This window comes from Puma concolor, chromosome B2, assembly GCF_028749965.1.
Source record: "Puma concolor isolate L17-30 chromosome B2, mPumCon1.1.hap2, whole genome shotgun sequence".
Lineage (NCBI taxonomy): Eukaryota > Metazoa > Chordata > Mammalia > Carnivora > Felidae > Puma > Puma concolor.
Window position 1 is genome coordinate 48,763,065 of NC_141671.1, and position 72,089 is coordinate 48,835,153.

Below are 72,089 nucleotides of genomic sequence, written 5' to 3' on the forward strand. Positions count from 1 at the left end.
GCCTTATCTGTGCATATCAGAAAAATAAGTTCTTGGATTCTATGCAGGCTAGGCTTAAAGCAGTCATTCAATCAAAAGGAAATGTGGCCTTTAAGTTTTAGTGCCTTGTAATGTTCTGTAAGAAGCCATAATCCACTTCACTAGATGAAAGGAGACAAATGGAGGCATTGTGTGTGTGTGTGTACATAAACGTGTGTGTACAAATGTGTGTGTATCCCAAAGCAGCTTCCTTCTACTTCTAGGTCATTGGTAGGAGAACCAAGTAACTGATCAGGCTACTTATGCAAAAATTTATCAGTCATGCAAAAAGCCACTGGGTCAAGAGCCCATGTTGGAAAATTATACAGAAAAATGAGAAAATAAAAATACCAAAGGTAATTAAATAAGAAAAAATCATGTTCTAATGCTTCTCCTTCCCCAAACAGTCACGTAAAGTCTTAGCTTAAAAGGCTGATTGCTAAAAAACAAAACAAAACAAAACAAAACAAAACAAAACAAAACTGATTGCTTTATTTAAAGTCCAGATTCCAGACACGAAATTCAACAGCTGATATATAATACTTTTAAGCTTTGGAAGAAAAACTCAACTGGGCTTTACAGAGGGTTGGTAAAATGAATCATTCTCCAATATTGGTGAGTTCATGCCTTAGCAAATTATCTAAAGAGTTATTCAACAAGCCATTTTTAAAGATAGCAAGAGAAATATAGATAGATAGAACACTAAAACAATAAATCCTTGACTATGTGTACATGTAAAATATAAGGGGCACCTAGCTGGCTCAGTCAGAAGAGCATGTGATTGCTTAATAAATAAATAAACTTATGTAAATACTTAAAAATAAAAAATAAAAAGCAGTGTACAACATAAGGAACAATAACTGAAAATCATTTCTGTTAACTTGAATGATGACATGAGAGTCATGCCTGAAGCTGAATCTGAGCAGGGTTTTGAAGCAGAGGAGTAAAGCATAGACCATTGTATGAAAGGCTAAATAAATGGAAGCCATATTAAGTTTCTAGAGGTAGAAACTTATAGAGAAAAGCATGAAGGAAGGCGGCACTGACAGTAACTCACCCATGGCAGAAGTCAGTTTCAGTATTCGTCAGTGAGGGCACTAGGGTCATGGGAGGCACCATTATAAACCTACACTACTATCTGGGATCCACCAGACATACATCCTGTTTGTTTATTCAAGTGTTCCTGATAAGCAAATGGTAAAATAAATGTATAAGTTGTGGAATCCTCTCAGCTTGTCAAGCCAGGCCCACAAAATGTGGCTAGTGTTACACAAAAATTTTTGTACAGTCAACAATACGTTCATTCAAATATGAAAAGAAAACGCAAGCTTAAGTCACAAATCAGTTAAACGGGCTATCTCTGTGATCAAACACCTGGTGTGAATCCCAGTTGTGCTCTTTTCTAAGTATATTACCTTGGGAAAGTTATCTAACTGTGTGGAGGCTTAGATTTCCTCTACATAAGTTATTTTCAACTTGTTCTAAGATTAAATGATACTTATGCATGGAATTATTGACATAGAAAAGCATTTTGAGATCATCTAGTCCAACTCTTTATTTTAGGTCTAAGGTCCAGAGAACTAACTGTTGCTATCAAGACCATCATCGCCCAATTGGCAGAGCTGATTACTTACACTCCAGCCTTCTGCCTTCTGATACCTTAGCAAGTAGAACTCTTGGTTTAATTTCTGAAAGGTTTATGTTAATACCTACCCAATACTTGGTTTTCCTATATGCTTTCCTCCAAAACATTTCCAGGATATGGACTGTCAGGCAACCTAAATGGAGGAGCTCAAATATCAACACAACTTTAGTGAAAGTTAGTTGTATCTTTTGCTTATTTTGATCTGATAAAATCTCTCAGAAATAATATCAGTGGTTTCTGTTTTCCTAAACTGTAACTAGTGCTTCTGTGTAGTGGAGACTTTAGTAAGTACAATTACATGGTGTCTTCACATAAAAATCAATATAAGTAAATTCAAATAAATTTAAAGTTATTATAATGCAATATTCCATGAGTTATGTTTCTAAATTTTAAGATATTAAGCTTCAAAAGCCAATGATAGGACAAATCACATTGAAACAAAAGACATGTGACTGCAGAGTTCACTTATCTTGATGAGCACTGAGAAATGCATAGAATTATTGGGGGGAAAGAAAGGCATGGCTGTTTTAAATTATCCACTCTCTCAAGTGATGTTTTTCAAATTAGCTACTATCGAAGCTGTTGTGAGAAAAAGATAATATAAACAAATTCATATAAAATTATAAATTACTGTCAGCTTAATCTATTATTCTTTCCAAAGATGACTGAATTTTGCCAGGCAAAAGCAAGCCTTTAGCAGAGCAAAAAGAACTAAAATGAGTGAGTTCTAAAAAGGAAGGCGTCAAAGCCAGCAGATAGATCTTTCAACTCATGCTACAGAGTGACTGCCTCTTAATCCATAACCTCAACCAATTAAAATCCAGTTGTAGGGTGTATCAGAATCACCTGGAGATCCTATTAAAATACAGGTTGCTGTGTCCCACCCCAAGTTTCTGATTCAACTTTCTTAGGGGATGCTAACGCTGCTGGTCAGTCAATGGATCACACCTTGAGAAGCTTTGGCTTAGACTGGCCACCAATTCAAATGATAATATGATGGGTTAGATAATACTAGTATTGATTTCTTAGGCAACTATGTATCACAGACACAATATGGGAATATAGGATCAGGAAGTTTCAGGATCAGCTGCGTAAGACTATGTGTAGGAAGCCTTCACTATGAGGAAGACTCATAGTCTTCCTATGAGTAGGAAGGTGGCTGGAGGCCATGGAAACTATAACATTTCCCAAAATGAATGGAATGTAGGAGCAAAGCATCATGTCAGATAGTAGATCTGAAATGAAAGTGTACCTAAGGAGTGGAAACAAAACAGTTGTTCCAGCGCTGGGTAAAGCATCCAAAACTGAGCAAACAGAAGTACCAATGAGACATGATCCTATAACCTGAGCTATTAAACTACAGAATGTGAAGTGGTGACATGTCCACAGGGTGAGGACATAAAACCCTATTGCAACAGAAGCCACTTCTTCTAAAGCCCCATATCTAAAATCACTATCTCTTTTCTTACTTTCTTGACCTAATAACCCCCTACCTCACCAACAAGCTCCAAGTTTGCTCTTTCCATATGAATTATATTCCTTTTTTTTAATCATCTCAATACCTTAATTATTAACGTGTCCAAACCTCAGCACATTAAACTCTAGATAAAGCATAAGAGAGTGCAAGATCTTGACAAGAGCATGCCCCTTCCTCTGCCTGAAAGGGAAGTCAAGCAATCATTCTTGTTATAAGCCCCAAGGTGGCAAGCAGTGATACTGAGGATATCCACTCAGGAGACTGAATCATCTGTGAGAACTGATCACCTCTTACTTTCTCTCTCTCTCTCTCTCTCTCTCTCTCTCTCTCTCTCTCTCTCTCACACACACACACACACACACACACATTCACACCTTCTCCCTTTATCCAGAGCTCCAGAGAAAGCCATTATGAACTTTCTGGGAGAGCAAGAATAGAATGCAGAATAAAGGACTGGTAATGGATCTGGGAGATGGAATTAAGAAACTTTTCCAGAGAGACCCAAGATTAACTAGCCTATGTGCTGGGAGGGTCTTCTTAAGTGCTTTGTGCTTATTAGAATATTAGATGTTTCCCATACTTTATCTTTACTTTCACAATATTCTTTAAAGATAATCTCTTTTAGGTGTGTCTAGGTGGCTCAGTTGGTTAAACACCTGACTCTTGATTTTGGCTGAGGTCATGATCTCACAGTTTCATGGGTTCAAGCCCCATGTCAGGCTCTGCGCATTGACCACATGGAACCTGCTTGGGATTCTCCCTCTCTCTCTCTGTATTCTCTCTGTCTCTCTCAAAATAAATAAATAAACTTAAAAAATCTTTTTTAAAGATAATCTCTTTTATCACTACTTTATAGACAAAGAAACTAAGACTCAGAGAGAACTTGCTCTAGATCAGTAAATAATGGCAAATGTGGAATTAAACAGTATCTAATCTTGATTCCTTAAAGAATTATCATGAATATTTAAAGTTGAAATCAATTATATGATTGAAATTTATAATAATTATTATAATTATTATTTTTCTGAAGGTAGAAGAATTAGAATGCCCCATAAACTCTATTTTCTAAGGCCTTTCTGAAAAGTTATAAGTACTTCACAAGCATTACATTAAATATTTTTATAAATCCTCACAAAAACCTTATGAAAGGCTGTGTTTTGCAATTTTAAGGATGAGAAAACTGAGGTATTGAGCACTTAGGAAAATCACCCATCCTAGTAGCAGGTAAAGTAGTCAAATCTAGGTCTATAGGACCCCAAACAGCAAGGTTTAACTGTTCCACATTTCAAATTCTCATATCTACTGAAAAATTATTTTATCTACTGATATCCCTAGAGATAAGATTCTGGCAAAAATAATTTTATCCATGAGGACTGTATGCCAGGACTTGCTCTGTAGTGAGTATTCCTAAGATATAATTGTGATATGCTGACATGATAAAGGGTTCAGTGTCTCATTTCCACCAAAGAATTAATATGAAGATTCTTTTCATGGCTGATAAAACCCTTCATAGTTTTTCATGTGCTAGTCAACCCATACCCCATTTTGAAGGAATCTGCCCATCCATAAGCCCTTCCCCTTGCTACAGTTGACTGGATGAGAGATGTGTATTTGACCCAAGGACACCCAGTCTGTAGGCTTTCCAGGGTCCCTTACCTTGACTTCTGACAACCTGGACCAATCACATCCTTTTTTTTTTCCTTCTTAAACTTAAGAACAGAGAGACCATGTAAAACAGCAATGGGACAGACACAGAATACCTTATGAAGTAGTGGCATGGCTTGTGGCAAAGGCCAAAGCCCTAGAGACAAACTCAAAGGTAAAACTCTCCACAGGAAACACTGCAGAATGAAATATTGTACATTTTGTGTTCTCCAGTGCATACTTTTGAAGCACTCAATGATATTTTCCCCATATTTATTAAGAAAATGAATTTTAGGGATACCTGGGTGGCTCAGTTGGTTGGGTGTGTGACTCTTGATTTCAGCGCAGGTCATGATCCTGGGGCTGTGGGATAAAGCCCCACATTGGGCTCTGCACTGAGTGTGGAGCTGGCTTGGGATTCTCTCTCTTTCTCCTTCTGCCCCTCTCCTGCATTTGCATGTGCCCATTGCTTTCTCTGAAAGAAAGAAAGAAAGAAAGGGAAAAGAAAAGAAAAGAAGAAAACATAAAATGAGTTTTGGAGATCTTATAGAAGTTTTTAAAGAGCTTTGGCATGTTTTCTTGGTTAGCAGCATTTAAGAATCTCTGTTAAATTAAAAAATAAATAAATGGTAACAAATACATATCATTGATAATATATACAGTTGTGATGGAAAATTCCTAAAAGTAAGTAAAGGAAAGATTTTATTCCCAATATCCTATAATTAATATGAGTAATTTAACAATATATAATAGATTTTAAGTTATATATGTAATAAATGCATTTGTCAGTCTCTGATTCTTTACATGGATTCAAGGTCAAAACTTCTTATGCTGACTTTCTCTCCAATGTGGTACAGAGGTAAGCCAAAGGATTCTTGAGTTAGTCCTGGGTTCAAATTATCTGCTGATACTTACCAACCAGGTATATGACTGCACATGAGAAACACTCACTCTAGGCAATATTTTACTCTTTTGAAAAAGATAAGCCATATTGATTCATACTCAACCTCGTTGTCATTGTGTGAGTTAAAGCAGTACTATGAATTGTAGAACGTTCTTCTTTTAGAAGCCTTGTGTTTTATCATATAAAATATTGCTCCAATATGTATCACTAAGGCTTAAGAGTCATTTGTATTATATACAGAGTGTGGCTTTAAATAGTTTGTGAAAAAGTAGGTCTGATGTATACTTAGGACATCAGCTGTCATACCTCTTCCTCCACAGTCAGTGATTTATAAAGCCAATGTATACTTAGAGTGGACATTATCTAATGAACTTAGAGTATTCCTAGAGTGATACAGCAAGGGCTTTCAGAAATCACTTTTTACAAATTCAGTACATCTCCAGAAATCTGGTCAAAACCTACCAAATTTAAATTTTCTACTTGTCATGCTGATTCAGGTCTCATAAAATCTGTTGTTTTTTGGCTTTCCTAAGATCCCTGATCTGACTTCCAGACCTGTACACTTTCATACTTTTCTCATGAGTTCCTCATTCTTATAAAAAGAACATGAGGTAAATGATATTTACACACTACTTGAAAACTTCAAGCATGAGTGTCCAGTCTCATGTTCCCCAAATGCAGCCAGGGGAAGCTGCTTTCACAACACTCTCAATGCTTCATTACCGAGCCAGATGCGGGTGACAGCAGCGTGCTCATTGACAGTTCAAATGGCACATTTCTGAGGAGGGTTTAATTCAGGACTACAAGTGGACCGAGCTATGCAGACCTCTTCAGCACCCTTATTATGGGTTTCAATTTTGTTGCTGGTATTTCCCCCCTTTTTTAATAGGTGAGGCAGCTGACAACTGAATTAGTACACTCTCCTTAGTATGCCAGTGGCTCATGACAATAGCCTAAGGGGGAAGATATAGATAACTGAGAAGTTTTCTCACTGTTGTGATATATTTTTTCATATGGTTAATAAGGCAATTGAAATGACATTCTGTCACAGTAGTAGAATACCATGAGTGTGTGATTTCCCTTGTGCTGCCACTAGGAGGAGATGCATTTTGTTTAATACTTTTTTAAAAAAGAAATGGAAGAAGACAAGGAATATGCTTCAAGATGTGACAGTCTGCAAACTTGAATGTCCGCAACGTAATTAGACAGCAGGAGCACCTACTACTGATGGGATGGGGTTCTGTGCCAGGCTGGGCTTGCTCTGGTGATGAAAAGGTAAAGTCGAATCAATAAAGAAAACTTTAAAATTTAAAATAGTTCTTTATTGAACAGCATTAGAAGGTAGAAAAGCTAAACAGATGTGACCTCTTCTCATTAGACAAAATCTTCTCCCCTCAATAAATGAGATTTTATAGATAGGAACATTCTAAGATCTTCCTTTTCCCTAAACCCTCTTACTAATAGAGGTCCACATCAGATATTAAAATGTACTTACTTTCCACAATGGATAAACACATGTGTATGTATGTATAATGGTATGAGTTGAGTTGTAGTTGACTAGTTGGTATAATACTACATTTGGAAACCACTTAATATAATTAATTATAATTTTGCAATTTCTATTTATATTTGGGAAACAGAGCTATATTCCTATGTCTTTGATACTTTCATCAGCCCTTGAAAAACTCACAGGCCCTTTTACATCTCCTAGATAAAACATCTTGAGAGAGATACTTTTTTTAAACCTTTTTTTAAATTTCATTTATTTATTTTGAGACAGAGACAGCATGAGTGGGGGAGGGACACAGAGAAAGAGAGAATCCCAAGCAGGCTCCATGCTGTCAGTGCAGAGCCCGACGTGATGCTCATTCTCTTGAACCATGAGATCATGGCCTGAGCCGAAATCAAGAGTCATACCCTCACCAAATGAGCCACCCAGGTGCCCTGAGAGATGTACTTTTCAGGATGGGTCTGTCCAAATGACAGATGAAAATTCTCAACTGTGGTGAACAAAATGGTTTCATGACAGTGTCTCATGAAACAAGTTTAATATTTAGGCTGTGAGGACTATATTACCAAATATTGGTATCAACTATATACTATTTGGTAACAAGTTTTTAAATAGGAAAGATTAATATATTATTAAATTAGCTATCAGTTAAAATCGCTGTTGGAATAGGGATGGACTAGTTACATAAGCAATAATCTAAAAAGAACCAAACTTATAAGGGTCAACTAAGAAAAGGATGGCTTGAGCAGGTTTGTTATCCACATGTGTGTTCAACTTTAGCTCTTCAATCTACTCACCTCCACCAAGTATTCTGCCTAACGAGCCACTTGCAGACCTATGACAATAGACATGCATCACCTGCTGCTAACATAGCTCATGTACTTCACTTTTGAAATTTAATATTCTATAAAACAGATATGATTCTTCTCCAAAAAGTTGGATTTATTTTTTCATCCTGGTAAGAACCTCAGACTTCAGGAACCAGAGATCTAGTTCAAAAGCACATGCAACTTTTGTAAAAATTTCACAATTTTCAGCTTGTCATTAAATGTAGACTTCTGCCATCCTCACTCCAAAGGAGACAACTAGGCACCATGAAAAGTGTGGTTTAACTGGAGTAACAGAACCGATTAAATGGTAGAGTTACAACTAACACATTGACATTCAGACTCTACTTTCCATTAGCTCATGTCCCCAGTAGGTAGAGAAAGAAGGAATGCCCCCTGTATTTAAACAACATGACCCCTTTTTTTCTACTTCCCATTCTTTAATTGGATTGATTTGTCCTCCAGATAAAATGGAATAAACTTCCTAACTCCTTAAAGAGAAAAGGTTAGAGATTCTTTCTGATTTCTGTGAGTTGTATATCAGTGTGATCTAGAGTAGCTAGCCCTGGGTTAAACTATTAATAGACCAGTTTTGTGGGCTGTGTAGATGATTAAGTTCAAATAATTCTTGGAGTACCTGGGTTGCTCAGTTAGTTAAGCATCCAGCTCTTGATTTCTACTCAGGTCATGATCTAACAGTTGGTAGGATTGAGTCCCAGGTGAGGCTCTGCACTGACAGAACGAAGCCTGCTTGGGATTCTCTCTCTCTCCCTCTCTCTCTGCCCACCCCCCGCCCCAGGCAGACAGGCATTCTCTCTCTCTCTCTCTCTCTGTCAAAATAAATAAATAAACTTTAAAAATAAAAACAAGTCGTTCCTTATGGAAGTCAACATTTTGTGGAAACCTCATATAACAATTACTATAGGAAATAGTTAAGAAACGATGAAATTACAAAGTAATGAATAGTTCACTGATTATATAACCTCAAATATCTATTACTGTTCATTAGAAATCTTTGTCATGTACCCTAGTTCCTTGGAATCCTGATGATTAACACATAGACTTGCTAGAATAAGAGATCAAGAAACTTACAACAGCTGGGACCTAAGAAAGGGTGTCTAGGCAAGGCAGCAATGCCTTGGGGAAAAAAAAAAGTCCTAAATATTCAATTCAAGGAGCCCAGCAAGAACAGATGCTAAAGGGAAGTCTCAGCAATCTTCAATAGTTCCGTCCTTATCATTGGTCAGGAGGAAAAGCTTGCACTGGTGCTTCAAGGTCCCATATGTGACTATCAAACACTTTTTTTCCACAGTCTAGCCAACTGGGAAATAGTTCCCGAGGGCTTCAGCTGATGGTGACTCAAGTCACACATTACCTCAGTGACATAGTACAGGAAAGAGGGTATATGGCAGGAGTTACACACATGATTATGGAGGGTCTTTCTCACACCTCTCAAATGGCTTCTGCTGCACTTTCGCATAAGCCAACTTGAAGAGGAGTTTGTATGTACAGGAATGTCCCTGCTTACATTACAGAGCAGATCTGGAAAACACAAAGATATACTTAGGCATGGAATCATCTGCCTCAGATGACTCAGGCAGAGCTGGTTGCTGGTAACATGATACCTATCATGGTAAAATAGGTTTTAGAACAGTTCATATCTCCTTAGTACAATAAATTCAGATTAATGATTTACAAAATATAAAAAACAAAATATGTCCTTCAAATAATATTGGACTATATCATCCCAGTAAAAAATAATATTCACTCTGTTGAGGTGCGCCGGCTTATGGGCAGCTTAGGAGGAAACTGGCTATAATCTTCACATTTGGTCAATTGAACTAGAATAATCCTTGCTGTCATTCTTAGGACAAGAATCTCTTACCCACATTTCAAGGCCAGAAAAACATGAATAAAGGAGAACTACCATTAGCTTTCCAAGGGCCAGGACTGCTTTCTCATATTAGGATGTCTGGAGTTCTATAACGGGAGAGGATTGGAGGCATCAGATACTGGAAACTTTAAGATAGGCTAACAGAGGTAGAATGTAGAGAATGAACAAAAAGAGAAAAGTGGAAATCAGGTAGCATCCACTTACAAAAGAACTGTTTCAACCTCCACCAGAGTTCAGTGTGCATTTTTGAGAGGGTGAGAAATCCCTCATAGAGTTCCCACTTCCTGACTACCGGCTGAGGAGACACTGACAGTGCCACTGTGAACCTCTGTGTGTGGAAGAACCCACACACGCAAACCCCACTAGCATAAGATTCTTAAAGATAATTTCCCATGACTTATCTCCCTCCCAGGACAGCAATGGGCACTGGCTTAAGAATATTATATAGGATCTAGGGCGCCTGGGTGTCTCAGTCGATTAAGTGTCCAACTTTGGCTCAGGTCATGATATCACACAGTTCATGAGTTTGAGCCCTGCATCAGGCTCTGTGCTGACAGCTCAGAGCCTGGAGCTTGCTTCAGATTCTGTGTCTCCCTCTCTCTCTGCCCTTCTCCGGCTTGCACTTTCTCTCTCTCTCTGTCTCTGTCTCTCTCAAAAATGAATAAAAACATTAAACAATTCTAAAAAAAAAAAGTATATAGGATCCATTACCACATGTGAGTGTATTTATTTATAGATTCTTCTGCTTGGGCAAAGCAGGCATCAGGGCAGCCTTTTAGTCTGTTTCTTTTAAGTAATTTAGCTTTTGCCAAGGTAATGTAGGCCTGAAACAGCAACATGGCCCATATCGGGATGAGCACATTGTGGGACTTAAGAAAGAGGGAGAAGAAGAAGGCTTCCCAACATCTATTACTCAAATGTAACAAATCTTTCAGGAGGCGGAAGACTAGACTCTATGTGTAAGTGTGATTTGAGCATTCTGGTTCACTACCACATTGCTTCAACTCATTCCTGTAACACAGTGACACCCAAAAGGAGCTCCTGATCTGGTAGGTAACATGTGGTCTGTGTGTTGTACGAAGTGATTGAGTCACCACAGGAGCTTAGCACTATTGCACACAAAGCCAATGGCGAAAGAAATATCTACTGAGGAAAATGAGGTTTAAAAAAAGGCATTTTCTGTGCACACTCAAAGGCCGTTAATAGATCGACTAGGACATCTTTTTTACAAAATATTTTAACACATATTTTAAATATACAAATGTTTAACAAACAGAATCTGAGCAGAAGAAAAATACCCAGGGAAACTTAGTTTCTTCTTAGTGTCTGAATCAGAATATCTCATTTAGTGCTTTTTTTCATCTTGTTATATATTGAGTGGAAATGAAGGAATCTTAGTTATTGTTATTATTATTATTTTTTTAGTACTTGATAAGGTTCACCTGTTTTTCTCAAACTCTATCTGAACCCCCAATCATCTACCCTACCCTGGCCCTTACCTGTACTGAGCCAATACCTAGTCCATTAGAATAGCTATTATGAATGCACATTTGATTATAGTATATCCACCACTGCCCATCCTAAACACTCTACTGTTACTCATGAGCAATGTCTTTAATCTATCTATTCTATACCTATACCTATGCGTGAAATAAGCCTGGGTACTAAAGTAGTGGACCTAAATCTAAAAGGAGCAGACATGGAAAGAGAAGGAGTTCTCAGGAAATTAAGCGAGAGGAAGTTTGTCCTGGATAAGAGAATTTAGCAAGGGACTTGCCTCCCTTCTTCTCCAGACACACATCTCTCTGAGACTTGTCCATTTTCCATTTTCTTCAGAAACTCTGAACTAAATGTCACAGAACTTTCTAATGGTCTTAAGATCCTACAGACCTGATTTCTGGAAATTGCCAATCCATTTTCTCCTTCTGAGAAGGATGCCTCGGGAAGTTATTTTCAACTCTTAAATTTTTCTTGGAACAAAAAGAATTAGCTTGCTGTTAAGAACAAAATCATTAAGTGTTCCACTCTCCCCTGTGCAGTCCATAACCTAAGGATAGAACAAATTCTTGCCCTCAAGGATCTTACAATCTCTCAAAACACTGTGCATTAGCATTTTAATAGTATGATAATTCTGTGATGCTGTTGGAAATGCTTTACTTAAATGGGCACAACAGCTACATTTTATTCTAATGAAGATTCATTGGCAATATGGATTAGCATTTGACAGTGGAAAGTGGCTATTAACCTTGATATATGTGAATTCACCCACATATAGTGGCCAAGTCTCCACACGGAGTACATTTTCTAAGGTATAATAACATGGGGGTGGAGGGAAGGAGTGAGGAGAGACCATCTCCATGCTCTATTTATTATAGTTGGTCTGTTTGAAACTACAGCACAGTGGAAGGGTGGTTCCAGACCTCAGGCACAGGTGGAAGATTAAACTTGTCTGACCAGTGACTATGCTTCTTAAAACTCTGCCTTTCAATATCAGAAAAAAGAAAATGGTTCTGCCCCTTACTATCTGGTAATTTTCTTTTTCATCATCCAGATACATGGCAATAAAAGCATCAACCTTATGTTGTTCTTCAATAATGATGATAATGCTGGTACTATTAATAATGGCTATGATTTATAGGGCTGTTAAAAATGCAGTTGAACTCTATTTGAGAGTCTGTTTAATTTTCATAACAACCCTAAAGTAAGTATTAATATTTCCCAAGTTTTTACAACATATAGCTATTGGTCCAGGATTCTTTCTTAGTTTTGAGTGAAACTCAATATTTCTGCTCTTTTCACATCACTGTGAACATCAGTCCTAAATGCCTATCCCTCGGATAGGCAGTCTCTCATCTACACAAACAGAGCCACACCTATATACATACATATATAAGAACTTTACAAACAAAAATGCCAGTAAATCACAGAAAGCTCTCACTGCTTCAACCTCCCTAAAAACATTTGTATTACACAAAAGCATTTGAAAATCAAGATTACCAAGACTGTACATATATATCAAATGCCAAGGAATACAAGATTCCCCTTTCGGAGATGCTGACTCTGAGACATTGTGCCTCCCTGATTTATCCCAGATTTAGAAACAATGACAGCACTGGAGCAGAGCTCTTCCATTCTGGAATGCTGTATCTCCAGCCAAACCTTCCAACCCTCTCGACACTGTCTTCAAGTTTCAATGATGGAGTTCTTTTTGTTTGTTGTTTCTCTGCTTGTCTTTTTTTATTTTTACTTACTTTGATGTCTGTAATCCTACTGATCCACGCAGGTGACCAAACTTTCATCCGTAATCTGTAGCATTCAAATTAAAGGAATGGTTTATAGATTCTAGGATTTTCTGAGCACCTCACATAAATCCTTCCTAGGCCCCTCATGAACGGATAAAGCCAGGAGCAGAGGATGAAGTAAATTGATCCCAATCAATGTACCACAAAGCACCAAATTGCATTCACTGCCAGTCAACAAACAAACAAAGATCTATTCCGCCCCATTTTTAAAATGTATCTTGTTTTTTTATTATGTTTTACTTTTTTTTCCTAGTGCCACTTGATCACAAGTTAGTGTTTCCTAGCAGGGATAGATTCGTGAGAGTAATTTGTCCTTCATTAGTTGGAAAACAGCTTTACATTTCCACAGAATTAAGTTTCTTGCTCCCTTCAACCGAACACTTCTGAAATGCTTACGCTCTGTTACATTAAGAACAAATATAATCTTTTTATATAGCAAAATTCTATATCCCTTTAAAGAAAACAGATAGAATGAAAATAAGTGTACTTTTTCCCAGTCACATTAAACAGAAAGGTTAAGCTCCTACTGACAGGAAAGATGTATTTGCAAGTGATTAGTTATATTTCTATCATAGTGCTTGTCTGTGTTCTTCCTTTGATGTTTAAACAAAGCTCTTGAACACGCTGGGTTGTATGCTCTGATGTTGATTTATAGGTAGAACTGAATTCCAAATACTAAGCCAGTAGGTAGGCTTTAATAAAAGGCACAGACTTTCCCCCTGCTGGTTAGTGTGTGACTAAGCGATATTGTTCCAGGGCCCCAATCTGTCAAGACAGGTGTAGAGTCGGGGAGTCCTTCAGGCATAAAAACCTGAGCTTTCCACAGAGGGCCACATTCTGCTCCACAGGATTGCTGAGTTTTAAACCCTCAGAAGAAAAATAAACTGTGTGGTTTAAAAAAAAAACCCAGAACAAAACAAAAACTCTTTTCTGTTTAACGGCGATGTTGAAAACCTTCATTTCGAAGTAAGCTATACTTAACAGGAAGAAGCTGAAGGTAATCAGGCAGTCAGATGGCAGATGAAATTCAGGCCAGTCACTGCCAGTCCTAAAGCAAGGACATCAGAAAGAATGGTAGAGCATCTTCCATAGGCTTATCCATGCCTAACTGGCTGACATCTCTCAGTGTGCTGGAGGATGGGGATCCAGGCTGCATCACGGGTAGCTCAATGAAGCTATCTGCTTGAGCCACAAAAGGAGGAAGAATTAATTTAATAGAGATATTTGGTTAAATTAACAAAGGCATCCCCATCTGCCCAAGCCCAGGGAGGTATGAATTACTGTAGTCATAAAACGAGGGCCTGTTTAACACCTCACTCTGCCAACTTCATGATCTCAACACACATGAAATGCACAGGGCCACACCATCATCTGAAGAATGAAAGAGCAACTCACTACTCAGTATTGCTGGAAATGCTTCATTTCACCTGGATATTCTGCAATACGGTTTTGAAATAATGGATTGCAATTTCTTCTTTACATCCAGTCTATTTTGGGGACCCTCTGGATGCAAAATATAATGCACGTAGGCTCTTTGAGAGAATAGATCTTAAAAACAAGCAATCTAAAAGCACTAGCATGTACTGCTTTTATAAAAGGAATAAGTATATATGTTGTATAAAATATGTGAAAAATAGAAAATTTATTAAAAAAATGATACCACAAGCTAAAATTAACCACTTTTGCATTTCCTTTCAAATCTTTTCATATAATTGGCATAGGAATACATCAACTACATACATATGTATATATATAGTTGATATATATATTTATACATACACGTATATGTATAAATACATATCTACAAACATAGGGTATAAAACCTTTTCTATAATTTTTTCTACTTATCTTTTATCATGTATACATTTCATGTAAAAAATAATTTACAGCTTAATTTTAGTGGTGAAAGTCTCTAATAATTGGAAGTTTAGATTTTTCTACAAACTTTATTATTATAAAAATATCAAAAAATTTAAATATAGTACATTTAAAAACTTGCTTTGTGAATTACCGAATGCATAAAAATGGGCATCCTTTAGTACACACTCAGTTTTCTCAGCGCTCAATTGTGCCTTTATTTATTTTTTTAATGTAGGCTCCATGCCCAGTGTGGAGCCCAATGCAGGGTTTGAACTCATAATCCTGAGATTAAGACCTGAGCTGAATCAAGAGTTGGACACTTACCTGACTGAGATACCCAGACACCCCTCAGTTTTCCCTTTAAACATACTTAATATTTTTTTTTTCTTAAATGCTGTTCCACTCACAATTAGGAATTATGAACTTGGACTTAGAAAGAAAAACTTTCTTTCTTCCTAATTTGCTCTAAGAAGTTATACCAAACTGCATATTAACTCATAATTTCCTTATATATTAACCATAAGAATGGGAAGAACTTGTATAGACCTTTGTCTTCACTCAAAGAGGAGAGAAAATACTATAAAGGGCTTAAGAATTATAGGACATACAAATAAAGTCTTCTTAAAAATTTATGTTTGAAATTCAGATACCTCTAATCAACATACTTTTCATAATTTTTATTTCAGTGTATATCTACACTTAGTTATTAATCCCACAATGATGAAATAAAAGCATTTGGTGTTTATGCCTACTATTCCATGCATCAATATTTATGACCATTGGGTTAAGATTCCATTTGTCACCTGCTCACATGTGTTTTGATTCTTTATTAACTGAACTACTTAGTCATCTTTTAGAAAAATTTGTATCCTCTAATTCACGGGTCAGCAAACAATGGCTCACGGGCCAAACATGATTAGTTTCCTTCTTTTGTATGATCTTCAAGCCTAAAATATATTTTACTTTTTTAAAGTATTATAAAAAAGTAAAGAAGAATATGCAACACTGACCATGCATGGTTGACAAATCCTAAAATATTTACTCTCTGGCCCTTCAAAGAGAAAGAATGCTGACCCCCACTCTAATTTCACCTGCAATCAAGTCTAACACTAGATTTTTCCAAAGAGATTTTTAGAAATATCAATTTGCTGGTATTAATTGTGATGATGAGGTTGCTGTTGGTAGTAAAGGAAGATGGGTATGGTATTCTGTACTCAGCTAAGTTTAAGAAACCCTGAATTAAATGAAATTAATCCATTTTTCTTTTTATAGAATGACTTAGTTTTTAAATATGCTAATATGCATTCTGAATCTCCAAAAGTGAGAAGACTCTGCGACAAAATGCATTGTTTCTCAATCTTACTAATGGGGATTTTTTATTTTATAGAGATAGTGCAAGGTAAAAATTTGCTTGGGAACATTCTGTGCAATAAGGAGCGAAAGAGATCAAAAGTAAAAGGAGTGCATGATAAATTTATTTTTAGCATAGTAATAAATTCTTATTATATTCATCCTATTCTTTTCTCAGGATAATTACACTGATACATTTTCAGGGTAATTGCCATATCTACACAGGAAAAATAAAAACATCCAATTCAAACTCATTCAGATTTTCCAGGGTCATTTTCTAACCTCAACTTTCTAATATTGATGATCAGAATTTAAGATGGGAAGCAGAAATATTTTTATGTTGAATTAGTGCTTGCTTGTTGAAAATAAGTGCTTGTTCTTGTCATTCATTAGAAGACAGTTTCAACATACTGTTAGATGCAACATTTGATCTGTCTAGTTCAATTTTTCATTAGCAGCTCTGGAAGGGGAAGGACTAATTTAACAACACAGAAAATTTAATTACAAAAAAAGAAGGTAGCTGATGAAGTATTTACCTTTTCTAGTTCTCAGCTGTCTGCTATGTGGCTGCATCGTGGATGAATGTTTTCTATTTATCAGCTTTGTCTACATGTTATTGACTTTCAAAGCCCACACATACTATTGGACAGTCTTGCCGTAGTTACCATGTTATATTTGTCCATCTAGGCACAAATACTGATGTGTTCATGTTCACATTTGGTTCTACCCCTGACACACACACCATCAGAACATTTTAGACAACCTGTAAAAATTTACAGTCAAAGCACACGCAAGACAACATGAAAACATTGTTCAATAATTTCCCTTACAGATTTTTAAAAACAGACTCTGTGCCTATTAACTCTTCATTTGTTAGTATCTGACATTACTCAAGTCAGGGAGTAGGACTGAAGGATCTCTAGAATTTATTCTAGAACTATGATTATAGTATGCTTTTGGCTCCTGTTGTATATTATCAAACACTTTACATGGAACCTAGATTTCCATATATTCCTTTCCTTTCACAAACCTTCACATGCTCTGAAATCTCCTCCAATCCAAGTCTTCAAAAGAAAAACAAAAGAAGAAGCCAATTCCTATTTTATAGGGTAAGGAGATGGCATTTAACATCTCTTCTATTGCCCAACTATTTTAACCAGCCTTTTCACCTCACTGTTTTGATGTGATCTCTATGATCTTTGATCATAAGGCACAAAAATTATTTTGCACAACTCCCAATATAGCTTCAAAGATGAAAAAGAAAGGTGGAAAAGAAAACTGAGTAACCAAAATTATCATTGAGTATATCTAGCAATTTAACAAAAACATCATTGAAAAATGAAACTGTATTATTCAAACATCCTTTGTAACACCCCACTCAATGCTACACAACCACACTGAGTCAAGGCTCTTGTGATCTTGTAATTTATAATAAGAAATATATATGGGGCGCCTGGGTGGCTCAGTCAGTTAAGCGTCCAACTTCAGGTCATGATCTCACCGTCCGTGAGTTCGAGCCCCGCGTCAGGCTCTGTGCTGACGGCTCAGAGCCTGGAGCCTGTTTCAGATTCTGTGTCTCCCTCTCTCTGACCCTCCCCCGTTCATGCTCTCTCTCTGTCTCAAAAATAAATAAAGGTTAAAAAAATTAAAAAAAAAAGAAATATATATTTGGTCTTTGTTCCCATTTCTGGCACAGAACTCCTGAAATTCTTGGAATTTCCTGAGTGATGAGAAAAACAAAGGTATCTTTTGTTAGGTCAATGAGGTAATACTTCTAAAGGCACCTAAGGATGGGAGCCAAGCCAGTATATTATTGGAGGGTTGGGGATTTCAATCCCACTCCATCTCTGGGGAGGGAGTTGAGAGTAAAGATTGAATTCAATTGCCACTGGCCAGTAATTTAATCAATCATGCCTGTGTAATAAAGCCTTCACAGGGTTTGGAGAGTTTCTGGGTTGAAGAACACGTAGAGGTGCTGGGAGAGTGGCAGACTTGGGGAAGAGGATGGAAGCTCCACTCCCTTCCCCATATCTTGCCCTGTGTATCTTTTCCATCTGGCTGTTCCCTACTTATATTCTTTTATAATAAACCAGTAATCCAGTAAGTAAACAGACTTCGTGAGTTCTGCGAGCCTCTGTAGCAACTTTATCAAAGCCAAAGAGGGGGGTCTTTGGGAACTCTGATTTAGAACTAGTCAGTCAGAAGCACAGACCCAGCCTGCAACTGGCTTCTGGAATGGAGGGTGGTCTTGAGGAACCAAGCCTTTACCCATGGACTCTGATGCTATGTTAGGGTAGACAGTGTTAGAATTGGGTTGAATTGTAGGGCATCTAACTGGTGTCCTGAACATTGATTGGTGGTGTGGGGAGACAGCTCTCTCTCGTGGTGAAATGGAGTACTCAGAACCCAAATGATACTGTAAAAAAGATTAATAGACAAAACTATATAAACCCTGGACTTAATGTGCTCCTTAAATTATAACATTTTTTTTGAAGTATTTTTGAAGTTCCACAAAGACCTAAACAATCTCTGGTTCTAATATTTTCAGTTTTAAAAGGGCTCACCAGGGGCGCCTGGGTGGCGCAGTTGGTTAAGCGTCCGACTTCAGCCAGGTCACGATCTCGCGGTCCGTGAGTTCGAGCCCCGCGTCAGGCTCTGGGCTGATGGCTCAGAGCCTGGAGCCTGTTTCTGATTCTGTGTCTCCCTCTCTCTCTGCCCCTCCCCCATTCATGCTCTGTCTCTCTCTGTCCCAAAAATAAATAAATGTTGAAAAAAAAATTAAAAAAAAAAAAAAGGGCTCACCAATTAAAAAGTGACTTGGTCATTGGTAATAATTTAGATCCTTCATCTCATTAACTAGGATAGCTTCAACTACAAGAGGCTACACTTATGTCCCTATTGATGAACGTTTCTTCTAGATTTATCTATCCAACTTAGTCACCTCAAATTCACATCCTAGCTCCTAGTTACCAGCTGTGTGATCTCTTACAAAGTATCTTATCCTTTGAAATCTCAGTTGAAATTCTCCATATCTGTAAAGTAGGAGAGCCAATATTTCTTATTTCATAGATTACTTGGAAGACTGTGCCTGACATTCCTTTACTGCTTAATCTATGCTTTTTTGGTGCTTTAGTTATCATCCACCATTTTCCCTTAGAACCCGCTCCTTCCCTTAAGATCCTTCTTCTGGTAAATACCCACATGATATGTCCAATTACTCTATCCAGAAATTTAAGATTTGATTCTTTTGCTTCTTCATCTACCATTTCAATCTGTCAGCAAGCCTGATCCATCCCACATCTTACATGTAACTAGATTGCTTCCTCTCCTCTTCACTTCTATTACTACTGCAGACCCTTGTGATTTTCCCCAGGATTTCTCAATGGTACTCAAATTATTTTCCCAACTCCTGTCTCAGATTCCTCCAGGACAACCTGTTTTTTTCAGTCAGATGTTGAAAGTTTTAACTGATCTCCAGCTCTAAGCTTTTCACAGCTCCTTGTTGACTACAAAATAAAAACACAAGCTCCAGCCTATCAAGCAAGGCTTTGACAATCCAGCTATCTAGCTACAATCTTCTTTGCCACCATATTACAGTAATGCCAACTCTGTATAATTTCTGTAACATACTGTACTGTTCATTCATTAAACATTATAACTATTCCTTTTGTTAAAGAATACCTTCAGTCCTCTCCACTTTTTATATTTCATGTGCCAGCTTAATTTTCTCCTTTTTACCAAACTATCAATGACATCTTCAGTCTTGTGCTTTCTTATCACTCATAGAAAGTTAATTAATCTGACCCTTGTGCAAAACTAAATTTCATTAATACACTTAGTGTAGTGGCTATCACACCATTTAAAAATGATATATTTTATGTCTATTTTTTCTGAATTCCTTGAAAACAGATATGTCCACAGAGTCTAGTTCACTACCTAATACACAGAAAGGAAACACAGTGCTATGTAGATGTGTTTACTTTAAAAAGTTCTTAATAGTTCCACCTATATGTATAGAGGATTTTTGTTCTTCTAGTTTTTTTCTAATAAAAATGCATTCTGGTATTAGACTTCTGATAAAATCATCTTTGTATGATACTCACTTACAATTTTAACTTCTATTTAAATTTGGGTTAATCTTATACCTTTATTTTCTAATCCTGAACCAGATTCATTCCTTCCTCATGCTGTTTTATGACATCAGTCAAAACAGAGAGTATATGCTGTACTAGATAAGATCCATGAGCTCCATTTTTACAAGTGTATCAGCCAGGGTTCCACCAGCAAACAGAACCAGTATTATATACCTGTATATGTACAGAGATTTTTTTTTGCAAGAAATTGGCCGACATTATTGTGGGACAAGTTAGGCAAGTCCAAAATTCATAGGGCATGCTGTCAAGAAGGGGGAGCTGGAGCCTCTTGTAGTCCACAGGCAGAATTTCTTTTCCTTAGGGAAATCTCAGTTCTGTTCTTAAAGCCTTTCAACTGATTGGGTCAGGCCCACTCAAATTATCAAGGATAATCTCTATATAAAGTCAACTGATTATAAAAGTTAATCACATTTACAATACCTTTATTCCAACACTGTTTGAATAACTGGATGCTATAGCTTATTCAAGCTCACACATAAAACTGACCATTGCAATGGGGAATCCCTTTTTCAGGATGACATACATCAGAATTTCATTCCAAGACTTTTTAATAAAAGGAGAAATCCAAGTATAACTTGGATACTACCTAATAACTCCTAAAAACTCCTTAAAATCAATAACACTTATAGTTTAAAATCATAGAATAACACTATTCATTTCTATCTACCTTATAATTCCAAAGGTGATAACCAAATTTGCATTTTCATCAGATGTTCTTTTTTTTTTAGTGTTCTTAGAAACATCATTGATTTTATTTGCCATCAGGTCCTCTGTATAAGTTAGTGCATGACTACTTTCTTCTTCTGGATTAATAAAGTATGAAGCAAGTTTCTTGGGCCATTAACATCACAAAGTCAACATTGGTAGAAAGAAGGGGGATAAGCAGAAGATTTTGTAATTCTTAATTAAAGATACTACTAATTAAATGATGACTCCCTGCTTGGTCTCAACAAGTCACAACAATGAAGGCACTGAATGCAAAAGAGACTGTCTGCCCCAAATAATAAAATATACTTAGAGAAAAGGAAGGTGTTACTTTTTCTCTCTTACTTTTTACTTAGATTATATACTTATGTCATTTATACCAAATAATTCTGCCTAATATTATTGACACGTGTGTTGCAAACCCTTTTCTAAAAAATAGAGAGAAAATTTTGTTTTACGGTTCTATAATTTTATTTGTGTTTCTACTTTTCATATGTGTGAACCCTGTAGATGGTTCCACTCCAGTAATATTATTCTTCAAAATTCTTTAGCTTAATGGGTGACATTGACTTTTTAATTTGTATTAGCTTACTATATAATTTTTACAAACTTCACTTAAATAATAAAACATACCTATTGCTCTATTAGTAAACCAAAGGCTTCCTATTCATTCCTAAATCCCAAATCAATCTTTTTTCTTATAATATTAAAATTCAAAATTCAGAACTAGTATTTTCTGATTTCACTCTACTACCAGGGCAGTATTTTCCCTTGTCAATTCTGAAATATGAAATGAGAAATCTGCTTTTATTAATCTAGTTAGAGGAATAAACTTCAGACTTCTAAAACGCAGCACAGAAATTGAGTCAGGCAGGAAAAAAAAAAATAATGAGAAAGTTAGGATGCCTTAGTGAGCAAGCAGAGTCATTTTATGTAGAGGTTTCCCTCAAGCAACTAAATCGAGCCCAAACAAGCCTATTTCTCTGAAACTTGCTTTACCCGCCATTCCGTCGCAAAATACATTGTAATAATATCATAAAACAGCTTGAGACGAAGAAGGATTCTGATTGACTGTTCAACATTCCAAAAGGGTAGATTAATATCTGTGAATCTCACAGCTGAAGCATTTTAATGCAAACTTGCAGTTTGTGGGAATTGAATCTGTCCGCCAAAATCATTTATTTATATATAGAAAATGGGGGGGAAATAGACATTTCATAATAGCAATGAGTCCAGGGGATGCTGTTATCATGAGCTAATCACATCCCATGGGCATGATAGCAGTCAGCTGTGTCCCCTGTCTTGTATTGCTCCAGAGGAATGATTATCTCATGATAATAACCCTTATCGTGGCTTAGTGGGTAATAAAAAAAATAACTTTCTTCCCAAGTTCTGGGTATTTATTTATCAGCTCACTTTTTCCCCGTTGAGTTCTGGTCATATGTTACTTCCTGCTTAGGAAACAAAAAGAAATTCAGTGTTCTGATATTTTCTGTTGGTGAAGTGCAAAAAAAAAGAGTAAATAAATAAATAAATAAGAAAAAGAAAAAAAATGTGACTGTATTGATCTGACTGTGAAAGAACAGCATTGCAGACAAGCTCTCATCTCCTGAGACCAGTGTGCGAAAGATCCATACTTGCATTGACATTTTATAGGATGTCTAGACTGGCTAATCCACTTTGGAGAAACAAATGTATTTTGTAGCATGGGAACAATAAGAGAAACAGATGCTTACACAACACCACACTTGTTTTTGTGCTGTAGAGCAACTATCCAATATCTACATTTAATTGGGACTCACACACCATGCAACTCAAAATATGATTGTTCCACTTAGACAAAAACCTCCTACCAATGACCCTCACACTGCCAAACTTCCAGGTATGCGACAGAGATTCAAGGTGGTGTCAGTCACATCAGCAGGGACACCGGAACTTTCCATCAGTATTTGCAGATGAGGGTATAAATGGAAATGGGAATGGGAATGCGAAGGCAAAGTCACGGAGACACAGAAGAACAAAAAGGAACTGGAGTCAAAGACAATAGGGAAGATGTGAAGTGGGAGAGAGATTTCACAACGTGTTTCTACTTATTTGTTGCCTACATGATATTCTTCCAATTCCCTAATCTGCCATATTTGCTAATAAAAATACGTACCTCGTTTTTCATTTCAAAAAAATGCATCCTTAACACAGTGTTTTCTATGAAAAGCACACTATATATAAGATGTACCTTTTTTCAGATACTAAGACCAATATATATAGCATAGGCAATATTTAACATTAAAAAAATTAAAGATAAACCCAATGAAATAATATGAGCCCTGTTAAACACAGCATGAAAAAAATCAGATAAATAATAAATTTTGTGAAAAAATGTAAAATGTTATGTTAAAATTATTTGCTACACTTTAAAAAACTCTGAATTATTACTTCAGTAAAATATCAGCATATTATTACTCATGTTTTACATGTATGACTGAAAATATGTTTACATAATACAAAAAACAAACCAGTGGCTTTCAATGCAAGATGGCACGATGGTGGTTTGTGCAGTCACATTTATTGTCTCTGTATACCTTCCAAACATCCCATAAAACTGATGAGGAGGAAAAGAACACTGAATTGAAAGAAACAAATAATTATGTTCATTTGGTTGGTCTAAAATGTGTTGGGTTAGTGAATTTAGAAGACACAGTGGATGAAATTGGCAAGATCAGAGAGTGTTTACCTTGGGACCAAAAAAGAACTTTAAGCTGGACTCCTTGGAAATGTAGGAAATCTACCTGAATTTCAGTTGTACTAACTGTATCAATATCTTCCTGGTCACCCAGTATGCAGACATTCCTCACACTGATGATTTTATAATGAGGTAAGCAATGTGCAAAAGCATGAAGGACACACAATGTAACTAGCTCCATCGTATAGCATATCAGAGGAAGATTTTTAAGCGGCCTGAAAATAGAAAAGGGATAAAATCAGAGGGGATAGAACTTATTTTTTTAAAGAGATTCAGGAAGATAGTAGTGTGGCAGCATAGTCTTTCATTCTCACCAAATACACACAGAAACCTGACATAGCAGATATAAAAGGCCAAAACACAAAAGGACAATATTTAAAATAAAATTAAAATGGTGAAGTTAAACTACCATCAGCCACATAATATAGCGTCTCTGTACGTGAAGAAGGAAGTAATGGGGCAACAATTCACGACCTGAAGATAAGAGAACCACAAAATAGTCCGCAGGTATTGATTGAAAGGTCGCTTAGCCAACTAGAGAACAACAGCCGGAACTAAGTAGGATTTGCTCTCTCCTACAGAGGGTGAGTGTAAACTGTCCTTTGTGAGAACAAAAGGGACTGGAAAGGTCTAACCCTCTGAGCTGTTCAAGCTCACTAACCAGGATTCTTCTAGAACAGAGTCGTACAGTGAGGAGGAACTTTTGGAAGTGGAATCAAAACGAATGAGAGAGAAGGAAGGGGATGGCCAAGATCAAAGTGGTGGAAGGGAACAGAGCCAGAAAATAAACAATGGAGATGGAGTCCTGTGAAGGTGGAAAAGTTTTCCTCCCCCTGCCTCATTTTAAAAACTAATATTTAAAAAATGTTTAAAGGGGCGCCTGGGTGGCGCAGTCGGTTAAGCTTCCGACTTCAGCCAGGTCACGATCTCGCGCTCCGTGAGTTCGAGCCCCGCGTCGGGCTCTGGGCTGATGGCTCAGAGCCTGGAGCCTGTTTCCAATTCTGTGTCTCCCTCTCTCTCTGCCCCTCCCCCGTTCATGCTCTGTCTCTCTCTGTCCCAAAAATAAAATAAATGTTGAAAAAAAATTAAAAAAAAAATGTTTAAAATTAATGTTATCTAAAAATAAGCAACAGAAACTGATTAAGATCAAATTCCATGCATATTTATTTTTAAATAAAAGAAGAGATAGAAGCAGAACAGTCCCATAGGAAACAAAATCACACCAGAAAGACTTGCTTACAAGAGGACAAATGCTATTTCAAAACAACCTAAAAGAGACGAAGCAAATAATAATAATTATTTAAAAATGGCATGAGTTGGATTAGAAAGTTTTAAAAATGAGAGCATGGAACTAATGTAAGAATAAGAGACAAAGAGAGTTATCTCAGTAATTAAGAATAAACCATAAAGAACACATGAGCTAATAAATGCAACAGCTAATAAATGTAACACATAAAGGGAAATAGTGAAAAAAATTAAATTCAAAATGAATGAAAAAAAAGATACATGATAAACAGAATTTAAGAGAAAGTGACAGGGACACCTGGGTGGCTTCGTTGGTGAAGCATGCAGCTTCGGCTCAGATCATGATCAACTGAGATTCAGGTAGATTTCCTACATTTCCAACAACTCCAGCTTAAAACATGAGTAATAATATGCTGATATATACAGTATAGGCAATATTTAACACTTAAAAAAATTAAAGATAAATCCAATGAAATAATATGAGCTCTGTTAAACACAGCATGAAAAAAATCAGAAAAATAATAAATTTTGTGGAAAAATGTCGAATGTCATGTTAAAATTATTTCCTACACGTTAAAAACTTCTGAATTATTATTTCAGTAAAATATCATTTCGCAAAATATCTTTGAGAACCAAGAGTTTAGGGTGGAAGAAAGAAGATGCAGTAGGGGAAGAAAAAGGAGGGGGCATGCAGTAGGGAAGAAGTTGAAAAAAAAACTTGGATTGGAAGTATCAACATGAACTAAAAAGAGCTTCTTGGAGAAAAGGTTGATTTCTGGGGTGAGAAACAAATGTATATATTAAGCTTGGAACATTTTATTCTACCAGATGGTAAGGACACTTTGGGTGACTCTTAGAGAACTCAGGGATCAACTTAAAAAGGCTCCCACCAAATATGGGGAATTTTGAGCTTATTGGCAATATGATAAAAATTACAATGGATTAGGATCCATTATATCCATGGTCATATTAATATTTTAAAAATCAGTCACTTCTGGAGGATAATAAGGAACCAGTTTGTTCTCTTGATGTCTAGAAAATGAGAAATAATCAAGTGTCAATTTTCCCTTTCCTATCTTAACTATAACATAGGATAATCACATAGTAGCTGAGGATAAGTCTTTGTAAAATATTCCCACTAATGAAGGAAAAATAAATAACAGAATTAGAATATCATCATTTTTAATCCCTAATGAATAGATAGAGGCATTAGGCATCAATGGTTGCTAACATCATAAAAAGATAGAAAACCAGACCCCATGTCACTCCTACATTTTTTGCCAAATACCATCAATAGTTGTACCAAAAACCATGAAGCTGAGTGTGATCCAGTTTCTAGAACCCATAGCCACTTTATTTAAAATGCAAAAGCAGGGGCGCCTGGGTGGCTCAGTCGGTTGAGCGTCCGACTTCAGCTCAGGTCACGATCTCGCGGTCCACGAGTTCGAGCCCCGCGTCGGGCTCTGGGCTGATGGCTCGGAGCCTGGAGCCTGCTTCCGATTCTGTGTCTCCCTCTCTCTCTGCCCCTCCCCCGTTCATGCTCTGTCTCTCTCTGTCCCAAAAATAAATAAACGTTGAAAAAAAAATTAAAAAAAAAAAAATAAAATAAAATGCAAAAGCAAGCAAACAAGTTAAACTGTACAATGGGTGCATAATCAGCAAAATCCAGATTGTGGGAAAACACTAAAGGACAAATAGCAAATTAAATAAAGGGCTGGATAGGAAACCTAGAATGAAAAGAGAATTAAAAGACATCAAATTTAAAAAGAAATGAGCAAGATTATAGTGAATGGGGAGGCAAATTTGGATGATAAGCTTCTTTTAAAATTTCACAGTAAATACTATGGGGCATAGGAACTGGTCTTCTGGGGTAGATTATAAGGTTCTATTACTTTATCTGATGATTTTATAGGGTGTTTACCTTAGAATAATTCATCAGATCATGTTTTTATCTGATCTGTATCTTCCTTAATCTGTGGTTTATTTTCCAATGAAAAATGTATTAAATAATTAAATACAAGACTGTATTCATCAATGTCAATAAAATGGAAATATTTCTTGAAAGACACATGTAACAAAAACCAACACAAGGAGAAAACACATAGCTATTAAAGAATATATGGAATATATGCAACCATCCTTAGTATTAGCAAATCTAATCCAGCAATATAGACAAAAAGTTATACACATAACCATGACTCTTCATGACAGAGTGCAAGGTCATATTAAAATTACAAAAAATAATTAATATGTTAACTAAAATAACAAAACCCTATAATGATCTCAATAGATACAGAATAATAATTTGACAAGGTTTAACATCAACTGTTGAAACTCTCAGCATACTAGTATTGTGAAGGGACATCCTTAATCTGTTAAACAGTATTTACAAAAGACTTAAAGATTGGCCAAATGGTGAAAATCAATATGATATTCCACACCAAGACTGGAAAACAAAGGCAAAGATATCCCTTCTCGCCACTCATATTAAATATTTTATTGGAGTCCCTAGACAGCACAATAAGAAATGAAAATAAATAAAAGGCATATATATTGGAAAGTAGGATTAAAATGTCATTTTTTGCAGATTGTATAAAATTCTAAGGACTCTCCAAAAATCTACTTGGTTTAATGAGTGAATTTAGCAACAAGCACATGATGCAAGGCCAATATATAAAAATCAATTATACTTGTATTGTATTAGAAATACATAATTGTAAAAATAAATAAAAATACTTCCAATAATGTCAAAAGCTTAAAATACTTAGGAATGAATTTACAAAAACAAAGTCCGCAAAACTTCTAGACTAACAATTAGAAAAGATTGTTGAAAGAAAAAATTAAGACATAAATATATAGAAAATACATGTTCATTCTCTAGAAATGTTGTTAAGAATGCAATTCTTCAAGTTGATCTAGAGTTTCAATACAATCCCTATCAAAACACCAGTAGTATACTGTCATAGAAATTGTTAAAGGGATTATAAAATTACTTAGAAAAATACAAAGGACTTAGAATATCCAAAACCATTTTAAAAACAAGAACAAAACTGGAGAATTTTCACTGTCAAATTTCAAGCCTTACTTGAAGCCTTACTTGATTGGCGTCTTGATAGACATATATATATCAATAGTGCAGAAAAGGCAATAGAGTCCAGAAATAAACTGATACATAAAAGTCAATTGTTTTCAACACACATGCCAATGTATATAATGAAAAGAAAATCTTTTCTAACAAAATGAAGGTAGAAAATCAGACTGTCTTGTTTGGGAAAAAAGAATAATCTTGATTTTATTTCACACCATACACAAAAACTAATTCAAAATCAATCCTAGAGCTACAGGTTAAAGCTAAAAATATGAAACTTTTAGAATAAAATACAGGGGGAAATATTCATAAAATTGTATTGAGTGGAGTTATCTTACATATGACACATCTTACAAAGCACGAACCATAAGGTAAAAAATAACATATTTCACTTCATTAGAATTAAAATCTTCTGTACTTCAAAGACACCATTAAGAAAATGAACAAACCAGAGAATGGAAGAAATATTGTCAATATGTGTATCAGTCAAAATACTGGTATTCAGAATAAAGGATTCCTATATTCAAAAATAAGATGAATAACCCAATTTATTTTAAATGGTCGAAATATTTGAACAAACAGGTATTTCACAGAAATGATGTAGAAATGACAAATAAGTATGTGAATTGATGGTCAACATCACTAGCAATCAGGCATAAGCAAATTAAACCACAGTGAAATATCATGACACAGCCAAGGCGGTGGGGGGGAGGGGGCGATGGGAAAAATGGGTGATGGGCATTGAGGATGGTAATTATTGGGATGAGCACTGTAAGTGCATTGTAAGTGATGAATCATGGGAATCTACTCCCAAAGCTAAGAGCACTCTGTATACTCTGTATGTTAGCCAACTTGACAATATATTACATTAATTAAAAAAAAAAAAAAATAAAGAGATAGGGCACCTGGGTGGCTCGGTCAGTTAAACATCAGACTTCAGCTCAGATTATGATCTCATGGTCCGTGAATTCGAGCCCTGTGTCAGGCTCTGTGCTGACAACTCAGAGCCTGGAGCCTGCTTCAGATTCTGTGTGTGTGTGTGTCTCTCTCTGCCCCTCCCCTGCACATGTTTTGTCTCTCTCTCTCAAAAAAATAAACATAACAAAAATTTTTAAAAAAAACTAAAGAGAATGGACATTATCAAGTATTTATGAAGATGTGTAGCAACAGGATGTCTCATAAAAATAGGGAATGGTATAACAGCTTTTGAAAAGTTTCTTACAAAGGTAAACATACAGTGACCATATAATCTAACAATTTCACTTATATATGTTCACCCTGAAATAAAAATATGTCTTGGCACAAAGACTTGCTCACAAACGTGTATAACGTCTTTATTCATAATAGCCCTAGACTGGACACATGTAAAATATTCATCAGTAAGGAAATGGATTAACAAATTATGATACATCCTTATAATGGAATCCTGCTCAGCAATAAAAAGCAATGAACTGCTGATGTACTCGACCACTTGTATGAATTTCAAAAAACATTACGCTGAGGAAAAGAAGTCAGACAAAAAATCTATGTACTGTATAATTCCATTTATATTGAACTTTTGAATAGGAAAAAAATGAATCACTGGTGACAGAAAGCAGAACTCTGATGACCTGGGACCAGAAGTCAGGGACTAACTGCAAGGAGGTGTGAGGGAACTTTTGATAGTGATGGAAATATCTTATTCATTGTACAATCAAATATTGATTGTGGTGGTACTTACATAAGTGTATACATTGGTCAAAACTAAAAAGTATGCATTTTAAATGGGTACATTTCATTATGTATATGTCTACCTCAATAATTCTTAATTAAAAAAAATCAAGAGGCCAATCAACTAACAAGAACAACAACTACTACAATGTACCTGCACACCTGGTAACGCCTTTGGTATACAGTTATAGCTCTCAATATGGTCATCATAATATAATAAGTGAGAATATGCCACCTCACCTCTTTTACCTGAAAGTCATTACTGGAAACTAAAAGATAGGGATAAGATCAAACTTATAGCTATTTAGGATTGTGATAGCGTTTAAGATTGTTTTGAGCTCCAAGGTATGTGGAAATATTCTGACTTTATTTCTTGCTTTGGTCTTTCTTGTCATCCCAGGAAAATTCTACCCAACTTAATAGGGGTCTTGAATAGAGGAAATAATGGGTGAACAATTAAATGAACAATTAAGAGTTATCAGATATTCAAGAAAAATTGTCACATTTTGAAGAAAAACAAGTAATTAAAAAAAAAGAAAAACTGATTCTGAACAAAAATAATCCCAATTGTAATGTTAAAATAATCTCAATTATCATCCTAAAAGATGATTAGAAATATATTTCATTAATAAATGTACAACACTGTGCCATGTTAAATTCACAATCAGCTCACAAAGAAAAGCCAGTAGATATTTTTAAAAACAAATTTAAAAAATTTCTAATTGAAGGTTGAAATACAGTTAAAGGAATCACCCATATTTCATTCATTTATGCATTCATCTATTTATTCAATATTTACTGGGTACGTACTTTGTGCTGGTGTGGATAATGCAGAGAACTACACAAACCATAACAATGTCCACACAGACCTTAAAATTCAATTTGCAAACAGAGAAAAAGATGATTCATGTATAATATGATGTCAAGAAGTAATAAGTTCTGTGAAGGAAACCAAAGCACATAGGTAAAGGGCAGAGAACAACTGGAAAGTTTAGTCAAAGAAGGTCTTTCTGTGAACTAAAATATATATAAAGCAGAATGAAGGAAAGTAATAAGGCATGTGAAGTCTGGGGAAAATTGTTTTCAATCCGTAATCACATCCAAACTCCCAAGAAGAGAGTAAGTGTGATATATGGCTAACCCAACAAGAAAGTCTAGAACACAGCGAACTAAGGAGAGAATGATAGGAGAGGATGACAGAGAGGGAGGAAAGGGCCCTTTAAACTACTGGAAGGGCTTTGTACTTTCTTACTAGTGTGATGGGAAACCACTGGAGCATCCTGAACATAGAAGACCCATGGCTTGGTTTATATTTAAAGATAAGGTTCCCCAGTGGCTCAGTTGGTTGGGTGTCAGACCCTTGGTTCAGGTCATGATCTCACAGTTCATGAGATCAAGTCCCAAGTCAGGCTCTGTGCTGACAGCAAGGAGCCTGCCTGGGATTCTCTCTCTCTCATTCTCTCCACCTCTCCCCAACTTGTGCTCACTCTCTCTCTCTCTCTCTCTCTCTCTCTCAAGATAAATGAGTAAACATTAAAAAAAAAAAGATGCCTGTGTATATAGAGTTGACAGTAGATATGCAATAGCTGAAGCATTAAAACCAATTAGGTGGCTATTACAGTAATCTTGATGAAAATGATGGTAACTAGTACTAGGGGGTTAGTAAGGAAATTAGTATGATGTAATTGGATAAATGAAAAAGGCATTTTAAATATAGACATTACTTGGATCAGATGTGGGATGTCAAGAAAAGGGAGACAATAACAATGAGTAATCCTTATTTTGCAAATTAAGTAATGAAGTAAAATTGATACCAATGATGTTGAGAGAAATTTTTGCTGGTGGAAATCATGAGTTTTGTTTTGGATATGTAAAATAACTATTAGACATTCAGGAGCCCAGTAAGAAGTTTATTTATAAGTGTAGAACTTAAACAAATATATAAACAGAGAGAGAAATACATAGAGACAGAGACTCAATCCAAAAAGCCTACTACTTAACTCATAGAAATAGCGAAAGAAAATGAACCAAATTATGGTGAAAGCCATTAATGCCAATCAAGAGATATTTCAGACTTTCCACTTTCTATGGACATATTAGAATTTCACTTTCTGTCTTCCCTTTAGTGAGGTGGAGGATGTAACCAGCTCAGGCCAGTGTGTCATTGACAGAAAAGAAAGGAGAACCACACACTTAATTTCTCATGAAGACATCCAATGACCTCCTTTTTTTTCCTATGGGTTTAGCAACTGGCCAAGTTTATGATGGTGACAACTCCAGCAGTCTTGTCCTGAGTGACAACAGCAAACACAGCCATGACAGACATGTAGCATCAGTAAGAATAAATCAGCAAGAGCATGTTGTTTTAGAACACTGATTGGTGTTGCATGTTACGACAAAATGAGTTAATCTGTCCCGACTGATACAACTATTTTTCAAGGGAGAAGGAAGGAAAAAAAGACATTTGTGGACCCAGACAGCCTCAGCTATTTTGCCTCCCTCTGCATCTGTTCTTAAGACATTACTTGAGGGGCACCTGGGTGGCTCAGTCAGTTAAGCATATAACTCTTGATTCTGTTCAGGTCATGATCTAATAATGGTCGTGGGATAGAGCTCCCCATGGGATTCACGCTGAGCATGGAGCCTGCTTAAAATTCTCTCTCTCCCCAACTCATGCAAGCTCTCTCTGTCTCTCAAAACAAACAAACAAACAAACGACATTACTGGAAAACATATTCCAGGAAAATAAGAGAGTAAAAGAAGAAAGATGAGATGGAGTCTGGGAACATGTGACTCCACCCCCTCAAAATAAAGAAAGAAAGTCTCAGGATGGGCAGGAGAACAGAAGCCAAAAGAAATAAAAACTCTGACAAAAAAAGGATATTATAATAACAATTATTATTATATTTAAATGTATATATGAAGAGCTTGAAAATATAACAAAAAATGTGCTTAAAAATGAAGGGAGGGCTATATACACACTCTCTACTCATCAACACCCCCTCCCCACAAAAACTGAGCAAGTCAGAATTCAAGGATAACTCAAGGTGCTACACACTTTAAGAAGTCAGGCAATTTCAGAGACAAGGATTCACAAAATTTACCAGTAGGTAGAATGTGCAGGAAGTTGGAAGATATGGGTAGTAAGATAAAAATACAAATTTTAGAAAAGCTAAAATGTAGTCATCAAAATTTTCCATTCCCTCTTATAAATTATTTATAATTATTTACTCATTTTCTCACCACATCAAATCTATGAAACACATTTTATTCCAATTCAACTTAAACAATGAGAAAACAGGTTTCTTGAGGAAGGTGTTCAAAGTCACACAGCTAGCAGCAAGTGTCAATGTTATTATGAGAACCCTAAAAGTCTAGTTAAATTTCAAATATTGTTCACCATGGAGTTAGAAAGACAACTAGACACTCCAGTAAAGGGGCAATTCCATGGCACAAAAACAGACACATAGACCAATGGAATAGAATAGAAACCCCAGAACTAGACCCACAAACGTATGGCCAACTCATCTTTGACAAAGCAGGAAAGAATATCCAATGGAAAAAAGACAGTCTCTTTAACAAATGGTGCTGGGAGAACTGGACAGCAACATGCAGAAGATTGAAACTAGACCACTTTCTCACACCATTCACAAAAATAAACTCAAAATGGATAAAGGACCTGAATGTGAGACAGGAAACCATCAAAACCCTAGAGGAGAAAGCAGGAAAAGACCTCTCTGACCTCAGCCGTAGCAATCTCTTACTCGACACATCCCCAAAGGCAAGGGAATTAAAAGCAAAAGTGAATTACTGGGACCTTATGAAGAGAAAAAGCTTCTGCACAGCAAAGGAAACAACCAACAAAACTAAAAGGCAACCAACGGAATGGGAAAAGATCTTTGCAAATGACATATCGGACAAAGGGCTAGTATCCAAAATCTATAAAGAGCTCACCAAACTCCACACCCGAAAAGCAAATAACCCAGTGAAGAAATGGGCAGAAAACATGAATAGACACTTCTCTAAAGAAGACATCCGGATGGCCAACAGGCACATGAAAGATGCTCAACGTCGCCCCTCATCAGGGAAATACAAATCAAAACCACACTCAGATATCACCTCACGCCAGTCAGAGTGGCCAAAATGAACAAATCAGGAGACTATAGATGGTGGCGAGGATATGGAGAAACGGGAACCCTCTTGCACTGTTGGTGCGAATGCAAACTGGTGCAGCCACTCTGGAAAGCAGTGTGGAGGTTCCTCAGAAAATTAAAAATAGACCTACCCTATGACCCAGCAATAGCACTGCTAGGAATTTATCCAAGGGATACAGGAGTACTGATGCACAGGGGCACTTGTACCCCAATGTTTATAGCAGCACTCTCAACAATAGCCAAATTATGGAAAGAGCCTAAATGTCCATCAACTGATGAATGGATAAAGAAATTGTGGTTTATATACACAATGGAGTACTACGTGGCAATGAGAAAGAATGAAATATGGCCCTTTGTAGCAACGTGGATGGAACTGGAGAGTGTGATGCTAAGTGAAATAAGCCATACAGAGAAAGACAGATACCATATGTTTTCACTCTTATGTGGATCCTGAGAAACTTAACAGAAACCCATGGGGGAGGGGAAGAAAAAAAAAAAAAAAGAGGTTAGAGTGGAAGAGAGCCAAAGCATAAGAGACTCTTAAAAACTGAGAACAAACTGAGGGTTGATGGGGGGTGGGTGATGGGTATTGAGGAGGGCACCTTTTGGGATGAGCACTGGGTGTTGTATGGAAACCAATTTGACAATAAACTTCATATATTGGGGAAAAAAAAGAAAAAAAAAGAGAGAAAAGAATAAGAATATAAACATTAAGAAAGATAATATGATTGACCAAAATTAAATGGTGGAAATGGTGGAAGACAGAGAAAGAAAGAGAAAGAAAAGCTACCATGTGATATTCTATTTGTTCATAAAAGGCCCTATATATTCCTAAGGAAAATGGATGCAGACATATTCACATAAAGGTAAACATTAGAACCAAAATAACAAGTTTTTCTAATACTGAAAGACAAAAATTTAAAAATGTGGATGACATAGTGAATGTCTAATTGCTAAATGTTTATAGGCTTAACTCACCTACCTAAAAATACAATTTCAGATACACTGACAGCAAAATTAAACTTTATATCATATGCAAGAGTACCACCTGAAAACATGTTTTATGACACAAAAATCAAAGAATGGAAACAAGAATAACAGGAAAAACAAAAAAGAAAGCAGGGATAGCAACTTGATACCTGACCGAGTATAATTTAGCCTAAAAAGTATTAAATGAGGAAAAGAGCTCTATGTTACAGTTATATCATCACAGTATAGATAAAAGCGTTATGAATCTCTAAATGGCATATAACATACCAACAACTTTCATAAAGTTCTACAGAAGATGTATTAAAAACGCACTAAAAAAGATTTTAATACGGTAAAACTATCTTAGTCCAAGATAGGTTGAGAAAAAAGTATTATGTAAGGATCTATAGTTCATATTTATTTGTATATAATTTGTTATATATCCTAATAATAAAGAATATAATTTCACATCAAAAAAAAGTGGGCAATTCCAACAACAACAACAACAAACACTAAAGCAATTTTAAGCAATTTGGAGGGTATTGTAAAAAAGGGAAAAAATCTATTTTGTACAAAAGGAAAATGTTATAGTTAGAAATATAGATAAGAAATAAGTACTCAATGCATATTACTGTGCTCTATGGTAAACACTTCACATACTTCTTGTAATGTAACTTCTGGTATTTGAGTTCAATTACAAAATTAAACCATAGATAAGCACCAAAATCTAAGTTGTCATTATGGAACAGAATTTAAATGGTAGCAGCCTACAGCCCTGAAGTTATGTGAACTGCTGTATGATGCGGGTTGTACGGCAAATCAATAGGCAACGTGTACTATTCAAAGAATGTTACTAGGAAAATTGGTTGTGTACATGGAATAACAATAAGTCCAAACAAAACTGGATTCCCCAGAGATAAAGATCACAGGAATTAAACACTTAAGTGTAAACAATCAAAACTGCAAAATATTTAGAACAAAATGGAAAAGAACGTTATGACCCCATGTTAGAAAATTATTTCTTAGCCAAGGCAACAAAGCACAAACCATGAAGAAAAAAGGGCTAAATTTGATTACGTTATAATCAGAAACATTCACACACTAAACGATACTCTAAACAAAATTTTAAAAAGCAAGACAAGACAAAACAATCACAGAAACAAAGAGATTTTTCAAAGAGTCAGTATACAGAGTATATAAACAATTCCAACACATCAATAAACATGCAGAATCCTGGACAAAGAATACAAACAAGAAAAAAGCATAAATTGCAATGAAAAAGGAAAAGAGTATTTTGGTTGCATTTGGCTTACATATTATATATAATAATGGCTGTCTGTATATAAACATCGAAAATGATTAAAATTACAAACAAGAAAAAAGCATAAATTGCAATGAAAAAGGAAAAGAGTATTTTGGTTGCATTTGGCTTACATATTATATATAATAATGGCTGTCTGTATATAAACATCGAAAATGATTAAAATTCGGGGAAAGTATAACTTAGGTTTTTATCTACAGGTCAGATACTTCAGACATCCTAAGTTTCACAACAGATATCTTCTCCTTCTGGAGACAAATTCTTCAAAACTGAAGTGTGGTGGGCTCACCACTTCTGCTTTAACTTCTCTCTAATTATCACCTGAAAATAAAAACTGAAATTTAAATTAAAAAAATTGAAAAAAGTCTCTTTTTCGAAGTGCATAGGACACTATTTTGTTTGAGGTGTACATACACAATATGCCAAAGTTACATATTCAATATAACAACATGTGAATTGGGTGGGCTGGAGCAATTTCTCACTCTTCAAATATTTGTAGGTCAATTTTGAAGAAAAGTATCTCAATTTTCCTAATCTACACTATTAAAGAAAATAATTATGGAGCCAGACCAACACTAAACCATCCTACACACTGACTGAAGGATTAACACAACAATCTGCACAACCTGAACCACAGAATTCAGCAGGTACACGGCACAGAGAGGTGAATTTGGGTAGCGAGACGCTGCTGAGGGTAGGGAACTGCTTTTGCAGGCGGAGGGAGGATGGAGACTGGGGAGGGGGGTAGAATATGGGGAAATCACCCCTCCCCAAAAGCAGCTGGAGAGAAAGTGGAAAATAGGAAACAGCCGCAGGGACTAAACTAAAAAGGGAGAAAGGAGAAAAAGAAAGGAGAGGATTTAAATTCCATTAAGACTGTAAACAAGGGGAGCACAAAGCTGCAACTTCGCAGCTGGATACCTGGTGGTGCTCTGGTGGGAAGGGTGAATCCCCAGGAGTAGAGTGGGGTCTGGAAGGTTCTCAGACCACATGGGGAAGAGTGGTTCCACTGCTGGAAGGACATTTGCTAGAGACTGTTGAAGCCACCTAGTCCCAGCAGACCCTGGAAGGCGGCCACATTCGCTGGTGCTGGAACAAGGTCATTAAGGGTGAAGGCTGGTAACAGATGTGTGTTGTGATTTTCCATAATCCCTGAAATGCTGCAGCTATACTGTCTCACGAACTTTTTCTGGGGCAGGCTGGCAACTGGCCACAGTCTCGGGGTTCTGGCAGCAGCACGGTCCAGCAAGCGTTCCCGGGTGCAGCCGGCATTCGGCCATGGCTCATTTGTCCATAGCTTGGTGAGACCCTCCCATAGAGATGTGGAACAGGTCAAAGCCGCAGTCCTTCAGAGGTAAGGGGCTGGGGAAAATGGCCGCATCTGAGATAAAACTTGGGAGAGAAGTACTGCTTGGGGCCTGGTCATGAAGAGTGAAAAAGCAGGGAGTGGACGAAAGCTGAAGACAGAGGATGGGTGTGTGATTGCTGATCCAGGAGAACAGACTAGGCAGCTGGGTGGCACCATTTTCACCGCTCCTGCACATGCACATACACACCTACGAGCACCGCAACAATCCACCCCAGTAGGATAGCAGCACCATCTAGTGGAAAGCGGAGCTGTTACACTGAGGCCAGCCCAACTGGGCCAACTCCACTCTGATAGAACAAATCTCACCACCGGCTTAGTTTATGGCCTATAAAGCGCTACACAGACTGACTTCTAGGGGAAAATGAAACAATTTCAGTCCTACTTCAATCTCTTAGCAGGTTCATCTATTTAATTTTCTTTCTTTTTTTTTCTTTTTCACTTTTACAATTATTTTCTTTTTCTTGAATACAGAAAGAGAAAAAATTCATTTTTATTTTCAATTTTTATTAAAAATATTTTTCTTTTATTTTTTATTACTGTATTTTTTACTTTTGTGTAAATTTTTCAAATTCTATTTTACTTCCATCATTTTATTTTAGTCTACTTCAGTGGATTCACCTTTTAAAATTTTCAAACAATTTCCTTTTTATTTTTCTTTCTTTCTTTTTCTGTTTTTCTCTTTTTCATTCCTTTTCTTTTTCTTGAATGCAGAAAAAGAGAAAACTTCATTTTTACTTTCAATTTCTATCAAAAATGTTTTCATTTAATTTTTTACTATATTTTTTGCTTTTATGTAAACTTTTTCAAATTCTATTTTACTTCCATCATTTTAGTTTAGTCTACTACAGTATATTCACTTTTTTAAATTTTCAAATGATTTCCTTTTTTTCTTTCTTTTTATCTTTTTTCTCTTTTTTGTGTTTCTTTTTTGAATGCAGAAAAAGAAAAAAATCATATTTATTTTTAATTTTTATTAAAATATTTAAAATTTTTTTCTACTATATTCTTTACTTTTTGTATATTTTTTCAAATTATATTTTACACCCATCATCTCATTTTAGTCTACTCAGTGTATTCATTTTTTTCAAATTCTCAAACTATTTCTTTTTTCTACCCCCCCCATTTTTTTCTCTAATCTGTCAAACCACTTTCAACACCCAGACCAGAGCACACCTACGATCTAGCATCATCTATCCGATTTGTGTGTGTGTGTTTATTTTTTAATTTTAATATTTTTTCAATTTCCTTAATTTCAATTATTCTACCTCATTAATTCCTTTTCTCCATTCAAAATGGCAAAACAAAGATATCACCCCAAAAGAAAGAGCACGAAGAAACGACAGCCAGGGATTTAACCAACACAGATACAAGCAAGATGTCTGAAACAGAATTTAGAATCACGATAATAATAATACTAGCTGGAATCAAAAATAGATTAGAATCCCTTTCTGCAGAGATAAAAGAAGTAAAAAATAGCTAGAATGAAATTAAAAATGCTATAATAACTGAGCTGCAATCATGGATGGATGCAGCAGTGGCAAGGATGGATGAGGCAGACAGAGAATCAGCAATATAGAGGACAAACTTACAGAGAATAATGAAGCAGAAAAAAAGAGAGAGACTAAGGCAAAAGAGCACTATTTAAGACTTAGAGAAATCAGTGACTCATTAAAAATGAACAACATCAGAATCATAGGGGTCCCAGAAGGAGAAGAGAGAGAAATAGGGGTAGAAGGGTTATGTGAGCAAATCATACTGGAAAACTTTCTTAACCTGGGGAAAGACACAGATATCAAAATCCAGGAAGCACAGAGGACCCCAATTAGATTCAAGAAAAACCGGCCATCAACAAGGCATATCGTAGTCAAATTCACAAAATACTCACACAAGGAGAGAATCATGAAAGCAGCAAGGGAAAAAAGTCCTTAGCCTACAAGGGAAGACAGATCAGGTTTGCAGCAGACCTATCCACAGAAACTTGGCAGGCCAGAAAGGAGTGGCAGGATATATTCAGTGTGCTGAATCAGAAAAATATGCAGCCAAGAATTCTTTATCCAGCAAGGCTGTCCTTCAAAATAGAAGGAGAAATAAAAAGTTTCCCAGACAAACAAAAATTAGAGTTTGTGACCACTAAACCAGCCCTGCAAGAAATTTTAAGGGGGAATCTCTGAGGGGAGAAAAGATGAAAAAAAAAATATATATATATATATAAATACATAACATATATACATATGTGTGTGTGTGTGTGTGTGTATAAATACCAAAAGCAAAATCTAAAGATTAGAAAGGACCAGAGAACACCACCAGAAACTCCAACTCTACAAGCATGATAATGGCAATAAATTCATATCTTTCAGTACTCACTCTAAATGTCAATGGACTCAATGCTCCAATCAAAAGACATAGGGTAACAGAATGGATAAGAAAACAAGATCCATCTATATGCTGTTTACAAGAGACCCACTTTAGACCTAAAGACATCTTCAGATTGAAAATAAGGGGATGGAGAACCATCTATCATGCTAATGGTTAACTTATATCAGACAATCTAGACTTTAAAATAAAGACTGTATCAAGAGATGCAGAAAGGAATTATATCATAATCAAGGGGTCTCCAAGAAGACCTAAAAACTGTAAACATTTATGTGCCAAATGTGGCAGCACCCAAATATATACATTGATTAATCACAAACATAAAGAAATTCATCGATAGTAATACCACAATAGTAGGAGATTTCAACACCCCACTCACAGCAATGGACAGATCATCTAATCAAAAAACCAACAAGGAAACAATGGCTTTGAATGACACACTGGACCAGATGGACTTAACAGATATATTCAGAACATTTCATCCCAAAGCAGCAGAGTATACATTCTTCTCCAGTGCACATGGAACGTTCTCCAGAATAGACCATATTCTGGGACACAAATTAGCCCTTAACAAGTAGAAAAATACCGAGATCTTACCATGCACATTTTCAGACCACAACACTATGAAACTCGAGATCAACCACAAGAAAAAATTTGGAAAGGTAACAAATACTTGGAGACTGAAAAACATCCTACTAAAGAATGAATGGGCTAACCAAGCAGTTAAAGAGGAAATTAAAGAGTATATGGAAGTCAATGAAAATGATAACACCACAACCCAAAACCTCTAGGATGCAGAAAAGGTGGTCATAAGAGGAAACTATATAGCAATCCAGGCCTTCCTAAAGAAGGAAGAAAGATCTCAGATACACAACCTAACCTTATGCCTTAAGGAGCTGGAAAAAGAACAGCAAATAAAACCCAAAACCAGCAAAAGACCAGAAATAATAAAGATTAGATCATAAATCAATGCTATCAAAACCAAAAAAAAAAAAAAAAATTAAAACAGATCAATAAAACCAGAAGCTGGTTCTTTGAAAAAATTAACAAAATTGATAAACCACTAGCCAGTTTGATGAAAAAGAAAAAGGAAGAGACACAAATAAATAAAATCAAGAATGAAAGAGCAGAGATCACAACCAACACAGCAGAAATAAAAACAATAATAAGAGAATATTATGAGCAATTATAGGCCAATAAAAAGGGCAATCTGGAAGAAATGGACAAATTCCTAGAAACATGTAGACTACCAAAAGTGAAACAGAAAGAGATAGAAAATTTGAACGGACCCACAACCAGTAAGGAAATTGAATTAGGAATCAAAAATCTGCCAAAAAAACAAGAGTCCAGGGCCAGATGGCTTTCCAGGGGGAATTCGAACAAACATTTAAGGAAGAGTGAACACCTATTCTCTTGAAACTGTTCCAAAACTAGAAATGGAAGGAAAACTTCCAAACTCTTTCTATGAAGCCGGTATTACCTTGATTCCAAAACCAGACATAGACCCCACTAAAAAGGAGAACTATAGACCAATTTCCCGGATGAACATGGATGCAAAAATCCTCAACAAGATACTAGCCTACCAGATCCAACAATACATTAAAAGAATTATTCACCACGACCAAGCAGGATCTATACCTGGGATGCAGGTGTACCTGGGATGGTTCAATATCTGCAAAACAATTAACGTGATTCATCACATCAATAAAAGAAAGGACAAGAACCATATGATCCTCTCAATAGATGCAGAGAAAGCATTTGACAAAATACAGCATCCTTTCTTGATAAAAACCCTCAAGAAAGTAGGGATAGAAGGAGCATACCTCGAGATCACAAAAACCATATATGAAAGACCAAACACTAATATCATCCTCAATGGGGAAAAACTGAGAGTTTCCCCCTAAGGTCAGGAACAAGACAGGGATGTCCACTCTCGCCTCTGTTATTCAACATAGTATTGGAAGTCTTAGCTTCGACAATCAAACACAAAGAAATAAAAGGTATCCAAATTGGCCAGGAAGAGGTCAAACTTTCACTCTTCACAGATGACATGATACTTTATATGGAAAACCCAAAAGATTCCACCGAAAAACTGCTAGAACTGATATGTGAATTCAGCAAGTTGAAGGATATAAAATCAATGCACAGAAATCTGTTGCATTCCTATAAAGCAACAATGAAGCAACAGAAAGAGAAATCAAGGAATCAACCCCATTTACAATTGCACCAAAAACCATAAAATACCTAGGAATAAATCTAATCAAAGAGGTGAAAAATCTATACACTGAAAACTATAGAAAGCTTATGAAAGAAATTGAAGAAGACACACAAAAAAAAATGGAATAAGAAGATACTGGATAGGAAGAACAAATATTGTTAAAATGTCAATACTACCCCAAGCAATCTACATATTCAATGCAATCCCTATCAAAGTAACACCAGCATTCTTCACAGAGCTAGAACAAATAATCCTAAAATTTTTATGGAACCAGAAAAGACCCTGAATAGCCAAAGCAAACTTGAAAAAGAAAACCAAAGCAGGAGGCATCACAATCCCAGACTTCAAGCTATACTATGAAGCTGTAATCATCAAGACAGTATGGTACTGGCACAAGAACAGACACTCAGATCGATGGAACAGAATAGAGATCCCAGAAATGGACCCACAAACGTATGGCCAACTCATCTTTGACAAAGCAGGAAAGAATATCCACTGTAATAAATACAGTCTCTTCAGCAAGTGGTGCTGGGAAAACTGGACAGCGACATGCAGAAGAATGAACCTGGGCCACTCTCTTACACCATACACAAAAATAAACTCAAAATGGATGAAAGACCTAAATGTAAGACAGGAAGCCATCAAAATCCTTGAGGAGAAAGCAAGCAAAAACCTCTCTGATCTTGGCCGCAGCAACTTCTTACTCAACACATCTCTGGAGGCAAGGGAAACAAAAGCAGAAATGAACTACTGGGACCTCATCAAAAGAAAAAGCTTCTGCACAGCGAAGGAAACAATCAGCAAAACTAAAAGGCAACTGACAGAATGGGAGAAGATATTTGCAAACAACATATCAGATAAAGGGTTAGTATCCAAAATCTATAAAGAACTTCTCAAACTCAACACCCAAAAACGAAATAATCCAGTGAAGACATGGGCAAAAGACATGAATAGACACTTCTCCAAAGTACACATCCAGATGGCCAACGGACACATGAAAAAATGCTCATCACTCATCATCAGGCAAATACAAATCAAAACCACAATGAGATACCACCTCACACCTGCCAAAATGGCTAACGTTAAAAACTCAGGCAATAACAGATGTTGGTGAGAATGCAGAGAAAGAGGACCTCTTTTGCACTGTTGGTGGGCATGCAAACTGGTGCAATCACTCTGGAAAACAGTATGGAGGTTCCTCAAAAAACTAAGAATAGAACTACCCTATGGCCCAGCAATTGCACTACTAGGCATTTATCCACAAGATACAGGTATGCTGTTTTGAAGGGACACATGCACCCCCATGTTTATAGCAGCACTGTCAACAATAGCAAAAGTATGGAAAGAGCCCAAATGTCCATCGATGGATGTACATATATATATATATATATATATATATATATATACACACATACACACACACACACACACACACATACATACACACACAATGGAGTATTACTCGGCAATGCAAGAATGAAATCTTGTCATTTGCAACTATGTGGATGGAACTGGAGAGTATTATGCTAAGTGAAATTAGTCAGTCAGAGAAAGACAAAAATCGTATGATTTCACTCATATGAGGACCTTAAAAGACAAAAAAAGATGAACATAAGGGAAGGGAAACAAAAATAATATAAAAACAGGGAGGGGGACAAAACAGAAGAGACTCATAAATATGGAGAAAAAACTGAGGGTTACCGCAGGGGTTGTGGGAGGGGGATGGGCTAAATGCGTAAGGGGCACTAAGGAATCCACTCCTGAAATCATTGTTGCACTATATGCTAAGTTATTTGGGTGTAAATTTTAAAAAATAAAAAAAAATTAAAAAGTTAGCAGTGGTAGGAGGCACCTGGGTGACTCACCTGTTAAATGACTAACTCTTGATTTTGGTTCAGGTCATGATCTCGTGGTTCATGAGATCAAGCCCCGATAACATCGCAGAGCCTGTTTGGGATTGTCTCTCCCTCTCTCCCCCTCCCCTACTCTCTTTCTCTCTCTTTCCAAATAAATAAATAAACTAACAAACTAACTAACTAACTAAAACAAATAAAATGACTATCAGTGGTGACAGGTTGTACTAGGGCAGTCAAAGTAGAGGAGCAGTCAAAGACATTTCAGCCAGGCTCTGTAAAAGTTCCATTGACTCCCAAAATTATGAAAAAGAGAAAAGTCCTTCCTTCCAAAATATACCAGAAAGCATCTTCTACATAGAAATACCAAATGGATTCCCATTCTAATTGTTTTTATTCGTAGCAACCAATCACTAGACTTACCAGGTTTCAGAAGTAATCCAAGCGACATGATCTAAAAAGGAGAATATTTATTTTGGTAACATTTTGCAATATTGTCCTTGGCCCCATAATTTTGTTGTTTTCTAATTGTTTAATTCTTTTTTAAAATAAACCCATGTGTTATTCATCTTACCTATTGTGCATTCATCTTACAAAGACTCCAGGGAATAGAATGTTTTAGGAAAGAATTTTTGGCCAAAGCTTCATCATATAATATGTGCACTTAAAAGACTTCACATCTTTCTAGGGCCACGGGGCCATTTTGTAAAGCATCTCCAAAATGAACATTAAATGGCAGGAGATGATTACCCTTTCAAGATTCTGGAAGTTGTTGTTGTTGTTGTTGTTGCTGTTTTACAAAACTGACTCAAATGGAAAAAGAAGAGAAGATGTAGAGAGAAAAGAAGGAGGTAGGGGAATAGAAAACAGCTGCTATTATACTAAGTATTTCCCAGGCACCATGCTAAATAACACAAAAATATATCTATATACAATCCTCACACATATCCAGTGGCATAATTACAATTACACTGTATTTTACTATTCAGTAAACTGAGACAGAAAGTATAAATTGGTTGACAAAAATCAAATGTATAAACCTTGGAGGGAAGACCAAGACTTGGACAAAGAAGTGCCTGAAAATCCTGGGCACTTTTGTAAGGCTACAGACATGTGGAAAACGATGTTCACTTGGATACACTCATTTGTAGGGAATATAAGTTTTCCATAGAGAAAAAAATCAGCTCTAAGCCATGCTTAATTCTTAGTTTACTGATTATAATTTCAACATCACCCATTAACAAAGATGTATTTAAATACAAGATAACACAAATGATGTTATTATAAGGATTACTTTAAATCATCTTCAACTCAAGTGGGATAATTCCAAACTTTCGTATTTATGTCAATTTTTAGTCAAAAACTTGCTATACATTCATGTAGGAAAAAGAACTTGTGTGGCTTTATATTTTCTGTGGCTCCTTAACTGCATGAAAGCACTAGAAGTATAAATTTTATCCCAACTTGTCAGTTTTCTGTGCTTGGATCTTCAGTTGCACCCCAGGCAGTCACGTACAGATTCTGGTGGTGAACCAGCGTTGGTGGCTATGGGCACAAGGTCAGAAGTCACACTACCAGCCCTGGTACTTACTAGGTTTGTGATTACAGGCAAAGAGCTTACCTTCTCTGTATTTCTCTTTCCTCATCTCCAAACTTGGAATAATAAAAGCACCTATATATCACAGATTGCTTCCCTGGGAAACAGACTGAGAGAAGGATTTTTACCATGGAGGACATGTATATAAGGAATGCGTCTGGAATCCACACCTGTGAAAGGGTGCAGAGGGAGCACAACAGGCAGAGAAAGAAATGTGAAATCTAAGTACAGATTTTGGCATCCCCACGGAGAGCTCTGGACCTAGATTGGTCATTCAGTAGAGTCCAGACTTGGGCTCAAAATGACCAGGGCTTTTCATGAGGGTATGAAATCAGTCATTAGATGTGAGCTTTCTTGGAAAGCGCATGACCCTGTACAAGGCAGCTATCTATAGCTGAGGCAATCACTGTAGGAGCTGACTGCTAAAGACTCTGCCTAGTGCTCTCCTCTAAGCCTGGGTAACAAGTCCTCCCTTGAAAGGAGATCTGGGCTGCATATAACAGCACCTACCGCACTACCTCAGCAATTGCTGTGGTTTAGATGAGAGAGTTACAGGGGGAAGGGGAGAGAAAGAGATAAAAATTCTTGGCTTAGAGTCAAGACTATGTAAACTGTTGGTTATTATTATTATTATTATTGAGCAAATAGGTAACCTTATGCAAAATATAGTGTTCATATGGAAGAAAAAGAGGATCCTAGGGAAAATTGGGGTGAATAGCGGTTACAGTGAACATTTATTATCATGAAATCCTTGGAAAACATTATACTTATTTGGGGGAATTAACACTCTCCCATTCCATCCACATAGTTCCAGAGGGTCTGTGAACCACTACGCCTCATACCTTCCTCCAGCCCCAGTAGACAGTAGGCATATGACTTACGGGGCCAGTAATGAAATTGCCTTCTAACCAGTCTGGTCTGGAATGGGGATGTGATATAAGCTGAGCCATTCAAGTCCTAGTTTCAGAATATTCAATGTGGGAAGAAAAGGAAAATTCATTTCTCTCTAGCAATCAAAAAGCTTACAGATTTATGGACTCCATAATCTCACAGTAGTTAAACTCATACCCTGGGTCCTTGGAAGACATAACCATAATCACTCACCTGGCTGAGAACTGGTTAAGGTGAACATATAATCCAGGATGATGAAGACCAACATTCAAAGACTGGGAAGCTCTGGATGATTTGAACTGAACCTGCTGTGGTTCATTTTTCTTTGTGAAAGCTAGGATCAGAGCCTTCCACAAAGGATATTGCTCATAGGACCAGAAACCACACTGACAAGTTACCTGGAACATGAGCCTTCTCATATCTAAGATACAAATCCTTAAAACTCCCTAATATCTCCGTACCCTTCCCATCCCTCTGAGGGATCCTGCTTCTTTGCAGTTGCACTTGTAATGTGAGGTATTAACACTAGAGGTCTCTCCCTACTCATGAGAGCCCTACTCTCTGCACATAGGGCTTTTCTTCCTACTCCTGCCTGCTGGGCTCACGTTCACCCTTGTCTGCAGCACCTGCACCAAATGTTAATTGTGCTAAGATTGGAAATACAAAATCTTGAAACTCCAAATTCTAGATCTGCTTCCTAGAACCATGCCACAGTGCATGAAAGGCATGCAAAAAGTACACTTCTCAAGAAGAAGCAGAAGCAGCAGAAGCAAGCAAGCAAGCAAGCAAGCAAGAAAGAAAGAAAGAAAGAAAGGAGAAAAAAGAAAAAAGAAAAAAAGAAAGAAAGAAACATCTCTATTAATATAGTGCTACCCTCCCTTACCCACAACTGGAAATGAGCCAGTGAGACTGGCTAGATCCAGTGAGTCACCAAGGTCCTTTTACCTGCAGTCTACACATCTAGAGTAGCAACACCATGCTGAGTGACCACTTCAGAGCCTTATGCCTTAGATTTAGATGTCAACAGCACCGCCTTGTGGTGTGCTGAGAACAACCCATACGGTGGTGCACTAAGGCTTGGGCTCACCCAAATCACCACCACTTTGTAGGTATCGTATTCTGACAGAGTGGAAGTCAAACCCAAGGAAAATAAAGATAAGGAGAGATTTTACCCATGGCCTAGACCAAAACATTTGGCCTCATCCCTCTACTTCAAGTGGTCTTCATTTGCCACTATAAGGAGGGAGGTGCCCCAAACCAAAAGAAATGCCAGGGTGTGTTGAGAGAAGGAAGGATAATTCCTGAGTTACACAAGCCAAATAGCTCCCTTACAGTTAACATCAACTCCTTGCCCTTTAAATTCCCTTGGACTTGATCCATCTTATTAGGTATTCCTCCTTCTTAGAGGGAGGGGTGCTGGGAGGTCTTGAGCAGGATTGGGATGGAAAGCAGCCTGGACTTTCACATGGAAACCAACAGTCTTGTGTATCTGCACCTCTGTTTTACGCTTGCTTATGACTTGCTCAAAGATGGAATATGGAGTGGGTGCTGGGCATTGAAGAGGGCATCTTTTGGGTTGAGCACTGGGTGTTGTATGGAAACCAATTTGACAATAAATTTCATATATTAAAATAAATAAATAAATAAATAAATAAATAAATAAATAAATAAATTAAAAAACAAAAATAAATAAAAATTTTTTAAAAAGATGGAATACGAAGCTCAATAAATCAGAAAAATTTAAATTTAACTTAAGCTTAGCCTGCCTTTTCAAAACTTCTGCCACTATTACCACTTTTCCTCCCTAATGAATTAAGATTTGTTGAGCATGGTGCCCCAACATGGAAGGCTAGTTTTGTGAAGATAAAGTAGAAATAGGTTTTTTTAAAGTGTATTTATTTATTTTGAGAGAGAGAGAGAGCATGAGTGGGGTAGGGACAGAAAGAGAGAGAGAGGAAGAGAGAATATACCAAGCAGGTTCTACACTGACATGGTGCAGAGCCCAACATGGGGCTTGAACTCATGAACTGGGAGATATGACCTGAGCCGAAATCAAGAGTCAGATGCTTAACTGACTGAGCTACCCAGGCACTCTTAAAGTACAAATATGTTTAACTTAACAAAGGACCTCCCAGAAATGTGGTAAGTAAAACGTTCATCAAAATAAGCAAAAAAAGCACTGTGCATTATTGACCTTACTGAAGATTCATTTCAAAGTAGCTGTTATTTAAATGCCAAGACTCCACATGCTTCAAATGTGATTCAATTTATAACTTTAAGTTCACACAACTTTTCAGCACCACATAGACTACACTTAGTGAAATAAACCCACACTTAACTAAAAAGCAGAACTATAAATGTTGTGAACTTAATGCTTTCATGCTCATTATTTAGGAGGAACATTACTTTTATTCACTAAATAGGTCCCATTACATGACTTAAAATTTTTCTACTCAGGTTAGTTTTTAATGCTCATCAATAAAATATGCTCATTCTTATTGGAAATGGTCTGTGGCTGTAATATGAGAAATATTTGCTAGATGTGACAACGAACTTTCCGACAGAAAGGCCTCTAAACCTTGGAACGGTTAATAGGACACCACAGTCTCTGTCTTGAAAGCTATAAAGAGTTGAATTCACTCCCATCAACAAATCTGCTACAAATACAGATCTTTGAGGGTTTACCACATAAACCCCCAAAACATTTTCTAGATGATTATTCTGAAACCTGTTTTGCATGTACTGTATGTGTGAGTAGGAGGAAGATAGATGTGCACATACGTGTTCTTCCCTCTCACTGCAAAATCAGTGGCATGCTTTGCCACACTTTTTCAAGTGCAATCCTTCTGCTATTCACCAATGTTTCGCGCATGGTTCTACTCATAAAACAGTATTGCTTGCAAGGGATGTGCCATCACCCCTCTGGCCTAGAAGCCAGCCAGGCAACACACCTCTTGGATGCCCCATCCTCATTGTAATTCTGCCTGAGCTCTGCCTGCTCCCTCGCCTCTCCAAAGGTCAGCCTGAGGTCTGTACTCCACCGCTAATGGGTGCACGCAGCCTGCTCCTGTTCCTGCTGTGGCAGAGAAACTCAGTCCCTTTACATCTCTCTCTCCCTTGCTCTCTCCCTTCCTCCCTCCTTTCCCCTCTCCTGTGCTTGCTCTCTTTCTCTGCCTTGCAAATGACTCTGAGGAGCTAGGCTGGTGGATGATTTATATTAAGGAAAAAAAAAAAGCACTCAAATTTTTTTTTTTTTTTGAACTGGGCTCCCTGAGAGCACTCAGGGCTGCCTCGTACTGTTCAACGCCTACCTGCTCAACTGCAGGGAAACAAGCTTCTGAAGGCTTTAATGGGATTTCGCCTGAGGCTGTTTTATTAAGATGTCGGCTTTTTCTGCTGCCTCTGCAGCTGACACCATTCACTGTCAGCTGTCCCCTCCCCTTCCCACCCCCACTGCCACCCCCCCAACAATGCACCAAATTATTCGCTTCATTTAGTGCTCATGGCTCAGTGTGGGCAAATTGGGAGATGGAGCCTTACTGGGCCAGATGAACCAAGCAGAGAGGTGAAAAGCCACTGTGCTACTTAACTGGGGGTTTAAGGGGAGTGGGAAGGCAAAAAAAAAAAAAAAAGACTAAATCAATGCCACTGGGGCACACTTCCATTCTATTAGGAAGAATCATATTCAGTACCAACATACCCATTTTAGGAGTGCATTCATGTTACTCATTTATATGGAGCCTTCGTTTGGGAAAGTCTGTATACAAATTACCTACAATTACCTACAATAGATAATGTGCATTGTATACATATTAGAAGGCAGTTTGGAAATTATGCCATTCATTTAACACACTGATTACAACAGAAAAATCAGCATAAACACTAATTCATTAATGAATATGCTGAATATATATGTGTATATAGATACATATATGTACATATATACATATGTATAGATGTATATGTATGTATATGTATATACATATGTATATATGTACATATATATATTGTTCAACCTTCTGGAGAGGACTTCACTACAAAATGGAAATTAACATTGGTAGTGGTGGTGGTGATAAAGATAGTGGGTTTGTACATCTATGTGTATGTTTAAGTATGCATGTGGGGAAAGTGTGTGTATGTGTGAGTTATATTTGCAAGATGGAGAGAGTGTTTATAACCAAACAGTCTATTAATTACCTGCTACATTTACAGCAGAAGTAAATTAAACACAGCTCAGTAGTAGTAGTGGTCAGGCTGTGGTATCAATGGTGACATCTAATTCATAGTAAGAAAAATTATGTTTCTATAGAACAGATCTATTAAGTGCTCAGGATGTTTTATGAGTAATTTATAATGAGGGATAACACAGGGAAACCTGCCATGACCCCATTTTATGGATGGAAAACCCAGTGGCATATTAGGAGGAGGAAACTGAGTCAAGACAAGACAGTAGTTCGGTATCAGATGCTGAGAAAACCATTGCATTCCATTTCCTTTGACTGACTTCCCCAATAACTTGGTGTAACAGGAAAGCTTTCACTTAGAAGTGATTCACTCACTCAACAAATATTTACTGAGTCCTGATTTTGCACCTTCCATGTACTATCCCATGTTTGGCTTAAAGTGAAAAAAGGAAAGCAAAAATTACCATTATGTCTGCTCTCATGGAACTTCCAATTTAGTGGAGGAGACAGACATTGGTGAAGCAATCAAAACTCTGTCGGAAGGAAGAGATACAATTTAATGATAACCTTTTTCAGGAGGATTTGAGGCAGTTTGGAGAATCAGATTAGGCTTCGCTGAGGAGGTGGTGGTGAATCTGATTTCAGAAGGATTAATAGGAGTCAACTAGGTGAAGCCATGTGTGTATGTGTGTGGCGGGGGTGGGCGGGGGATATACATGCACAGAGGCCCTCTGGCAGGAGTGAGATGATGCTTTTAAGGACATAATATGTGACAAAAGCACAAATATCAATTCAAAGTGCTCCTGGAGAGGTCAGGTTCAGAGTTCAAAGAGCTCAGGGGGCCTTTACACTGAAAGCATTGAAAAGTCTTATGCCATTGAAGGGTTTCTAAACTGTAGTGATTTTGTGTCTAAGTTGTGGGGGGCGCGGAGGTATAGTATAACCTGATTCTCATTAGTAAGAGGTCCCTCTCTCAGCATGGAGAAAAAACTGAAAGGGTGGGAGAGTGGTAGCACAAAGATATCTAAGGGAGTTTTGCAAAGGGCCAGAGAGACATAATGGCAGGTCGAACTTGGGTGATGACAGGCAAGTTGAAGAGAGATGGAAAGATATGTGGCAGGTAAACCAGCAAACACTAGTAACATGAGGGAGAGGGACAGAGATGTCAAGGATATTTTCCAGATTTCTGGTTTGCAAAATGAATGAATCGCATCCCCATTTACTAAGACAGAGGAACACTGGAGGGAGGACAGTTGTAGAGGAAGTAGTCCTTGAGTTTGGTTCTGGACATGCTATATGAGCTACTGTTGAAGTTTTAAGTTGCAAAGTACCATGTATGAAGGTGTCAATTAGCTGTTGTTATAGTTCACTGCTCAGAGGAGGGGTATAGCCTGGAGAAATGTGTGGCTTATCTGTGCATTGGTGAGAGTTGATACCAAGGGGAATTGGTAGCACTGATTACAAGGAATAGAAGAAAAACTAGGAATACCAGTATTTATTGGGTGGCTAAATGATATTAAACCTCAAAGAAGGGGAAATAGCCTGAGAAAGAAAGAAAGCTTTGAGAATGAGTGATGTCAGGAAATAAAATTTTTCAAAAACAAAGTGCTCAGCAGTTTCAGATAGATGTCAGGTGCAAGGAAGCCTAACATCCAACCACTAAATTGTGCAACATGGAGCCCATTGTTGAGGGAACACTTCTAGATGCACAGGAACTGAAAGTCCAGCCTAAGAACAGTGACCACTCTCTCAGTATGCTCAGGATCATCCCAATTCATACCTATTGTCCCAATACAGGTACTAATACAACCTCTGTTACTTTCAAAACTTAGATGATACAATTTATGCGTACAAATTTTGTGTCTGAGTCCGTTCACATGTTTTTTTTTTTTTTTACTTTTTTCTGTCCTTGAATTTCCTTTCTCTTACCCATAGCAATCTCTATCAATGCTGCCTTACAGATCTAAAGCATGACCACTCTTCCATTTCTCCTGCCAATGCCCAAGTCCAAATCACACCTATCTCCTGCCTGGATTTCAATAAACAGCCTTTCCTGGCTCCCTTCCAATCTATTCTTTATGTAACAGCCACAGTTACTAATTTCATCATAAATCAGATCATGTCACTGTGAAAGAAAATGAAAGAAATGAATGATAACCTTCAAAAGCTTTCCACTGACCTTAACATAAAAATTGAACTCCTTAATACTGCCTATAATGTTTGCCATGATACTGTATTGCATTGATTGTATATCATGCTATATTGTATATCAATCTTGATTGTATATCAAGCTTCATATTATTTCATCTATCTAGTCTTCCTAAACAATAGCACATATAAGATATTCTAAGTGATGCACGCTTTCCCGATGTATGTGTTGTTTCCTTGCATAAAAATACTTAGTCCCCTCCTTACTTGGTGAGCTCCTTTTCATCTTTAAGGTGTAAGTCTGAAAGCCAAGATGGGTCCTAAACATCCACAGTGTAAATTAATTCTCCCTGTTATTCTCTTATACAATGTCCTGTTCTTTTCTTTCACAGCAGCTTTCATAATGACAATGATAAGTTTATTTTTGTGTTCACATATTTTATATCTATCTTGCCAGTAGATTCCGATCTCAGTGAAGAGAGGAATAATGCCTGTGTTTTCAATACTGTGCATCCTGATCACACTACTTATCCCACCTTCAGGTTCACAAAGTACGTGTCAGCAAATATTAATGGTGCCAAAAGTGTGCTAAGCACTGTATTATTGTCCAAGTAAGGGTTTTCTGGGTTAATGACAATTCTAGAGTTAAAACTTCTCAAGTAAACACAGTTTTTCTATAAGTCATTCTTTGATTACCTAATGATGAGTTAAAGCTTATGGATATCAGATAGAAAGGTAACTGATACATCCCATTTATGATGCTATAATTTGAACTTGGATGTCAAGGTTGTTTGTAAGGGAAGTGTGTGATTGTGTTTTAGGCACACATTTTTAAAAGATTGATGAGTGGTTTTTGCATACACACCCTTAATTTTCTTGGATACTGCTACTCCTGAATACCTTGCCCCCAAAATAACTCCTTGATTGTTCTCTACTTTCTCAGTCACCCCTAGTAAAGATCAGGAACATAAATGACCATCTCTCTAGAATAATCTGAAGCAACTAGACACAGCCATGATACTGCTATAACAACTCTAATATCTACTGATGGAAGGCCCATCTTCCTCTGGCATGAGAAAGTATGGCTATCAGGAATATGTTTATATAATCCTTCATCAATATTGGGGGGAAGCACCAATATTGATTTCCTGATTTCCAACCGTTACCTCACCTCTAGATTAGGATCTTGTCTTTCTCTTTTTACTAGGTCAGGGAGGTTGGAAGGCTAAAATAAACTTACTTGGGCTTTATCCATTCTTTTACTTTGTGCCCCTTGAAAGCTATACTCCTCTAGAAGGAAAGAACCTGCTCTAACTTTACCTGTGCAGTTAGAATATTCATTTGTAATCTGTCAAATATAAGTATTATAGGCCAGGTACTGAAAATTCAAAAACAGCAGATGAAAAAGGCCGAAGTTCAAAAGAAGAAAATAAGTAGAATATTCATGAACCACTTATAGGTAAATGATTCTGTAGATACTCACAAAAGCATACAATTAATGTGTATGCTTGTGTGCGTGCGTGTACACAAACACATAAAGCCTGGAGTCTCACAGGCTGATGTCCAAAACTAACCTATATGAATTGGAAATCCTCATCAATGGCCCATTTTTCTTTGTCCTATATTTTCCATCTCTGTGAATAATAGCTCTAACCACCCAGTTAGAAATATGGGTCAGAAATGTGGGTCAAATCCTTGATTTCTCCATCTGTCCCCTTCTTTCTATTTGTGTTAGTCCAGTTTCTTCAAGAAACAGATACCAAACAGGATTAAGTATGCAAGATATGAAGGGAAATACCCATGAGAAAATGTGAAAGGGATTGGGAGAATGGAAGACTTATGAGATCTACATGCAGTTATAAATGCAAATGAAGGAGACAAAGAGGGAAGGTGGGAAGGATGGAAGGAGGGAAGGAAGGAGAGAAAGAGGGAGAGAGGAAGGCATGGAAAGAAGGAGGGATGGAATTAATTAGTTTGGGTGGAAGTTTCGTAGACTGTAGTACAGTTCTAAGTAAACTTTGGCAAGACAAGCAGGGAATCTTTGAGCCAAAGTCGCCCTATCAGAGGAGTCCTATATTTCTCAGGAATTAGCTGACTTATTACACTTAATGCACTTAGTTTGGAGCTGGGGCTCCAAATCCACGGGGCATGTGGTCTCAGTGAAATGCAGAGATGGACTTTAGTGTGTAGCAGCTAGGGCTCTTGTCAATTACACTCTCAGCAGTTGGCCATCTGGTAATCCTATCTCAGGGCTGCCACACAATCCTCACTGGAGTTACTTTAGTAATGTCTTCTCTCAACTAGACTACTGCTATAGTCTCATCTCTAATCTCCAGCCTCTAGTGTTGCCCACCCCCTAAATACACACATTTCTTTTCATAATAATTTATTCTCACTATAGCCAAAGTTTTGCTTTTGTCATTCTTTCTTTTACTGCAAATTTGAGCATATAATTACTCTGTTTACAAACCTCAATGGCTCCCCAGTACCCTCAAGACAAAATCTAAATGTTATATTTGTCTACAAAACATTTCATGACTTGACATTCCTCTTGTAGTCTTATTTTTCAAAGGAATACTTTTTATTTGGCACAGCTACTTCTGAATGACTCGCCATTACCAACACAAGTTATTCTCTCTTGTCTTTAAGCTTTGCAGGTACTATTCAAGCTACTTGTAATGGCCTCCTCTATTTATTTAAAACTATCTTATTTGAGGTTTTGGCTGATATATCATCTCCTCTAAGAAGTCTTCCCTACATCCCAAGGCAGGGTATCCTTATATGTATTCTCATTGAACCCAGAGGTTCACCAAGCATGTTTTGCCCTGCATTGTGATTTCCTTTTTGACTGTCAGACTCTCTCATCAGTAGCAAACACTGGAATATTTCCTCACCAATTCTCAGTTTATGCACTAAATATCTGTTGGACGCATGAATAAATCAATCACATTTAACTGACATTATAATACAGAAAAAGGAGTAATTAAACTTTTGATAATGAAGATCAATATTAAAAGTTTGTGTTTGGGGCGCCTGGGTGGCACAGTCGGTTAAGCATCCGACTTCAGCCAGGTCACGATCTCGCGGTCCGTGAGTTCGAGCCCCGCGTCAGGCTCTGGGCTGATGGCTCGGAGCCTGGAGCCTGTTTCCGATTCTGTGTCTCCCTCTCTCTCTGCCCCTCCCCCGTTCATTCTCTGTCTCTGTCTGTCCCATAAATAAATAAAAACGTTGAAAAAAAATTAAAAAAAAAAGTTTGTGTTCAAATGAGCAGAAGAGAACTAGGACAGACTATTGTTACTCAGTGTTACAATGCAAAAAAAAAAAAAAAAAAAAAAAAAAAAAAAGAAAAGAAAAGAGTGACAAAGTTCCTAGTCTGAACTAGGAAAAATATGATAGAATATCTATGGCTGGATTTTCATACAAACTAAAACATCCTTCTCATGAAATTTCTCACTATTAGCCTTTTATCTCCTGAATTTGGTGAAAAATGTATCAACTTACATGTGGTATGAAAATGAAACTCTTCTAGACCTTAAGGCATACATTTGGCTGCAAATGTCATATCGCATTTAAAGACTCCATATTTTTCAGGTTGAAAGAGGGGGTACCTAGGTGACAAGGTGACCTAATATTATGTCTCAGATAAAGGAAGACAAATTTTAAATATGATTACTCTTGGAAATTCAGAGATACCATAATTCCAAGTAGAATCTGTAGACTTTAATTTCCAAGCATGATGGCCATCACAGCAGCTATATTGAGAGCTACTATTATTTTTCTCCTCTCTCAAGTCTTTTTTCTACACTACTTAAAGTAACATTGTGGACAATTCCATAACTATATCAACACTAAATTTGGCTATATCCAGAATACAATTTAGAGACTAGGCAGCTTTGTGACTCCTGGCCACCATATTTCTTCATGACTTCCTGATAATAATAGCAATAAATATTATTATGATAACAAGACAGCTAACTTTTGGGGTCATTCTAGATTTAAACTACACTCTCAGTTATCTGACATTTAGGCAATATTTTTTTTTTATTTGACATTTGTTACTTGTACAGTATGATGATGAATACTGTCATAAGAAAGGCCATAAGATTATAAAAGATGATACAGTGTGTATCCTGTTCTTAAAGACAAAATAAGCAAGTTTTAGTTATGACACTTGCCACCTTCACAAAGGATAGAAACTAACTATAAAGGAAAAATAGACATTTTGGAATCAGATGGACTTGGTTGAAACTCAGTTTCATGAATTAAAAGCTTTATGCCCCTGATCATTTATTTAAGCTCTCTGACCCTTAGTTTTCAACAGCCATAACCTGGGTCATCCAGACAGCATAGATCAGGGCAAAGCTGACTTGCTGAGGCTTTCCTAGGTGGTGCATTCTAAGGGGCAAAGAGTGAGCAGAAAAGAAGTAGGAGTCAGGGAAAATAAAAGCAAGTACAAGATGGTACATTATCAATTTGCCCACATCTTCAGGGGAAAAAAAAGTAAGAGGCAGTTGCTTGGTCATTTGGGATGTCTTCCAGACAGGCTTTGTGGAAATATTGCATCTTGGAATGATCCATCAGAAAAAAGAAAGGACAGAGATTTATCTTGTTGTTTTCTATCCCCTAAATCATTGAAATTTACCCAATTGGGCATTAATTTCTCCACTTACAGGTTGGCTTTCCTCCAGGTGGCCCCAAAGCACACTGATTCCTATGAGCCCAGAAGTGATAGGAAGGAACCATATTCTCTGTGAGTCCAGTGTGAATGGATGTGGACTCTGTGCAGCAAATGGTATATGTTGTTCTGGTACACAGGTATAGAGAATGACAGGAAATAATACTGACTGTCATAATGATGGTTATGACAGTGATAGCTATGGGCATTTTATCCATTCTTTCTTTCTTTCATCCTGACAAGAATTTATTATTCTAAATGTCAGGACTATTCTTGCTTGGGGGCTAAAATGATAAAGATTCAGATCCTGCTCCCTAAGAGCTTATAGACATGTGTGGATGTTTGTGTGTGTATTTGTTTGTGTGCATGCATTCAGGTCATTAAGATACGCAAACAAGTTACTGAGTAAACATTAACATGAGTGGTTTTATTTGTAAGGATAGAGTTGTCTCTTTTGGAAGTCAAAAACTGCCTATGATTCTTACTGTATCTTAGTTTCCAGTATTTCCCATTTCTTTGGAAAATGGAAGTGTTCCTGAAATTACCTCTTCTAGAGAAGAACCAACAGAAATAACTATAGAAAATACTATGTTTTCCATGTCTTTAGTGGGACTATTTCCTTTAGGATTTTGGTTTTCTTCTCAGTGATGAGTTAGCACTAAGTTCAGGGTCAAGGTGATTCAGAGCCTACACATTTTTTTTGTTTTGTTTTAAAGGTCCTGAAATTCATAATGAATATGAGATAAAGTTTCTGGAGGCTGTGAAAATGCCCAGTCTATAATCCTAAGGGTCTAGTGTTAATCAGGGAAATACAATATCAAGGAAAACTGTCTTACCTTTTCCTTTTTCTAGTCCATCTTTATGTTTGACTATCATCCTTTGGCATGTGAATGTCATTGGACTTGACAGAGAATTCAACAAAGATAGTTTCTATCATTAGAGTTAGATTACCCTTTAGAGAACCCAATATTCAAATATTCCCAAGAAGAGTTTGGGAACCTTAGTTAAAACCGATCAACCATTGAGGGAAAAAAATTAAAAATTGCCTATGAGTCAACTTTTATCTGAAAAAGAGTAAGCAGAGGGGCAGTCAGCCTATTCTAGGCCAATTTACACCATACTTATGGAAAAATTCTGTAGTTATAACAAAGCAGTGATTGTGCCCCACTGTTTGTTCTACTTACTTACTTACTTTCTTACTACTTTCTCTTATCTCCCTAACAGCTTGCCAGAGAAAAAGCATCAAGTGTTGAAATAAGGACAAACCTATAAGAAAATAACTTCTTGATATTTTTAGAAAAGTCTGTGCATTACATTTAAAACTCATTACTGGACTGAGACTTGAGAACAGACAGAATTTTCTAACTTTTTTTCACAAGCACTTTGGCTAATTTACAGATAGGAAGTAATGGAGACTGATAGAATTGTCTATTTTGTGTTCTAATTTTGAAGATTTTTCTTTCATTATTACTAGAGCCTGTTCTATCATGTAGTAAACAGATATCACCCCCAAACATTGTCAAGATCATTTTAGATGTGGAATTGGGTTGCAGCTAGATGAGAAAGAGTGGCATGATGGGCAGAGTTTCTCTGAAGCAGAGTGAAAGTGCAATAAATCCATGTGTTGAGAAAAAGGATTAAAAAGGAAAGAATATGATTAAATTTAGGCACATTAACTTCAGCATATTTCTTTCTTTGTGGAATGCGGCTGTAAGTTAACAAGTTAGAATCCTCTGACTGCCTGTCATTCCTTGGTCAAGAGTTGATTGTTCATGGAGACATCATCATCTGTTGGTCACTAAGGTATCAAGGAATGCCTGTAACAATTCTGCCTTAGGCTTTGAGAGAAAAACTACTTCTAATAGTAACTCATTAAAATGTTCTTCAGTTAACTGAAAGAGTTAAGGTCCTTCTTCAGCCCCTGACATTCAGAGAGACAGTGTGGGGCCTAGGAATAATTGGGCCCTCTGAAAATTAGCCTTTCAATTCTATAGTGAATATATTTTAAATTACTTTAAGAGAAGGAGAACAAATTAGTCCACATAGAGGTTCATGTGAGATTTAAAATAGCTGTGGTTGCATACGGCTCTTACTACATAACTTTATGACTTTGGATAAGCTAATGAAGTTAAACAATATTATCATTAGCTTTAACAGCTGAAACTTGCATAGAAGTGGACATTGCTGGAATAGTCCTAAGGCAGGAGTATTTTATTACCATTGTTTGTTTTGTGTTGTTTTTTTTTTTCCATCATGTCCCTTTAATTGATGATGGTTTCTATGCCAGGAGTACTCCAATTGCAAATGTATTACCTTTATATACCTTCTATGACAGATATGGTTGAGAGAGAGAGAGAGAGAGAGAGAGAGAGAAGTAATTCTAGGAGAACCTGGTATCCCCAGTAATGATGAAAATTAAAATATAAATATATTCATTAAAAAGGCATATTTAAAATTATAAGGTAGCATTTGTATAACACGTTACTAAATGCTAGAGATATACAGAGTTTAGGCTGAATCTTTTGCCTGTATATTTTAATCCACCAAACACATCAAGCCATCACCATTACCTGTATACTGTAAACTCATGCATGCAAAGCCCTGTTCTATAATGGTGGTTCTAAACCACAGAGACTTTGGCAATGGTTGGAAATGTTTCTAACCATGACAACAAGGGGTGGGACATGTTACTGACCTGCATTGGGTAAAAGCCAAGAATACTACTAAATAAACATCATACAATGCACAAGACAGCACACTAGAACAAAGAATTATTCAGTTCAAAACATCAGTAGTTCCTGTGTTGAGAAACTTATGTGCTATACTTAGATAATCAAAGTAATCAAAGTAATCCTTTTTTCCTCTCAAACAGCAATAACATAGTAGGTGGAAACACAGAAACAGTGTAAATAAATGATTATACAAGGTGATATATAGACAGAGTATTGTTTTATGATAGAAGCAATACAAGACAGGGGTGCCTGTGTGGCTCAGTCGGTTGAGCGACCGACTTCGGCTCAGGTCATGATCTAGCAGTCCGTGGGTTCCAGCCCCATATCGGGCTCTGTGCTGACAGCTCGGAGCCTGGGGCCTGCTTCAGATTCTGTCTCCCTCTCTCTTCCCCTCCCCTACTCACGCTCTGTCTCTCTGTCAAAAATAAATAAACATTAAAAAAAAATTTAGAAGCAATACATGACAATGTTGCTGAGGAGGAAGTTGGGAAGGAGGAACACTCAGCCTGGAGAAGCTTACCCTGGTGAGGTCTTAATGAAAATCTAAGACTGATAAGTAAAGAGCAGGGCTTAAGGCCCACAGCACCAAGAAGCAGACATATCCTCAGGTATGAGGGACAGCAAATCTACCAGGTAACTACACTAGAGGACTAAATGAGTGGAAGGTGTGATTAAAAATAGAGGTGTCTGGGTGGCTCAGTTGGTTAAGCAACCAACTTTGGCTCAGGTCATGATATCACGGTTGATGGGTTTGAACCCCTCATCAGGTTCTGTGTTTACAGCTCAGGGCCTGGAGCCTGCTTCAGATTCTGTGTCTCCTTCTCTCTCTGCCCCTCCCCTGCTCATGCTCTGTCTCTCTCTCTGTCTCTCAACAATAAATAAATGTTTAAAAAAAACAAATAAAATTTGTGGTCTTATGGTCAAATCAAGAACATTCTACATTATCCGAAGAAATTTAATATCAGTCTATAAAACAATAGAGAACCATAGAACGTTTTTAAACAGAAAAATAAAATACAACTAACTAGCTTTATGTCTCACAACTTCTTTATTTCTTTATTTTAGCATATCATACTAGTTCCCCAAAGTTGCATCTACTTTATCTTTCTTTAAAACCATTTTGGACACTTTCTATTTGCTCGAAATCATCTCAGCTGTATCAATGCCAAGCCTTTTAAAGGATCTGCAAATTTATTTCTTTCACCCTACATCCAAGCAAGCTATGTATCTTAGTTGTACTTGAAATATTGAAATATGAAATATTAGTCATACCTACTTGCTCTATTTTATCATATTCTACCTTATAACATAGTTATATATTTATATTTGCTTTTGCATTCATACTAAATTCTTGAAGGCAGGGAGTAGGACTTATCCATCTTGGATATTTAAGAACTCAGTGAAAGTTTATTGACTGAACACCTGTGGGGATCCAGGAGAAAGTACACTTTGGAATTTTGGGAGATATGCAGCAGGAATTATTCAATTAATATTTGTATATATTTAATTTCTTTTTTTTTAAATTCCAGTATTTGTGGTGATACTTAAGCATTAATAGTCAAGTAGTGTTAACTTCACATTACAGTTGATAGTAAGGGAAAGAAGGAAAAGGAAAAGAGGTAGAATTACCTGAAAAGTCACAGGCAAAGACACCAACCAGGTCTCAAGCAGTTGTGTGCAAAAATGAAAAACTGATTTTCCATTAAAAAAATTTAAGTCTTACATGGAAGCCTGATCAACAGAATGGATAGAAACAGAGTTGACTTATAAGAAAGAAGTGGTTCTTCTCTACTTCTTCCCACTATCCACTAAAACTCTAAGAACTTCTACCCATTTGTGTATGATTCAACTGTGAAGAGCTAAAAACCAGCTGTCAGAGCTCCCAATAAGAGATTTTCATTTCAGTTGCATGCATGTTCCTAAAAAGATGGACACTATATTTTGTTTTCATATTGTTTCCTTACTTTGGTATAAGACCCAATCTGAGGTCAATTTTACATATTATGAGTTCAGTTTTTCCTCTTAGGTAAAGAGACAGTGACATTCTTTCTTAACTAGAAAATTGAAAAGAGCAAGTAGCTCTGTTCCTCACTAAGAAGGTCAAATGAGTTCTATTGAAATGATCTTTTGTTTTGTTTTGTTTTGTTTTTTGGCCTAAGGAAATACCCAGCTTTCATGTATATTACATGAGTAGAAATTAGAGTTTTTCTGTGGGATTGCAGAGTTGTTGACTTCACTATTTCTCGAAAAGGAGTGTTGATGGATCTTTGGAAAATCTGAATCAGATCCTCATGGTCACATGTGTTCTCAGACGTGTGCTGATTATTCTCCCGACAACACTACTTCTTCCTTTTCAAAGACAGCTGGGATGTAGGATGTTTATCTAAATGGATTGTCTTCTACTTCTAAACCCATTAGCACAGCACAGGTGAAAGGCCTGGGATAAAATACATTACTTGGGTAGGGAGATGCAGGACTCCTTAGAAGCTGGTCCTCATTTGTTTGATGTGTTTAAATTTCTAAAATTATGGAAAAGTAGCAGATTTTATTTGGGACTGAGCCAATGGAATCACAACTTTTGTTTTTCAATGTGCACAGTTTGCAGTGTGCTTTTTGCCTTTCCAACAGTTACTATTGTTTTATCCCTTTGGGAAAAGGGGACAGTAAAAAGCACGTTCCCACTGTATTTCTTCTTGAATCCATTGCGATCTACTTTTATGTAGTAATTACCAAAAGCGTGCAGGATCATGTAACAATGGAGGCATTGAGCGGAAATGAACTTTAGATGTCTCTAGCATTCCCTCCCTCTATCACTATTTAAAGGAGCTCTTATGGGGTGCCTGGCTGGTTCAGTCCATAGAGCATGTGACTCTTGATCTTGGAGTTGTAAATTTGAGCCCCACATTGGGTTTAGAGATTACTTTCAAAAAATACAATATTTAAAAATAAATAAATAAATAAATAAATAAATAAATAAATAAATAAATCAGATAAAGGAGATTCTGGTTCTTTGATTATAAGTGAGACTATGTTATCTCCTATCCCCAACTTCAAGTGATAATGCAATGAAAATAGGGAAAGAGAGGGATCAGGAAAAGTATTAGTGAATTTGACTTAATGCCTTTTGGTAGTCATTCATTTTTTTTCTTAAGTTGATTACCCTATCTGTGATTCATGCCATGCTAGTTTTAGTTATGAAAGATGAGACAGTGAGTGATCTTGTCCTTTTCAAAAACACACACACAGAAGGCCTTTTCTTTGATTTCTTTAAAAACTGCAAATGATTTTCATCTGGTTCTTCCTCTCTTTCTTTCCCTTGGATTTTTTAGTAGTTTTATTTGTAATTTTGTGCAGGGACCTAGAAGACAGGGAAGTAACATCAACCAAACTTCAGCACTATTTAAAGGCCTAGTTTGCTATAATCTTGTAGCAGTGTATATACATATTAAAATTCATTTCATCTCTAATCTCTTTCAATTAAAAAGACAGGGTTGCCTTCAGCTTTATGAAATTTATGATATGAAACACCTTAGATATGCTAAAACTGTTAAACTGAATTTTATTTAGTATTTTGATTATAAATTAGGGAAATGGTACATTAACTCCTTTCTGAGGCTAAGATTAAAAAGGCTCCATTTATTTGCAGTTGTTGTAGTGTTTTGCAACATATGTTATATTTATAATTGCCTTATTAAATCTTATACATTGTAAGTGATAATCATATTGCCCAGAGCTATAAAATCATCAAAATATATAATAGCATTTTAAGTTGTTGTATCTACAAATGGGAATTTTTATTTTTAGCTTTTTAATAATGTTTTCAGCTGAGTGTTGGGAACAATCATCAGCTATTCAGAAGGGAAATATTATTTCCACTAAGTATTTGGTAAGTGATATTAACAGGAAATCATAGTCAAGTCTCAGCCAGATAAGCATGGACATTATAGAACAATTCCATTGTAGAAATAAACTGAGAATGGGCCATGGTTTGATGGAGATGACACAAACAGATAAAATCAAGTTCATAGGGCTAGTTCAAGGACCACCATCTCTACTAGCAAAATCTCTTCTTTTCTTAACTACTTAATTAAGCTCATGAACCTGAATTGTTACACATCGATTGATGTCTCCTCCTTTCCTCTTGCCACTCCTCTCTTACTTCTTGAAGAAAATGTTCTCAAGGTTTTATCTTTGAAACTCATCTCCGTTTTCAGTTTTACCATCAATATAACTTTTCCATAGCACTATTCAAATGCAGAAGTGAATCTTAAATTAATAATTTACTTTTAGCCCAAATATCTCTCCCAAGTTCCAGAGAAGCATCAACAATGGTTGGTCGAACACATTCTCTTGGAATTTTTCCTGATGCCTTTCTTCTCTCTTAAATTTACTATGTCCAGAAACAAACTCATCATCTCCTCTAAATAAACTCCCTATTATAACCTATTAATTATTTCAAAAGTCTTCAGTTAACCAGTGCACAAAAGCAACTCCAGATTCAAAGGCAGGCAGGGATTTTGATTCAGACTCAGTATATAATTTCCTTCACTGAAGTGTGCCACCAAGCCAGCCATCTAGCAATCAAAGACATAGACAAAATAAAGAGCCTGAACAAAACAGTCAATAACACAAGTAAGTGGGCACAGCCTCCAGTGTCTCTCTCTCTTTTAAATGGAAGCATGATTAAATTCCGGTCTTCTGAGGATCCTGGACAAATTCATCAGATGGGGGAAGCATAGGACCAAAGTTTGCATTCCTTCATTTTGGTGGGCTAAAAGACGTATCTTTTCCACAGTAAAGCTTGCAATTTATTTTTCTTATTTTATCACTGGGTTTCCTGGAATCTTGTCCAAGGCTTTTCTACCACAAGGACTGTCACCTTTCCTGGCTGTTGCTCCAGCTTATAGCTTTGAAATCTCCTTTGCTTCTTCCCTTTCTATTGTCTCCATATCCAATTAATTTCCAAGCCTTACTGATTCTGCTTCCACATTGACCAACCACCTTTCCGTCTTCTACTTTTATATCCCATCTCTCAAATTTAAATAATTAATATCACCAAATGCCAGAAGTAGTAAGCCTCATCAGACATATAAAAACATCACTCAAAAGATCAGCTTGTATGCCTAGAAAGGTATTGTTGTTAAAACTAGGTGTATATAACCTGGCAGAGCATGGGAAAAGAAGAACCCCACTGGTCCCTTAGCAACAGGATTTGTGTCTCTATATTTCCTAATGCAGAGTAAGTGTTCATAAAATACTATTGAATTAAATTCAGATGTGTTTTGATTTATCTTCTGCAGGAATATTTCACTAATTGAGAATGTACTATAATAAATCCCATGGCTTCCTTAGTGAAAGATCATCACATGAGAAGTGTGGATTAATGGAGAAGAAATGGCATATTAAAATCTTTAAATGTGGAAAACAGAATAAAACTTCACTTGTCGGATGAAATTTCTCATAATAGATCACAGTATACCTAAAACAGCCCAGACTACATTGTAAATATTTACTGGAGTCTCAAATGACAAACAATCCTTATTTATAAATGTTCAGCATAGGAAAAATAAATAAAGCCATGAACTATGAATCTATCATTTCTATTCCACCCTCAGGCAGAGTCTAAGACCCAACCTAAGTATATCTCTGGAGTATGCAAAATTTGTCTTCATGATCCTATACAAGTATATTCTTCCCTATTTGATGCAATCAATATCCCGCTGAAGAAAAAGCAACAGAATAACTTCCCAGCATATATTTGTCAAAGAACACATCTGGAAAAGAGACTGGAAAGAGATGATGGATAAGACTGGGAAATGTGCAGTCTTGAAAGCTCAAAAATTTTGCATTTGAATGTGTCAGTATGCATACATTCACAAAGGCATTCAAATTACCAAACAAAAATTAGAACTGTAAAATTTAGCCTTCCTAAAGCTTGTTTTCAAAGATTTTGTCTTTTAAAAACATGATATGGGAAGCACCCCATATCATGACTAGAAAGAGCCATTATCCCTTTTGAATCTTCAGTTTTGCTAGAACGTTCTGCAAGGATCCTAGAGGAAAGGTGTGGGCATGTCTGGTTAAACTGGACCTTGGGCAAGCAGGGCTTGGGGAACAGTAGAGGAGAAGCAGAAGGCCTGACCTAAAAATGCACTGCTCTTGCTTTCTATTAAATGAAGATGAGCAAAGCCTTCTGAATATTTGGGGAACTAAACTGGGGACAATGAGGTAGGTAATAGGAGAAACCCCAAACAAAATAGCAAAACAAACAAAGAAACAAACAAAAAAACCTAGGGATACTTGGGTGGCTCAGTTGGCTAAGCATCCAACTCTTGACTCAGGGTTGTGAGCTCAAGCCCCACCCACATTGTGCTCTGTGCGGGAAATGAAGCCTACTTAAAAAAATAAATTATTAAAAACCTAAAAATAGGGGTGCCTGGGTGGCTCAGTTGGTTAAGTGTCCAACTCTTGCTTTCAGCTTAGTCATGATCTCACGGTTTCATGAGTTCAAGCCCCACATTGGCTCCAAGCTGACAGTTCAGAGCCTGCTTGGGATTCTCTGTCTCCCTTTCTCTCTCTGCCCCTCCCCCACTTGCACTATCTCTGTCTCTCTCAAAAAAAAAATTAAACTTAAAAAAATAAAAAATAAATTAAAAAATAAAGCCTAGGCATAGCAAAAAAGCCCTGGACTAGAAGTCAGTTATACTGGGTTTTATCACTGTTTCTACTAGTAATAAAATATCTCTCCAGGAATAACTTTCTTCCCTCTCAGTCCTTCAGTGTACGTATGTGTGAGGGCAAAAAAAAAAAAAAAAAAAAAAAAAAAGTCTGTGGAATTTTACCTTCAAGGTCCCTCTGGAACCAACCTTCCAAGATTCCACAGCCTGATTTTTTCAAAAATTTTATTTATTTTGAGAGAGAGCAAACAGGAAAGTCACAGAGGGTGGTGGGGGTGGGGGTGGGGGGTGGATAGAGAGAATCTCAAGCAGGCTCTGAGCTTTCAGTGCACAGCCTGACATGGGGCTCAATCCCACCAACCCTGACCTGAGCCAAAATCAAGAGTCAGATGTTTAACCAGCTGAGCCACCCATGCACCCTTAACCTGATGGTTTTCTAAGCCAGGGATGTTCTGGAATTCTGTCTTCATTCATATTGGGCTCTTTCTCCCAATATAATTGTCCTGGTTTCTTGGAAGACTTGAGGCTGGAGTGGAAACACGGACTGAAAGGAGAAACTTCTATCTACTGAGGAGGTGTTTACATTCACTGTGAGATTCAAGGACTGTTAAGAGAAGTCTTAGACCAGTTAAATAATCTATGTTCCATCCACACAAAGAAGTAAAAAGATAGGAAGAAGATCACTATATGTTGCTACAGCACATGTTCAAGTCCTATTATTAAATTTAAAAAGCAAGGTACAAGAGAATGTGTAGTATGTTATCATTTTTGTTAGGAGGTAGGTATATGTATACATATTATGTTTTCAGAATGAAACGATGGAAGTAAATGCAAACTAATACAATGAAAGCTAGAGTTCTTTGAATGAATCTCGATTACAATTTTCAATTTGGAACAATTTAAATATTTTACATTTATTTTTAAATGTATTTAATCAAACAAAATTTATCTTGAATTAACAATAAATGGCCCTGACTGTATTTAAAATTAGAGGCAAATCTATACAGAAAATTATTTCAAGTGATTTAAAAAAATAGTAATATTTCTATCCTAAGGACTATAAAGACTGCATACCCACACATATGTAGTAATCCTTAATGCAGTCACTAGGTTATCGTAGTGATCTGGGGTTTATTCTAATATACTTGAGAACTAAAGTTTTCAGAGTAAGTAAAAAGAAATGCAAACAAAACCAAAGCAATTAATGGATGAACTCATACTAATCTTAAATATATCTTATGGGTCCTACATTCCAGCCTCAGGGTTATTTCTTTGGTTATATATTAAACTTTTATTTTAAACTCTAAGCAGAAATAATCTTTATGTACAGATTTTAAGTAAATGTTGATATGGAAAGCAAACAAAGAGTTTAGAGTAAAAAAAACTTTGGTTTCAGACTTCACTGAATTTTAAACTGAGTTTTATTTGTAAACATTTACTTATTCATGTTGCTTCAACACTCCAAAACCTTGATTTCCTCAAACTCAAGAATAAATATTTTGAAATCTACACAGAATTAACCTGGGAATCTAGGCTGACTGATTTGCCTTCTTTTGGAATAGGTAGTAGTGTGTTATTAGTGTAAAGACATTACAAAAATAACTTTAAGAACAATTTCTATTTAATATGTTTCTTCCATGAAGACCCTAAAGAAAAATTCCTGTAGTGGCTTTAGGCATCTTTCTATGAGGAAGTGACCAAGTACCCAGGAGATGTAGATCCCAATAAAACGTATGAATTGATAGTTCAAATTGGGACAGGGGACAAAAAGTTTCTGAAATATATAAAGAAAAATTGCTTCCTTTCTTCAAAGAGAAATTTTGCTTTTACCAAAGGAGTGCGCAGACTATTGAAATTCCTTCCTTCTTCAAAATTCTTTTCTTCCCATGGATTATTTCTCCTCTCAGGTTTGGCTCCTACCATTTCTTTTCTCATGCTTCATCTGTGTCCCTTCTGTACCGAATTATTTCCGTTAGTACAAACAACCATGGTCTATTATCTGTCTACAAAATCTATTTTTATTCCACCTAATTCCATCTGCTGATAGCTACTGGCCCATTTCTCCATGTTTTTCATAACAAAACTAATCAAAACATGTATTTTCTCCATCTCCACATACCCTTTTCTTATGCCCTCCAAACAGACTCCTATGCCCACAGATCTATAAAACTGCTTTCAAAGGCAACCAATAACTAGTAATTAATAACCTTAACAACTCCAATGGTCAGGTTTCTTCCCTCTCTGTATTCCATCTTGAATCACTATTTCACATAGTCTTATTATCTCCTCCTTGCCAAACCTTAGGTCCTGTTGGAGGCAGAGTCCATTTTGGAGAAAGTTGATTTTATTTGATTAACACTGAGGTGCCATATAGGCTAGTGGCTTTCTTGCTTTCCCCACTTTTCATCTCTTCCACCACCTAGGTCCATGCGTCAAACATACAGACTTTCCATTTATCTAAGACCTATGCTTCCATCGAGTATTACTTTGATCCTATCCTCCTTTATGTGATTACCTTTGTCCTAGAGTTGTGTTATTATTCATACTATTACCTACATGGCATTTATTATATGCTATCATGCATTGAGTTGTTTTTGAAACACATGTACTCTACCTATTATCTATATATCAATCTATCTATCTATAATCTATCTCTCTTCTATTGCTCCATCCATCCATCCTAAAGTTTCTTTGTACAGAAGTTTTATTCTTAACTTTTTGATTTTGTCCTACATGAATATGCATTTAACCCAAAACCATGTGTCAGAAAAAGTAATTTTCCCTGATTGTACTATAGTGTCATATATGTCATAAATTAAGTGACTGAATTTATTGGGTCTGTTACTACACTGTTGAATTTGTTCCACTATTATAAACAATGCTGCAATAAAAACAGGAGTACATGTATCTTTTTGAATTAGTGTTTTCATTTCCTTCCTATAAATACCCAGTAGTAGAATTACTGGATCATACAGTATTTCTAATTTTAATTTTTTGAGGAAACTCCATGTTGTTTTCCACAGTGGCTGCACTAATTTACACGAGGATTCCTCTTTTTCTATATCCTCTCCAACACTTGTTATTTCTTCTCTTTTTTTGATACTAGCCATTCTGAGTGGTGTGAGGTGATATCTGACTGTGGTTTTGATTTGTACTTCCCTGATGATTAGTGATGTTGAGCAACTTTTCATGTGCCTGTTGACCATTTGTTTTTGAAAAAAAAAATTTCTATTCAGGTCCTCAGCTCATTTTTTAGTAGAATTATTTGGGGTGTTTTTGTTTTTGTCTTTTTGGTGTTGAGTTGCATGAGTCCTTCATACATTTTGGATATTGGTCTCTTATCAGATATATCATTTGCAAATATCTTCCCTCATTCAGTATGTTGCCTTTTAATATTGTTGATGGTTTCCTTTGCTGGGCAAAAGTTTTAATTTCGGTGTAGTCCCAAAAGTTTATTTTTGCTTTTGTTTCCTTGGCCCAAGAAGATATATCCATAAATATGTTGCTAAGACAGATGTCTAAGTGACTACTGCTTATGTTTTCTTTTAGGAGTTATATGGTTTCAGGTTTAACATTGCAGCATTATTTACAATATCCAAGATATGGATGCAACCTAAGTGTCCATTGATAGACGACTTGATAAAAAATGTGTATATATACATACACATATATGTTATCCACATATATACATATGTATTATATATAATATATATTATATAAAGTGGAATATTACTCAGCAATATAAAGGAAATGAGATTTGCCATTTGTGACAACACAGATGGACTTAGAGGGTATTACACTAAGTGGAATGTCAGACAGAGAAGGGCAAATACCACATGATTTAATTTATATGTTGAATCTAAAACAAAACAAAGCAAATGAACAAGCAAACAGAAAACAAAAACAGAGTCATAAATAGATAGACCAAAGTGGTTCTAGGGGAAGTATTTAGAGGAAGAAAGATTGGGGGATGGGTGTAATAGGTGAAGGCAATTAAGAAATACAAACTTACAATTATAAAACAAGTCACAAGGATGAAAAGTACAGCACAGGGGATATGGTCAGTAATATTGTAATAACACTGTATGATGACATGTGGTTACTACACTTGTGGTAAGCATTATGTAATGTATAGAATCATCAAATCACTGTGTTGTGCCCTGAAACTAATATAACAGGGTATGTCAATTATACTTCAATAATAATCATTTTAAAAATAAATAAAAAGTAAAAGAATGGAAAAGATATATTATGTAAACATTAATAAAAAAGCAAAAAATACTATGTTAATATCATACAAAGCAGACTATAGAGAAGAGAAAATTACTAGAAACAGATTTCATAATTAGGAAAATACCAAGTCATGAGGAAAACATAGCCTTCCTGAATGTGTATGCGCCAAGCAACAGAGTTTCAAAATGCATGGAACAAAATCTCACAAGCTAAAAGCAGTAGGCAAATTTACAATTATAGTTAGGGATTTTAATACCCCAGTCTCAGCAACTGATAGAACTACTAGAGAGAAAATAACCATTGATACAGAACTAATAGCACTATCAACCCAGAGAATCTAAATGAGTCTGAGAAAGCCTTGTGGTAAATGATGTATCTCTGTATCTTAATCGTGGTGATAGTCATACAAATTACACCTGTGATAAAACTGCATAAAGCAACACACACACACACACACACACAAACACACACACACAACAAATGAGTCCATAAGTAATTGACTAAAGGAATCTGAATAAGCCCTATGAATTGTACCAATGCCAATTTCTAGGCACTGATACTGTATTATAATCATGCAAGATTTTAGCATTGGAGAAAGTTAAGTGAAGGGCTCATGGACTCT

The 72,089-nt window shown here is 36.5% G+C and overlaps 1 long non-coding RNA gene across 1 annotated transcript; it reads right to left on the reverse strand.

The window, feature by feature from the left end:
• Window positions 1-5,085: 5,085 nt before the first annotated feature.
• On the reverse strand, window positions 5,086-40,031 carry LOC147580979 (uncharacterized). The gene is made up of 2 exons (XR_015250813.1): window positions 39,772-40,031; window positions 5,086-5,259 (listed from the first exon to the last, which is right to left on the reverse strand). It is a non-coding gene; the product is annotated as an uncharacterized LOC147580979 (long non-coding RNA).
• Window positions 40,032-72,089: the final 32,058 nt, after the last annotated feature.